The following is a 55113-nucleotide window of genomic DNA, read 5'->3' as shown; positions in this document are numbered from 1 at the left end:
CCAAAGACTAGACAATATAGATATGCCGAAATAAAAAATAAATCTAAGGTGAAGTGTGACATTTGTACAATATAGGTACATGCAAATAACATGGCACTGGATGAGAAGTTTTAAGTGTTCTGGAAGAGAAGGCCTAGGTGTTCTGGGTAGTGCCGCGGAGTGTATTGCCGTTGCCCTTTGTCTCGGGTTTCATTCCCGGCAGAACAAATTTTTTAAATGAACTTTCTGAACTTGGGTCTGGTCTGGGTTTCTGGTAATGCCTATGTTTGGATTCGGTTTCTCTGGCACTCATAAGGAGTACAGGGAGTTCCCTAGTTTGAGACCAGGTGGCTGGCAACAGAACAGACAAAAGTATATTTCCCAAATTGATTCTACCGGGAAATGAACCCGAGACCAAGAGCTACGGAATACACTACGCGGTATTACCCAGAACACCTAGTAGGAAAAACCCATTTTAGGAAAATTTCGTTTCCGAAACTGGTTCTACCGGGAATCAATGGACGGGGACCAAGATGTAAGGAATTCAGTCCGTGGCACTAGCCAGAACACTTAGGCCAACACCACTTTAGAAAAGTTAATTTCCCAAATTGGTTCTACCAGGAATCCAACCCGGGACCAAGATGTACGGAATTCACTCCGCGGCACTACCCAGAACACCTAGGCCAAAACCATTTTAGAAAAGTTCATTTCCCAAATTGTTTCTACCGGGAATCGACCCCGGGACCAAGAGTTACAGAATACACTCCGCGTCACTACCCAGAACACTTAGGCCAAAACCATTATAGAAAGGTTCATTTCCCTAATTGGTACTGCCGGAAATCGAACCCGGAACCTTCTCATGCGTGCTTTATGTAAAATCTACAAATCGCTTAAAACACGACCACACACACAGCATATTCCCGTGAGAAGAAATATTCACTTTATTTAACACATTTGAAGTTCTACATTGTATTGCTATTTCCAAAGTTCGCCCTAAGCAGTCCGATGTCCCTCATCCAATATTTGCCTTTCAAAGAAATATACCTTATTTTTGAGACGCCTAGTCACACTTTGTAGTGCCCGTGGTGGCTCAAGCTGGTGACGTCAGGCGTCTGCGCCGCGCTGCACCACGGGTCACAAAGACATACCCACTTTATTTAGTAGAAATGAAACTATACTGCACTGCATTTTCCGTCCACCGCCGCTTGCTGCAGTTTTGTTTTAAAGAAAGTAGAAAACAAAGAAAATAAAACCACCACTGATCCAGAAAATATCGCAAAATTTGCTCTCGTGACAACGAACCCATGCTTCAACCAGAAAATAGTACTCCAACTTCAATTAAACTACTTGTTCTCGCTATTTACATTTTGACGCTTTTTAATGTTAAAAATATAGTTAATAAAGTACCTATTTTAATGTATACTTATTTAACCTCGCGCAAAGTACGTATCGTTGGAATGTCCATCAGTTAAAAACAAATTAGTCGTATTGGCCGTAATCACTTTTATTTTTTTTTATTATTAATCTATGTGTTAATTTAAGCATTGTATAAAACAAATTGAATAAATAATACATAAAAGCATTGACTTACAATTATATGGACGTCGGGTCCGCGCTAAAAAGTGTCCCAACTTATAGGGCGTTAAAATCGTATACAGAGCGTCATTCGCGCTCTGGTCTTCGTTTGTTCGACTGACAGCGAAGCAAGCAAAATTAGACAGTACTGCGATGATATTACAATTTAAATTCAACGTTTTAGCTTTTCATATTCCTTGAAATGTCACTACGTTTAAATAGGTTGACTTGGGACATTTTTTTCGTGGTTTTTGTATTAGACCAGTCGTCCATTTATTTGTAAGTCAATGCATAAAAGTTATACTTTCAATTACGTATTACGTATTTCAATTACGTAATTAGTAAACATTGGCGTTTGTTAAATGCATTTAAAATATAGAGAATAAAAGTATTTGTTTTAATTTTACTACTCTTTTCTACTTCTCCTTTATAACTGAAAATAGACAGTATTAGTTGTTAATTTATAGCATGTAACGATCGAATCATTGCACGATTTACCTAATACTTTCACTATTTATGCTATTACGATTTTGACCATAAAATATCACGTAATATTTATTTTTACGATGGTTTATTCTCAAATGTCTCTGAGGGAACAACAACGAAGGTATAGATTGCAAAAAAACACATATGACTCTTCTGTATTCTAATTTACAACTTATCTTCATTTGACTTTGTGTAAGTACAAGCGAGTGGTCGATAGATGGCGTATGAAATTGCTTTACTACTGCTTAGAGGTCAAATCGTCAAAGTCATTCGTGACGGTTCAAGTCTTAATTACGATTACTTATATGAATTCTGTTTGTTTCCAAATTTTGCACTTGGGTATTTTCGAACCAATGACTATATAATTAAACTTAAACTTGTAATTTTTACTCGACTGCGATAGGGTATGTTTTTCAAGTGTATGTATGTATGTCCATTTCTTTTTACGCTGTACAGCCTAAATGGCTTGATGGATTATGACATATGACGAGTCGTTAGATTCGTCTTGATTGTGGGAGTTAATTAAAAAAATAACCACACTAGGAACGCAAGAGTATGATTTGGAGTTGAGGAAATTGAACGTAATGGATACATAGATATTGTCCTGGGAAACCCGTTACAGAAAATAGCCAAAAAGATTTATACTTACGTAACCTATTGCATCAAATCTAAACATGCCCCTAACTGACCACGCAATTTGAGATTCCCTATGAGGCTGGCATAAACACCATGTAGTACAGTGATAAAGGCCTTGTTAAAAATTTAGAAAAAAAATAGTGAGGAGGGATTTTTTTTTAACTTTGCAGCTAACTATTTTTGCAGTCGGGTTTTTGTTTTGTTTTTTTAAATAATTTTTTGACTTCTTCTCAATTTTGTAAATGACTAAGTATAAATATACACGCATAAAGAAACACTTTCGATTACACAACACTTTGAATTATGTCGCTTCGCATACACAATGAGTGGTTTCATGCTCTGAATGCAACTGTAATGTCATCTTAATAATCACGGCAGGTACTTTAAAGAAAATTGTGGCGTAACTTATCTAAATTACACGAAGGCATTTTTTTTAAATTCTATAACCGGAGAGAGAAAATAACTATGCCTATTAAATAAGGTTTGTGTTATTTGCCGTTTTGGAAAACACTCGATAGAATAATGATAGAATTTTGGAGAATATAGTACCACGAATAAAATACATTTACCATTCATGAGCTTCCGGATCTAAAGATGGTAGAGTTTCGATGCTCATCGTCGAGAAGAGATGATCAATAAAAAAAATACAATTTTTAATTATAAACCTGTGTTTTCTATCAAAATGACTTCCTGTGTGAAGTTTGGGACACCCTTAATATGAAGCCCTTTAACAGCAGTAGAGCTCCTTGTGAAAAAGTTCGTCCAGGGACATACTGCCACTACCACCTTACCTATTTTTACCGCCACACGGTAATGTCAGGATTTGTGGACTCTGTACGAACAGGTCGCAGACCAAACTCATGACCAACTAAACAGAGCACAAGATAAAGGTAGGGGACGGGGGGGATTGAGTATGTGCATCAGTACTTGTATCTAGGCCAATTAGTATCCTTTCAGCGCAGACAAGATGCTGAAATCACAAGACGCACTGAAAACGCCTGGAAGGGCTATTGGGCTATGAAACATCTGATGAAAGGCAACTTGCCAATCACGCCCAAAAGAAAACTCATGGACGTGTGTATTCTACCCATCCTCACCTACGACGCACAAACCTGGTCACTGACAGCACGGCAAAAGTTCAAACTTGGAGTCAAATTGTCAGACCGAATTAGGAACAGCGATCTGCGCTCCAAAACACGATACGTAGATGTAGTCCGGTAAACTGAAATGGGTCTGGGCGGGTCACGTCTGCTGCATGTCAGACGAGTTGTGGGCGAAGGCCACAGAATGGATCCCCAAAGATAGAAAACGACAATGCAGCAGGCCAAAGCAAGCGTCGATGGAGAGACGAGCTAGACGCGCACCCAAAGGACTGGATCTCAGTGGCGCAAAACCGACAGGTGTGGAGAGAGGGGAGGGAGGACTTTGCTCAGCAGTGGGACAGTGTAGGCTCATAAAAAAATAATTGTTGTAGATTCTCTTCTCAATGAAATCAAAGTGAAATAATCTTTATTTCATAGGTAGCAAATTAAACTTCAAATCGTTATATTGGTTAAACTCTACTGCTCACTCGTAATACAGATTTTCCTGAGAAGAATGAGCAAGAAACTCTAGGAGTTGCTCTTTGTAAACATGCATTTAAATGTTATTTATTTATTTATTGTATGCACTTGAAAACTGATTAAATTTGAAAAAAAAATACAAAAACGAATTTACAAATTACATTGAAAAACACTGCGCACAGTATGCTACCAACTGTACAGGACACCAGTGCTCGAAAGGTATTTCACGAACAAAAGTATTCCGCGCTGGATAACATACTGTTTGTCAAACACTATACCTACCTAAATTCTGATACTGGGTGAGCAAGTCGTTGAAGAGTGTAATTGCGCGCGAAGAAAATGACGTATAAGGTAAGTGTAAAAAATTATTGTTCATGTATTATATTGCATGTCAAGTAAACTTTTTTTATTGACCACTTTTCCTTGGCCTTTCAGAATTTCCACTTTTATTACATTAAAACACAATATGTACACAGTGCCGGCTGGAGGCTAGTTTTAAAATCGAGCGATTAAATTATAGCGCCCCTCGTGCTTGCCCGAACACATTAACTGGGATTTATATACTCTCAAGGAATATTTTCTTCAAATTATTTTTTTTTATATAATATCAAGTGACGAGACGAAGAAGTCCTGTGCCTGGTGGTAAGCTACACGACTGTCGATAATAGTTGAACTGCCACTCAGAGCTTTAAATCGCAAACATCTGAGGGAGAGGGAGAGACATAATTTGACAAGTCCCATGTGCCTGTAGTTTCACCAGCACCCTTACCCTTCAAAACCGGAACGCAGTAATGCTCACATTACTGCTTGGCGGTAGAAATAGGTACCTAAGGTGGAAGTAATTTTCTGGAGGAACTTTTTCACAAGGAGCTCGATTGCTAGGTACTAAAAAAAAAAAAAAAAGGTACTAAAAATGGGACCAATACAGAGGCACCCTCTTTCTAACAAAAAAGAAATATCAAAATCGGTTCACAAACTCCTCCTTTTTATAAGGTCGGTTAAAAACTAACTTTGACGTCGGCTAAACAAAAATGGCGATTTTCCAAGTTTTTCGTATTTATAACACGAATTTTGCCCAAGTTTAAGCTAGAAATAACGAAATAAACCAAAAGTTTAAGTAAAATTCGTTTTATAAATCACAGTCAAGGGTCATATTCTAGAACTCTACTCAATGCTCAAGTCAGGATTTGAGTATGGTTTAAAGCACTCGAAATCACACTCAAGTCCCTGCCATTAGGGTCGTATTTCCAGTGCTTGTGTTTCAATTGCAATACTGACTTGAGCATTGAGCAGAGTTCTAGAATACGACACTGAGTGTGAATGAAACCAGTCTTGCGTGCAATTGAACTTGGAAGATGTAGACAACATCTAATTTGTGAATTAAATACATCTATATTAATTGCCTCTGCACTGCCTTAGGCCCGGCGCCCACTGACGGAACAGCTCGGCAGAGGACTTTCAGATACTTGGGTCAACAAACAGTAGACACAGTTAAAACAAGTCACTTTTAAGAGTAAATGTAATGAATGAATGAATGAATGAAATATATTTTTTATAATGTCGAGTGACGGGACGAACAAGTCGTGTGTCTGATGGTAAGCTACACGCTATCTTTATTCCCATAGATATAGAAAAAAAGGGGAGATATGTAATGACGCTATGTAAGATCGGGTGCCGATGTCGCCATTTTTTAGTTGTGTGCAATCAAACTTTACGCTCAATTATCTACTACCATAACTTAAATATTTCGATTGGGTGGGGCTTAAAACGTGAAAACGACGTAAAACAATTTAAAAGTTTAACAAAATTAAACTTACTGCCACTTGAATAAGAGTTATATTACAATATTTCAGTATTTTTTTTATTCTGGTTCAGCCATTCACCAATAGGTGGCGTTTTAGTAAAAATACTACTAGTATACAATAGCTAACTCTTACACGTTAGATGGCGCTGAAACTCATCTTTCGTTACACTAAGAACTCACGGAGCGGTTTCCACCCGCGTCTGCCGCGGTACCGCGGCATCTGTAGAATGTAACAGTTAAGTATGTAAAATTAGTAACACATTTCACGACGTGTCTTACGCCTGTAGTGGTGACGGTTGTTCGCGGTTGCCGCGGCAGGGTACGAGTACTAGTAGAACCGCACAGGACGCGATGACCTGCGCGATTGGTGGCGGTCGTCCCCCGCACACTTTGGCGGTCGGTTCAGGCGCAATGTGGTGCAGGCGCACGCAGGGTGAGTTCTCTATTAAACCGCAACCGCGGCAGCTACGTGCCCGCACAAACTTGCAGGATCGTGAGTATTGAAATAAAACCGCTGTCTAGCAGCACCGGCGGACGCGGATGGAAACCGCTCCGTGAATTGTTAACCTTATTAACCTTAAACTGACGCTACTCCACGAGGGATGTGGTCCTACCTAATCGATAGTTGGAAATCATGGGCTGTTTTTAATATTAAAAAATATTAAATTTTTCATACTATATCTACACTGGTATTGGTGTATTATTAAATTAATATATTAATATAAATCATTATTATTTTCTTAAAGGCGGCCACTAGGCTTGGGCCAGTGTCAGTTTTCCATTATACGTTACCACGGATTGGTGAAGCTGTCACTGTCAAAAGTAAACTCGAACCATCAACGAATTTAAAAAATTAAATTATGTTGTTTTTTTTATGAAGGATTTATGTAATTTTCTATAATTGTTTCTAATTTATTTTGCATGCACAAGTAAAACAAAGCCGATTTTATTTTATTTATTTTTTAAATGCATTTGCTATGGAAATTGAAACAAAGTCAGAAATAGTAATAAGAAAACCAATCTTTCGATTTTCCTGTAGCTTCAATCCAACCATCTTTTATTTTGAACTAATTGGAAAAACTTAAAAATTAAAAATACTCTGCGTTTAATCTACGAGTATAATGGAATTTAAATATCTTAAATATCTAAAAGACATAAATTTTTCTTCAACAGCAACATCCAAATTGACATGAAATTGAAACGGTTGTCCGAAATATGAGTTGTGTTAAAGTTACTCGAAATAAAATATTTAGTAATAATAATAATTATAAAATAAAAGAAATCAATTTAACGTGAATGCTTTTCGCTTCGAACTATCGCCATGTCACTGTGGCGATGTTTGTAGACGTATCATCTCGAGATGGTCATTTTGACCATACCCTTTTTTTCTATATCTATATGTTTATTCCACATAAAATTACAGTTAAAATACAAGACAGTATAGTAAGTATAAAGATAGTAAGTTAATGTGCAACAGGCGGCATTATTGCTATGTAGCAATTTCTTCCAGGCAACCCTAGGATAGAAATTTGGGATATGCAAAAGGGGTGTATGCAAAATGATTGTTGGTGAAACACCGTTAACCATTAATTACTACAAAAAACTGAGTAGTGATGACATTATAATTAATAAACAGTCACGCATACAATTCAAATTGGCAGTCCTGTGCATTGACCTACGTCCCGTGCGTAACTGTACAACGGCCCAGTCGAAAATGTCAAATCGCGTTGTCATAATATTAATAATAATAAAAATGCACATAATTATAATATTATAATCATAGACCCGCACTAGTGAAACCCAGTATCGTGGGTGCCATGGACACACACACAGAGTCGTATTCTAGAACTCTATTCAATGCTCAAGTCAGGATTGCACTGGCAACACAAGCACTAGAAATACGACCCTAATGGCAGGGACTTGAGTATGATATCAAGTGCTTTAAACCATACTCAAATCCTAACTTGAGCATTGAGTAGAGTTCTAGAATACGACCCATAGACAATCACAAATTACACAAAGACTCACGAGATAAATAAATGCAGTCCATACAAATATTTCTCCCTCCTCGAACCCGAGACCTCTGTGTGACAGCCTAGCATGGTAAGTTTGGTTACGGAAGTAGTTAAAATTTAGTCTTAATTCTAGTACTGGTCGAAACACAAGTAGAGAGATCGACACTCGAGACGAGAGCCTGTGATGTGAGTTGATTACGGCAGACTGTTTGACTCAACGTCTAGTGCTTCATCTTCCGAGGGTTATGAAGTTACTCAAGGTGCTCAGGGGTCTTTCACCCGATTACCCGATTCCAAACTTCTTCCCCTTTCGATACAATCATCCACAACGCGTAACCACTGTCACTCTGTAATCTATTGTGCAATGTCACAACAATAGTCTTGCACAACTCCCAATATTTCTTGACACCTGATTCTCTAATAATACTTACGTGATATAAGTCAAGTTAGTCTGGTATCTTGGGACGTTTTTAGTAAGTATGTGCGATTGTTCGTGTGTTTCCCCATACGATTGTTCGGGATCAAGCGATGGAACGTCACGTATAAAGCATTAATGCTAGGGTATTTTACGACAGTTATGCTAAAGAATTGAGAGAGATGAGTTCGAAAGTGGTTTTACTGTTGTTTTTGGGTGTCTGGGGCGCGGTTAGTGCGGAGTATATGAATGATGGGTAAGAATACTTGTTTTACGACTCACAAGTATAGTAGTAGAGCTCCTTGTCAAAGAGTTCGTCCTGGGATGTACCTGGCACCTTATCTGTTTCTGCAAGGGTTCGACGTAATAATTATCACAAAAATATACATAGACGTTTATAAAATTAATTGTAACTACATACCTAATACTACCGCTAGCAATGTCGTACTTGAATTTGTATCAGGGGATCTACTCCTTTCTCCGTCCGACAGGTGTCCGATATAATTATTTTTAAATAAGTAATATTCGATCAAATTAATCGAAAAACAATGTACGAAAGTATGAAGCTTCATTCGCAACATGCGTCTTTTAATTTAATAATTATAAAGCTTAGCTTTATTTATCTACATTTGCATAATAATTTAGTCTTAAATAACATCATCTATAGTTACATATATTGTGTAGATAAAAAGGTCACTTTGCTTTCACACCACAAAATAATATAAAAAAACAAAATGATTTGCAGATCAATTATACAATATTTTCGCTTTCAAATATGTTAAAACAATTAGTTAAAATAAAAATTTAATGTAGCCTACCTCTTACCCCAAACGCTCGTAATATTATATTGATTATGTGAGAAAACTTACAGCACGCATCGTCTTCGAATGCATGCGGGCTTCTAATAATATGTGCCAGGCTATGATACTGGAGCACTATAAACACTAAATAGCGTGTAGTTATTGAGATATGTAGAGGCGCAAAATTATCAGCAACGTGTTGTTTTAATTATCTTACTCAAAACCTCGAAAAGCGTAGAAAAATGACTTATCTGTTACTTTGGATTGCAAAAATGATAGTAGCACTTGTATTAGCTATAGTGATGTTTCATATCATCGTTAACTCTCATTTTATTTAATTTTAATAAATTTTCATTTTTCTGTTTATCGTAATATATTGTGGCTTCTTTATTGGAGAACTAAGAAAACATCTAGAATTCGTCGTCGTTCAGTCATTGACAGCTAGATGGCAGCACATCGATTGAAATTTCAATACAAAACTTCGAAACTTGCAATAATAGGTATTGTATTTTCAACGATATGCCAACAGGGTGAAGTTTAAATTATATGAACAATCCAGAATTTGTTACTTCTTTTTATATTAAAAACTACGACTAATCGTTGTCAAAATTTCATAGTGTTTCGAGTAATGAATATGTGAGTTTTGGCGACAGCGGTTCTAATAGTAGGTAAACGAAGTTTGAGGCACTTTCATTGTTGTTTTCTTCCGTGGTTATGATGACTCTCTATTCAGACCTCAAATATCAAAACAGAACTCTTCCCATTACCCAACCCAGATTTGATTTCAGAGGTTTCATGCCGAGCACCAGTTACCGCACGGAGGACCAGCTTGCCGAGCCTTCAGCAAGGGTAGACAAGAGTCGCGAAGATAGGGATAATCAGCCAGAACGGACGCAGAGATTTGGTATATCTACTTACGGAAGTACTGGATCGCAGGTAAACTCATTCAAATATATTAATTTGAACCCTATGCAGCAGTAGAGCTCCTTGTGAAAGAGTTCGTCCAGGGAAGTACTGCCACCTAACCTATTTCTGCCGCTAAGCAGTAATGTTAGCATTATTGCGTTCCGGTTTAGAAGGGTAAGGGTTCTGGTGAAATTACAGGCACATGGGACTTGTCAACTGGTGGCGGGCACAGTGGCAGTGCCCCTCAGATCTTTGTGATTTATTTTTCCGAGTGGCACTGCATCTGTTATGGACAGGCGTTTACTTACCACCAAGCCCATGACGGTCACAAAAAGAACTAAAAATATTTCAACCGCTCTATGTGACTTAAATAGGTACCTACTCATAAATATAAACTGAGCGTAAATATCAACTTTAAAAAATTACCTTTTAGGGACCGTACGGCGCGTCTGCCCCAGGGCTCTACGGACCGGTTAAGATCGACCTCGGTGGTGTTCTCATCGGCACCATTCTAGGTTTCGGAGCTGTCATCGTGCTGCCTAAGATCATACAAGCTCTCTCTTATGGATACGGCGGATATGGTCGAAGTGGGTACTTTGTAATGTAATCATTCACAAACTTACATGATTCTGATTTGACACGTGTACCTAAAAGCCAGGCCATATTTTTTTTGAATCAACTTGTTATTGAATATCTTCAGAAAATCTCAATCTTGTTGAATTTATCCCCCTGTGCAGCGCGACATAACTGTTTACTCCCGTTCCGTGTGGGTTTACTCCCGTTCTCTGTTCCGACATCGACCCCAGACCCCAAAACAATTACTGTCAAATAAGTAATACTTACAGTACCGTACTTGTTTTAGACGGTTGCAGGACGGAGTGTACGTAAACTGTCACTCCTCCCGCATCGCGCAACTACCTCAGGAACCGTCTCAGTTAAGCGGTAGGCCTTGTATATTCGTGTATTATATTGTATGTATGTTAGTCCTTAAGGTATGTTTTATATGGGTCATGTCGTGTGAATTAAATTAATAAATAAAATAAAATACATAAATATAAATATCCGACGTATCGATTGCACAAATTTCCTGGGGCAACCGAAATATTGTTCAAATAATTTTATCAAGAAATAAAAAATCTTATTCAAAATTTACTTAGACATACAATAAAATAAAAAATAAAACACAAATTAATAGTAAAAAATAAACAATACGATTCAGCTATAGGACAATGGACCAAAATACGGTTCCTGGAACTACATCTATTTGGAAAGTTTTATTGAAATCAACAAAAAAAATAAAAAAGAAAACAAAAAGGAATCATCAAAATCGGTTCACAAATCGCGTTACATATAAAAAAAGAAAAAAATACAGTCGAATTGGAAACCTCCTCCTTTTTGGAAGTCAGTTAAAAATAAATTTGATAGAAATCACCCTACTAACAATCCGTGACCATGGGACCTGTAGGGCTAGCACAATATAGGGTGCGACATGCGCGAGAGCGACATAGAGCGCGTGATTTCTATGCGAGAATACAGTATCTCGCGCTTTATGTCGCTCTCGCTCAAGTCGCGCCTTATCGTGCTACTGTAAAGGGCCCGAAGACGTAAAGAGAAGTGACATATTACTGGACTAAAAGTTCCTCTAGTACCTAATAATATTCGCCTGTTTTGGAAATCTGAGACACCGAAAACTTGGGCTTTAGAAAATATAGAGTAAACTGTCTTTTATTGTTTCTTAAGGGTCGGTCTCATAATGACTATATCTTCAAAATTACGTGATCAGCATAAGGATGAGATTGCAAAACGACTGTCTCTGCTGAAAGACGATAACTTACAATGAGTTAGTAGCAAAACGACTAGATATCGAAATGACTATATGTATATGTATACATATGTCGTTCATATGAACGACATCAACTATGGTAGGTAACGAAAAGCAATTATTTGTATTACTTTCTCCAGGTGCAGAAACAGACCTACACCAACTAACCGATATGCTCAACAAGCTGGACAGTACCCTCAGTCATTACAACATAGACTCCTCGGCCTGCATGCAAAGACTTGCCTGCTCATACGTACAACTAGCTAATGAGAATATGGTCGCGGGCAATGCTACTGATTTTGACGCTGTTTTGACTAATCTTTCCGGGTAAGCTTGTCTGCTGACAAAGTTTTTATTTTATAATACCAAGTGATGTAACGAACAAGTCGTGCGCCTGGTGATAAGCGACACGCCTGTCCATGACAGTTGCAGTGTCAATCAGTGTTTTAAATCACAAAGATCTGAGGTGCATTGCCACTGCGCCCGTCGCCCTGAGACGTAAGTTGCCAAGTCCCACGTGCGTGTAATTTCGTCAGCACCCTTATCCTTCATAATGGGAACGCAGTAATACTTACATTAGTGCTTGGCGGCAGAAATACGTAAGGTGGCAGTACTGATAAGAGTGCTGGTGAAATTACAGGCACATGGACCTTGTGACCTTACTTCTCAGGGTGAAGGACGCAGTGGCGGTGCCCCTCAGATCAGATATTATAAAAAAAAGACGCACACACTCGCAGTCTCGCGCGGTACTCGCTTTGCGCAGCGAGGGTCGTCACACGCGCCACTGATTTATAGAATTGCGTTCGCTGTTTAAGAAATGACATCAAATAGTATACGTGTTTATTGTTGTATGTTATAAAAGAATAAGTGCGCTTTGACTTTCATCTCGCCTAATGGAAAGTGACGATGAGGTCGACGGTGTAGCATGCACACATAAATAATCGTTCACTTTTCTGTATTTACGCTAGAATATAGGTACATACGATAATTAGATATTTACCTTTTCCAGTAACTCTTTAATACGTCGCATGCTGGACGGTACATCGATCTACGAGGCAATAGCGGCGGGCAGGTCCCTCGACAACAACTGCCAGACGCTTTATCCCAAGTGCAAGCTCGATAAGAAAACTGTCGTCAAGATGCTCACGCAACTGGTTCCTTCATAATTTTGCGATTGCAGTTGGCATCTCATAATATAAAGTACCAATTTCTTGTTATACATAATGTCGAAATTCAATGCTAACGCCACCGTTCGGGTCCAAAAGTAACTTGCCACCCTTTGAAAGATTTAGGTTGAAAGCAGTAGCTACATTGCTTAGATTTAATTTTGCTATGCGGAGCGATGGAATTCGAGATATAAAATATGAACAAAGGTAAGGTCTTAAAAAATATTTAAAGAATCGTTAAAATGTTCGAACGAAAAAGTTCTAAAAAAGATGTTTTTTTATATTGTACTTAAATAGTGTGCACGTACAAATAAAATATCATAACAACCTTTTTCTTAAATAGGGTTATTTTGATAATAATATAAGGTTACAAAAGCTGATTGTTGTATTAACTTTTATATTCTGATGGCAACATTGCAGGAAACTACAATCAATGGCTTTTTTGTTTGTATAGTGTTTTGTGCCGGAAATGCCGTAAAAGAGCGTTTTGCTACAAGCTATAATTTTAATGAAATCTACATCAAAAATAAATATACGTAGGTACTTTTAATATCGAAAATAGGCCCTATAGTAACCGATTTATCAAAAGAAATCTTGATAAAATTCTTTGGAATGTCATTAACCGTTAACAGTTGTTTGTTTACGTTTTCGATCTCAAAATCTATCAAAGAGTACTTATAAAGAGTTTTTTATGTTCAAATACATTAGTTATTGCTGTATCATACCAATGCTTATGTAGAATAAAAATATGTTTAATACCAGCGTTATTATATTTATTTCTAATAAATACCTATAATGTATTATCTCAAACGTGCTGGGAAATGTTTGCATTACTTTCAAAAGACGAACATGGGAAGTTAGTCATTTAAGGACCGTGAGACTTCTTCCCAGCCAAGGCCAGCAAAGTAAGTATGAAAATCTATTACTGTCCACTGAGGGTCGTATTCCAGAACTCTACTCAAAGCTCAAGCCAGGACTTGAGTATGATTTCAAGCACTTGAAATACGACCCTAATGGCAAGGACTTGGGTATGATTTCTAGAGCTTGAAATCATACTCAAGTGCTGACATGAGCATTGAGTAGAGTTCTGGAATACGACCCTATGACTGTCCACTTTTCTAAACTTTTAAATCTAGATGAACTATGTAAACAGGCAAAGGAAAAACTCGTACAGCCAACTGTCCGGTGTTAGTAATTGCATGAATTAAAAATACCTACGCTTACTTAAAAAAAAGAAAAAGGCGGTAAAATAAACCAAAGGGCTTTGACATTCTTTTTTTGTTTTTTCGTCGTGAAAATGAGTGAGACTAGCGGTAACGGATATACAGAAATGGATTGCACTACTCCTAATTTAAAACGAGGCAATATTAACGATGGAAAACTTGTTGTCGGCTATGAGCAAAGTAAGATACATGAAAACATATGAGACTTTCATGCAATGGAGAAGCGAAAAAAATGCTAATTCGTTTTCAGAGATTGTTGTTGTTTGTAGCTTATTTTAGCGAACTTACTAAAACTCAAAAGCCATCAACATTATGAGCCATGTATTCCATACTCAAACATAGGTACAGTCCAATTTAAACACAGCGTCATCATTGGAATACAGTAACTTGAAGTCCCTACTGAAGCGCCAATCTGCTAGTTACAAAACTAAAACACCAAAAATATATACTGCAGAGAACATATTGAAATTTTTAAACGAGGCTCCAGGTGACAATTTCTTAGTAACTAAGGCTTAGATTATGTAATTTTTTTCCATCCTCTAAGAACTAAGGACTAAGTAAGGTTAGTTCGTCTATATGTCGTAATGTGTAACATTGAAGGACATTAGTTTCGATACAGTATAACCTAACCTGCGGTAAAAAAAAACCGACCTCAAAAGTCATTCATCCCCTAGTTTGCCCACCCATAGAGGTGGAATATTTTCTTGAAATAAATGGGACGTACCTTCTTTCCAACGAAAAAAGAATCATCAAAAAATTGGTTCACAAATGGCGGAGTTATCGCGTAACATACATACAAAGAAAAATCTTAAGACGAATTGAGAACCTCCTCCTTTTTTTGAAGCCGGTTAAAAATAAACCTTTGTTTCAGTTTGCTCTAATTTTGGGGATAAACGTTGCATGCAGGAGTACCTATAGAGATCACGAATATCACCACAAAGAATATAGAAAATCACTATATATTTTATATAATATTATACTTTTAATATTAATTAATTTTGTTTTTTCACTTTTTTTATTTTACATCTTCTCTTTAGTATTTTATTATTTCCTCGCATTGTTTGAAAAAAGAACTATAGACGCCTCGGCCGAAACGGGGATTGCTTATCAATACAAGGCGTTGCTAGCGCTCGGCCTTGTAACTCACTCGTCCAGCAATCCTTTACTTCCCGGCCTCTGCAGTAATAATAAATAAATAACGCACACACTCAATATAGCCCCGCACTGGGGAAACCCTGTGTCTCGGGTGCCATGGACACACACATAGACAACCACAAATTACACCCAAACTCACGAGAGAAATAATTGTAGGCCATAAAACTATTTCTCCCGGCCCGGGAATCGAACCTGGGACCTCTGCGTGGCAGTCCGGCATGGTAACCGTTCGGCCGCGGAGGCAATTTAAATGTAAATGTAAAAGTAATGTACTATTACCATTGACTTACAATTATATGGACGTCGGGTCCGCGCTAAAAAGTGTCCGAACTTATAGGGCAAAATTAGACAGTACTGCGATGACATTACAATTTAAATTCAACGTTTTAGCTTTTTCATATTCCTTTAAATGTCACTACGTTTAAATAGGTTGACTTGGGACATTTTTTTCGTGGTTTGTGTATTAGACCCGTCGTCCATTTATTTGTAAGTCAATGACTATTACTATGTTAATGACCATAATATTTTTGTGAAAATACTCCACTGGTTTGTATTTGTTATTGATACAAACACAAAGGAAAATTCTCTCGATCTGACTGGATTGTAACCAGTGTCTGTAGCTCTCAGAGCTGTTCTATAGGTTAAACCGTGTAAGACGAAGGACAGCACGGTGGCATTGTTGTCTTTCCGCTTCCGTATTGCAGTATAAGTGTTGTGTTTCGACAGAAATTTACGAGCTTGCACGACGCATCATAACAATTTGCGAATTGCTCCGTATCACGTATTTCTGCAATGTTAATTTTCTTTGTGTTTTTTTCCTATTATTTCTTATTAATAACAGCAGTGCAACACTCTTTTTACGAGTCATGTCGCTACCTAGTTTATATACGTTTAGTACGGTTGACGATCCTTGAAGAAAATGTTACCTGCTCCGTGGCAGTGAGATAGACGCCTTGCCGCACGAAATCCCATCGGAGCAATGAGAGTCGCAGTTTTCAGCGTTCCGAATGCGCATCGCGCCGATACGTAGTTTGTTAGACATTCATTTCGACCCACATAAAATTCTACGAATTCTCTGTCAAACTTTTGATAGATAACTGGTAGCAGTACGCAGTACTTTAAGCAGTACTTTAAAAAATTTGTTTTGTAACAGAATGTAAAGACAATCGGCAGCTACATTGTTGTTTGCTCGTCTAGCTAGACTAACCATGTAAGTGTTAGTGTGAAAAGGTTGTAAACCACTATGCGCCGTGACCAGGCAAAATATAAAAACTTCAGGTCCACAGAAATTTATTGTAGAGTTTAAGGTAAAGAAAAGGCCCAAAATGGTCGAGTTATACGGTATTACAGATTGATATTAAAATTGGCACATGATTAGTAGAAGTTATTACAGATTGGTATTAAAACTGGTAAAAGAATCATAATTAGACGCAAATCAAATTAGAGCAGCACTGTTCGCTGCCGTGATCGAGCAGGCTGGCGATGCATGGAACGAAACAAAATCAGAATGGCGAGGCAAAGGAATTAAAGAACGATTCATAATTTAAAAACAAGTGGCCAGGAGAACAGGCGACAAAAGGTGGGATGACGATGTTAGGAAGTCATTCATTACATCAAAATGTAACATCGAGTATACAACCAGAAATAGAGACGAAGTAAGGGCCATGCATTCCTGGTAACACATCAGTGATACATCACTTATAAATATCAACTCTCGTTTGCACTGAAATTACAAATTAGAAAGCTGAAATAGTACAGCGCCAACAACTGACCTGTGTGTACGTCTCCGTATATACCAAAAATTTTCTGTTTTTATTGTAATAAAGATAATATCTCTAACAATAGCGTGCTGTACCATTCGGCGGTGTGGGGAAAAACAGCAAAACATCTAACTACAAAACAAACGCATTCACATTTCATCGGTACAATTGACGACACCCGTCAATTGTTTCGAATTCGGGCCGGCCAATCGCGGGTGCCATGGACACACACATACCTAGGTAGACAACCACAAATTAAACCCGAAGTCACGAGACCAATAAATGTAGGCCATACAAATATTTCACACGGCACGGGAATCGAACCCGGGACCTCTGCGTGACAATCCAGCACGGTAACCGTTATCAGCCGAGACGCCTCCTTTTGCCTCCTGTTAATGTAATAATCATAATTTCTAAATCCGAAAATATTTACTTAGCATCTTCAGTGTAGTGATTTTTTTTAAGGTTTTTAGTAAATTTTGTTTATTTTAGAGGCAATAAAGAGAGATTTTATTTTTATTATTAAGTTGGGCTTTTAGTGCTTTATCCATTGTAGTTTGCTGGGTCCAAGGTGGTTAAACCAGTGTTTACTTTATTTTTCGATAACATTTTGACAATGATGCCGTTTAAACCATAGGTACACAAACTCCGTCCATTTAGACCAGATAAAAAAGTTTCAACCACCGAAAAAAATTATTGAAAACACGTATTTTTTATATGGATACAAAAAATCACAAGGAAAAAATATATATGTAGTGTATATATAGTTTATATAGAAAAATTCAGGTTTTGTTTTTTCAAATGCGGTAACACCCCCTAGACAGCATCAACGCTCCCCAATTGCTACCACCCCCTACGACTCTTCAGCGCCCACTGAGAGGCGGTAGCGCTCACTTTGGGAAACTATGGTTTCAATTCTTGACAGATACTTAATACGTGATTTCAATGGCAACACTCCACCGGAAAGACAGAATAAGACTGTCTTTCGCTTTTACCCTACGGTACTGCATCGATCAACTCACGTATATATCCCATTGCAGGGCAGTGCGGCCTTCTAAAAAGGGCGAAGGCCATAATCCACCACGCGGGCCAATATGGGATAGACACTTCACATTTTTTCAAATACCGTGAATCTTCTCTGCAATGCTGGCAATCATTATACTCAATTGCAAGACATTGTTCTGCCATGGCCCAGAAACTTTAATACTGCTTTTTCGTAACCCACTCAATACTTTTAAACCCAAGCTGGTTACATTAAGTAAAATAATACACATTTATTGTTAGTAAAAACGTTTTACTAATATTATTTCGGTATCGCCTATTTAGTGCGAAGTATGGAGTTGCTGCTTATTTTTTACTAAAGAATCCAAGTTCGCGGAAAATGACAAAAGTTTTATCCTGAGGTCTGGTTCCACTTCAACAAGGCGGGAATGTTGCGACCTGGTATTTTATTTCGATGGCCAGGTACCGGGTCGCGACCCACCAAATGGGAAACGCTGATCTAGACAATTTAATATTAAAAATAGTCAGTACTAACGGTGAATATAAAATAAAACAACTATATACAAATTTAACAATTTTTATTAATTAAAATCAACACCAAACCCTATCTACATCTGATATGCAGCAAACAATTCCATAAGGAACCGCTGCGTATATCCAAAATTGAGACAATAAATATTATAGACATTGAATTTCCGGTGTACTTTAAAATTAACATAATTCATTTAATTATTAACTAGTTTATTAATTATAAATATGTATAGGTATGCCGTTTTGAGCATTCGTTTCGGCTGTTTTTGCGTTCGCTATCTGTAAACTTTATTAACAGTATTAGATTGGAAATTAAACTAATTTTTCACTTCTCATGCTCTAGCTCTAGTACGTCAAGCCTTACGTAGAGGGAGTAAAGGGCATCCTTTAATCCCTAGGGAGTAAAAAGTACCTAATTTTTTAATTTACTTCGAGTGAAGAAACTCAAACAGCCAGTGGTACGCTCGGTTTTAGTTCCGTGCCTTTTCCACATGGACAGTGGTGCCAAATTATTATCCCGTGTGCGTTTGTTATATCTGTGTCTGGTTGGAAAAAAAAATACCGCGAAAACTGCAGAATTTTGGTTCGTAATTTTATGTAGAGCGAAAACGTTTGACATATTTTTTTTTCTCTCAATCGAAGTGAAAGGTAAAGTTTTCACCTCGAGGCTAACCGCCAATATAAATCTCTCTCTCGCTCGCTAGAGCTCGGGTGTCTAACCACCTCGGGTATTGGCTCGTTTTAGCCCCTCGATTAAAAATATACTATTTTGATCGCGCGCCTGCTAGAGGGCGCCAGGGAGTTGATTGCACCCGGGTGCTACATGCGGTGCGGGTTAGCGCCGGCGCTGATGATTAATCAATTTCTTTTTTGTATATGGGTTTTACGATATCATAACAAATCCATCAAGGCAAATCATTAATGAAATGACAATGTCAGGAAACAAAATAATCAGATGCCACAGATGGCTGAATTTAAAAAATAACTGAAAATTGTTCCGCCGCGTAGTCGATTTCGAAATATTTAATTTGGTAATTACGAAAGTAGTGGCCACAGAGTGAATTATATAATGACATTAGCGTAAATACAATATGGCGGTTTATAGGAGAGTTGGTAAATAAACTTTCCTAATTTCTGAGGAAAATACTCCTGTATATGGCAAAATTTCCTGGCACTTTTCTAGACTCGAGATTAGATTAATTTTATTTAAGATACATTTTTGATCCTATTTTGTTACATGGCCTGCAAATTTCGAGATTTCCTTGAAAAAACAATTGTGTTTTGATAAATTCTTCTTTTCGTGATAATGATAGCCAATGCAAAAACAGTCAAACACACTGGAGTATTCCACAAGCCGAAAAGGCAGGTGTTTTTCTTACGTATTAACTGCCTTAAACATTAAACTAAGTCTCACGAATTGGTCGTTATATTCGTTTGATGATTTAAGAAATTATAGATATTGACTATCTATATACTATTTAGTGATCTCTACCGAGGGAATATTTATTTGTAGAGTAGAGCTATCTCAAACATTTTTTATTTCCTTTTGTATTTTATGGGAGCGACCAGGCTTATCGATTTGGAATCTGTTGATTACACTGGTCAGAAAACTTTACGTTTATGTAGCAAGAGCGAAGAAAACTTTACGTTTATGTAGCAAGAGCGAAAAATATGTGTTTTCATGTGTGTCGAGTCGCGTCGTATGTCGTCGACAACGTCTTCTTCGCTCTTATTGCATGATCATAAAGCTTTTTCTGGCCAGCTCAAGCCGATTTCAAGTCGAGAAAGTGTGGCGACATCCTTAAAAGACTATACTACCTCAAATGGCTGTGGTCGGTTCCGCATAACAGTGAAAGCGTTGAATCAAAAAGGTTTGGAGAAAATATATAGTAAAACTGTGGATATACACTGATTACTATACGGTGTGAAAACAGGAACCCTAAAAATGTTCACCATGGAAAAAAAAACACAAACTTACTTCGAATTTGTTTAAGAAAACCGTTGTATTTAATAGGTACTATATATAGCATAGCACAGATTTTTTTATATCATCATTTACATCTTCCGCCGGAAGATGTCCACTGCTGAACATAGGCCTCCCCCAAAGATTTCCAGACTAGTCGAACGGACGCGGCGTGCATCCATCGGTTACCGCCGTCCCACTGTACGCCTTCCGGTTCGTGTGCTCCATTCGAGAACCTTTCTGCCCCTTTTTTTTCTGCTATTTTATATCAACTGAACTAAATAGAACACGAATACTACACGATATACATTTTTCAAATGACTTTAATTTCTTTTGTAAAAAAATAAACTCTGAAATAAAACCTGGGTCCCTGCCGCTCGACCCATGCAAATTGAACCGTGTTAGTACGGGAAAAATTTGAATTCGACCTGAGATATTATATACTCTTAAATGACTTTCATCGTACGCCTCATGGTAAGCTAAACGCCTGTCCGTAACAGTTGCAGTGCCACTCAGAGCTTCAAATCGCAAAGACCTGAGGGGCACTGCCGCTGCGCCCGTCACCATGAGACATACGTTGACAAGTTCCATGTGCCTGTAATTTTACCAGCACCCTTACCTTTCAAAACCGGAACACAGTAATGCTATTACTGCTTGGCGGCAGAAATAGGTAAGGTGGTACTTCCCTGGACGAACTCTTTCACAAGGAGCTTAACTTCTTACGAACGATATTGCCTTGCTCAGTAACAACTAGGATAAGTTATTGTTGTGTGGACTTGTGGGTGAATTTCACGACTGAAATATTCATGATTAGGATGTACAGTATACAAGGCCCCAATTCTGCTATTTTTCTTAAAATCACTGGTAATTGTAATTCTATTGAGACTCCGCTGATATTACATTGCAATTAGGTCAACATTATTCGTTATTCTGCTAAAATCAATCAAAACAAAAATTTAAAAATTACATATTTAATATTTAATTACCGCTGAAATGTGATTCAGTTTGTTAATTAGATGTTTTGCTGTTTTTCCCACACCACCGAATGGAACAGTTAGAGATATTATCTTTATTACAATAAATACAGAATATTTTTAGAATATACAGAGACGTACACACAGGTCAGTTGTTAGCGCTGTACTATTTCAACTTTTTCTAATTTGTGATTTCAGCGTACAAAATCCTGCCATTGACACTCTCGAAACACAACTGAGATGGTTTAAAATTAACAGCATGGGGGCCCTGGTTGTAACGAAAAGGTACAAAAATAAAGAGCAATGACATAATATGATAAGAAAGAAGTGTAACTCTACAAAAACGTAGTAGCGCGGCTAAAATCTCGCGCGGCACTCGCCATTCATTACACAATTGCGTTCGCTCGGTGTTTAAAAAATGATATATTATAGTCGACGTGTTTATTGTTGTGTTTATGGTGTAGATTGCTCTAGTGGAAATGCATGAATTTCCGGCAGCCCGAGTCACGTTCACAACGAGGCTGTGCAAGTGGAGTCCCGGCTTTACAATATAGGCCTACCAATTAACTGTGTTGTTACCTGTGGTAACTGCGTGGTGAGGGAGGAGTGATTATTCTAACGATATTCAATAACATATTGATTGAAAAAAGCGTTTATTCATTTCAATCATCAATGAATTTTTTTTATTATGGTATCACGTAACAACAATTGACTAATTGGTAGGCAATTTTTCAATCAACTTGCTATTAAATATCGTCAAAAAAATCTTGTGGAAATTATCCCGTGTGCAATGTCATATAACAGTTACGTAGCTACCTCAAGAACCGACTTTAGCTAAGCCATAGGACTGTAGTTATTTATGACAAATTCACCCTTTTTTTTTAGAAAAATGTGTTTAGAAATACCTGCACTTCTTTAGTAGATAGTCAATACCTATTTTTATTACTTTTAGTGATTTATTGAATTTAAAACATATTTATAAAGTGTTGCATTAAAATTGAGCAGTCAAATTAAAAATGCATTGAGACAAAATTGGTAACTTAAAAAAAAACAGATTATTCGAAATAAATGCAATTACATTATGTCTTCTTTATGAATTGTTCGGTTTATTTATTGAAATGTATCAAATATATACATATGTATTTATAAAATTAGCTAATAAAAAATAACTAAACACCATAACGTGATGTTCAAATACGCAGTGGGAAAAATATAAATTTGTTCTAGAAACAAAATGAAAACGAAAAAAAATGGCAACATAATTTTCTTTCAAGGGCCTTCTCGTACTTTGCTTAATAATGAGCAGGAGATTATATTTTTATTCTTTAGTTAAACGACATTTGTTGACATAGAGTGAGCAACAATATTCAGTAAACGTGAAATAAGTGTGTTTTGTACATTATACGCGCCATACTTTACACTTCTTGTATTGCAAGTGCAATAAATGTTAAAATGTTTATTGTACTTTTAAATAAACCCCCCTTGACTGACCATTGTAACATTACTTTAGGCATAGTAATGAAATGATGAAACGAAATCTGTAATTACGGCTATTTTCCCACTAAGGGCTCATTCAGGGTAAAGGCGCAGGCGCGGCGGCGGGTTTTGGCGTCCTCCCTTTCACAGTGCCGAAGCGACGAAAACCGTTAGATCCACAAGTCTAAGTTGCAAACAGACGCTAAAGCAAGCACTGTGAATGGTACGGGCGCCTGTAAATGAAGCAGTCGCGCTCGTGTTAAGTGTAAGAAACGCTCACTTACCAGCTTCGTCAGCCCTGCCGAGCCGCCGCGGCAGCCATCTAACGGTCGAAACACAAAACTGCGATGCGACGTTGAAATGTATTATATGTGTTTTGTTACATAATGTGTTTTATTTTCGAATAAAAAACTAATCTCCTGATGTTAACCTATTTCTTTTACTTAGTAAAAAAGGCTCTATAATAGTAGTGTTGTGAGCACTAAGTGACAATATTTTCTACATCTTAAAAATATAATTTACAGGAATTATGCAGTCCCAAATTCCATTGCTTTTATTACTGTTTACACGTAGGTACAGTGGTACACACGCGAAGGTATTTAACGTCAAATACTTTGTAAAATGGCGGTTTGATTTGTTTAACTTAAAGGCTCGTAACCAAGGCCCGTAAAAGTCAGCGGCCATCCGAATGTATCTAGGTATGCACTGTAGAAAGAGAGAAATACCACACTACCTGGTCAACACCACCACCAGGTTACGATCTGCGGTGGTCGGTGTGGAAGTTTCTGAATCGACTTCGCACTCAGGTAGGTCGCTGCACAGACACAATGTGTAAATGACGGTTTAGGGATATTGTTCTAACAAGATGTGACTGCAGTGACCAAATACAGTCCATATGCACGAGGCAAGATCTCTACGCCGCCACGGATAGGGCAGTCAAGGTGACAACATACTATTCAAAGTTAATAGTCTTAAAATAAATAAGCATCCATACCATAAGAAGACGAAGTTCAAGGCTCCGAGCTTGTACTATTTGGCACAAAAGTACAATGGGACATTTTAAGTGACAATTGGACGTAGTTAAACAAACAGGATCCAATGCACATGCAGCCACCTTCGAGATATGGCAGTTTGAAGTTTAAAAGTGTTTCTCATTCTTGTTTTATTTTCAAAACTTATAATATCAGTAACTCCAGAGATATTTATTTATGTTTATATGTTGGATTTTAGGAACCATTTGGTACACATAACTCTTTTTTTGATAATTTTGTGGATTGGAACCTTTAGCTTAACTACGTCCAATTAAGGTGGACACATATTTGTGTATGTATTTTCGTTAACTCTACTGAATCATAAACGTGAGAATTTACAATAAAAGAATTTATAAAAAAAACTGTGTAAAGGCGAACATTTCTCAGAAACGCGATTTCTTCTATGTTAATCATTGAAGAACTATATATTCGGCTTTTTATTTAGGGACAAGAAATTTTCCTTACGAATTCTTCTATGTGTTTGTAGCAGATCCTTATTTTTGGTTTTTAACGACTTATTTGCCGTAGCGCCAGCTATGAGAAATCTATTTTCTCATGTTAATTAATGTTGCTATCTATATTGTACGAGCTCAATGAAACTCAGACAAAAGAAAACTATATATGGACGTTTGATACCTTGCGTGCGACTGTACGTGAGGAAAAAGGCCATTCCTTTTAAAGAGATTAATGCGGTAAGATGGGTTTAAGTCCCCATTCTATGTAAATTCGTAAGATGTCTCAGTGGGACAAAAGATCATAGATCAACACGTTAGATAAGCACAGCCACGTGTCAGAGATATAACTGGTCCCTTCACAATAGAAATGTGGGCACGACAAAGACGAACCATTCTATACTCTAGCCAAACTCAAAATAGAATAAATGTCAACAAACAAAATCATATATTAAGTTTTTTTATATCAAGTGACGGAACAACAAGTTTTGGTGGTAACCAAGCGCACAACTATAACCATAGTTGCAGCGCCACTCAGAGCTTTAAATTGCAAAGATCTTAGGGGATTGCCACTGACATTGCCACATCATCCTGACACATAAGTTGACAAGTCCCATGTGGCTGTAATTTCACCAGCACCCTTACCCTTCCAAACCGGAACGCAGTATAAATGCTCACATTACTGCCTGGCGGCAGAAATAGGTAAAGTGGTAGTACTTCCTTGGACAAATTCATTCACAAGGAGCTCTACTGCTAATAACTTTACAGTTATCATAATTTTAAAATCATATTTGTGATCAATATTATGTCTTTCTGGTACCTCAGTAGGGGTCCCATTTAAATTTAGAGAAAATATTCCACCGCTAAGGGTGGTAAACTAGGGGATGAGTGACTTTTGAGGTTTGTTTTTTTAGCACTCTGTACTGAGATTATGTTAAATTGAAGCTTGAAATCACTGCGAAGTAAATTGACACCAACATAAAAAATAATAGTACTTAATTGATTTATAAACGTGTCATCCCTAATTATTATGTGAATTAAAGGGGGAGATTGCAAACATCCGAGTTCGAATAGTAATTCAGGTTCGGAATCGGGAATTGACGCTGGATGAGACATGTAGTAAATGAATATCAAATAAAATCTTACAATTTTGTTTCTTTTCATCTACCATTGAAGCCTCTAGCAGTAAATATTAGTACGTATAAAAAATGCAATTATTTTGTGCATAAATCATACGCAACAATAGGAACTTTGCAAACTGCATATGCAAATTTTGTTATTTAAATTACAATTACAGTATCAGTTTGTATTTTCCCGATGTGCAAAATCATCGGAAAAACTCGGAAACCACGAATATACCCGAACGCTGTTGCGTCATTGTGTTATACACTGATATATTTATTACAACGAAATAAGAAGCCTTATTAACGTTGTCAATGACTTTGATGTTACACGTTGACTAATAAAGTTTTATATTAATTTGTCTTCAATACATCAGTCGTTAATACAATAAGTTACAGACGCGGCAATAGCATTCGGAAATATTCATGGCTTCCGGATTTTTTTCGATTTGCAATATTTACAGCCTGAAACTGTACGCGAGCAGGCTGTCGATAAAGCCAGCCAAGTAATGAGCATCGACAAAAAATGTTTTTTTTGTCGATGCTCGTCAACGTTTTGTTGTTAATGATGAATGATTCTATGTAGAATTTGGTTAGAGTATAGTTAGAATGAAATCCCGAAAACACATGCAAAACAACGACTATAGTACCGACACGCTATCATGGCCGTTTTGACGTTTGTCCGCTCATAAAGTTTCGTATTAATTCATAACTACGTTGAAAGAGCTAATTGCTGTACATTGTTGACAATAGTGACATGCAGTCAAATTTATGGAATCTATGATTTTACGACACAACTCCGCATTTGTTTTTCGAAATTAGAAACTTTTAAAAATGTAATCTAATACGATTGTTACTCATGGAATCGCTGGCCAGCCCAACTTCTACCTCCGGCAAACTCGTGTGAATGCTCAATGCAAAACAAAGCAGTTTCGAATTGACGATACATTAAGAAAACATTTTTATTTTTGTTTTATTAAACCTTTTTAATCAGCTACTACTGGCAATACTTTTTTTTTACTAGTTATAAATCTAAAAACTTATAGATGCGACTCGAATTTCACTATATTTTTTTCGATAATGAATTGAGATTTGACCTCACTATTGTGATCTGTCAAACCGGCCATCATAGCGTACCGGTACGGTAGGTGTGATAGCGCCTCACAAATGTCTGCACTGCAGTCGCACTTTCACTGTGAATGGTTCATCAAACTACGCATTCGACAAAACGCGAATGACTACACAAATTTTACTACAGATATTTCTAACACACGTCACCAGTACAGCAAAAATTGTTTTCGATGACGAGCGCGAAGTACCGAGTATGCCTGTGTCACTTTCTCTTGTAACTACGTCCTTTTCCCAATCTCTAAAATCTTACGAATTTACTGCCCTTACAATCCGCTTTAATATTGTCTTGAAACATTGTCCATTGGTTCCTTTCTCGTATTAGAGAAATAATTCTCTTGTATTTCGGTAAAAACGAGCTCTTTAAAGATACTAAGTGTAAAATCTAGCAGATCTAGGCACAAATGTAGCAGAAAAACACATCTGAATTATGCGAGTGCAATTTCATCGCGATTTGTTCAAAATCAAATAGCTTGATATCTGAAACGTATTATGAAACATTCAATAAACTTTCTGATTTTAAATTTATAAAGTTCATGATTAAATACAACTATAAAACATAAGCTTTTGTGAGTACATTATTGTCTAATATATGTATTTGTCAATTAAATAGGAATGTTATAAAATACTGTAAAAATGTCAGGAAGTTTATAAAAGGCGAAATAATAATATATTCTTCCAGGCCCGTGTTGCCGTTTAAACCATTGTTTCTACTAATGACTTGACAAAATTTAAATATTACTAAATTAATAGAAACATTGTTTGAAACGGCAACACTGTCAAAAGTTTGACAAATGTAGTAGAAACAGCGGTTTAATGGCAACACTGTTACAAGTTTGACAGATAATTAGTAGGAAGTGCTGTTTAAATAGCAACAATGAACTGGAAAGACAACATCTATACAGTTTGGCTTGCTGGTGGAACTTTTAGTGAAAATCACCCTTTCAACTAGATTCATGCCTAGATTAGCGTATAGGGTTACTAGTAAAATGTTAACAACCTCGCAGGACCTACTTATTTAATCATTCATCAGATTTTACTTTTGTACAAATATAAAAATATTTCAATATCTCGCTCTAAATAACCTTGTACGGTAATAAAAGAAAGAGTACCTACAACCACTTTGATGCAAAACGCAAGAGCGGTGAAGGTCGCTAGCCGTTTGAATATCTTATTACCAAACACAGATCTAAAACGTTTTCAGATAGTACAACAAAAACTTAAGTTGTATTATGTTTTGTAAAAAGTCTTGAAACAAAAATTGCTGTTTACGATGTTTGGTAATATAGCCTCGTGAGGTTGTTAGTATTTATCAAATAACCCGGCATAATATCTATGTCATTACAATGCATGAAGACTAATTATTGCTTTCACTTTTAAACACTTCGAAATTCCCAGAAATATAGGCCCAGTTTAAGAACAATACGTATGCTTTTAAGTAACTTCATAGCGTAAAATTGCTAGTGGTTCTAATCACTTTGACTATGACATACTTTATGCATTTAATAAAAATATTGGCGATAACGTACTTTAATTATTGATTGCTGACTCTTGGCTCCGGTTACAATTGTACCATCTCATATCTTCTCTAGGGTTACGAGGTTGATAAAACCATAAATCTTGTTCAGCGTGGCTTGTACGGAAAGTCTTATCAAGTTCAAAGGTTTTCACGATTGTTACATATGAGACATGTCGACTTGTTTCTCAAAGTGTCGTGCGCAGTGGCAGTGTCCCTCAAATTTGCGATTTAAAATTAAGAGTGGCAATGCAACCGTTATAGGCCTATCCATTATCCATAGTAGCTTACAATAAGGCGCGCGACTTGTCTGTCTTGTCATTTGATACCGCATAAAAAAAATTAAACAACTTTTTTTTCGATCAAAAATCGTGTTTATTTATTTTTTTAAACCAACCAGTTTTGGGCCATTCACAGCTCCCGTGGTCGCAGGTGACCATGTTTTGATCAGTCAACCGTGACAGTGGGACCTGTAAAGGGCCCGAAACGTTGATTTGTTTGAAAAAAAAAACAAATATACACGGTTTTGTGTTTTGCGGAAGTCAATAATCCTTTAGAAGTGACCGTGCACAGCCGTGAAATGTTTGGTAAATAATTATGATCTTGATCACGCCTAATAGTATAGTTCAAGTATCTTCATGTTTGTTGTTCCCCACGTAACTCACTAGGCCGACCAATTCCGGGCTAAATTGATTTTTTTTTTACAATGATCGAGCACGAGCCTCATGGTTTAACTCTAAAGTCAGCCAGACGTTCAGTGTTCTGTACATTTCGAAACTCATTCGGTTTGTTTCAATGTCAGTAGACCATTATTGCTTTTCGAAAGTACAGGATTTGCCATTTCCCTCTGTTATGTTTATTACCTTCAACTCGAGTAACAAATAATAAACCAGTCTGTAATAGACCGTGTTTCAATAAACAATTCATTACGGAGACTTGTAGTGTCGCAGGCTGGTTTATTACTTAATTTTCTATAAATACCGTCCATTACAACTATCAAGTTACAAGTTTAGGGCGCTGACGTATTGTACACTCCATGTCTATGGCTATATTTTTATTAAATGCATAATAGTAGAAAAAAAATATTGCTCACTCAGCCATGTAGCTTTGTTTTGTATGCTTTGAAATAAGACCATCATTGGCAAAGCATACTGAGGAAGGAGTTTGCGTAAGCCATTGGTTTCACATCGGGATGTGGCTGGAAAGAAATAAAGACGAAATTAATAATAATCCACAAAGTAAGAGGGGTTACATACCGGGACTTTTAACAGCGATACAAACGCGCAATAGCAACGCGACAGTAGCGATTTGTACTTTTTTATTTATTCATTCATTTAATTCGGGCAACAGAAACTACATAATATATACCTTAAGGACAAACATACATATTTATAATAAAATGTAATAATAAAACGCTTTATTTATTTACACATAAGGATTGTGACATGTGACGCAATTTGGGTGTCCGGTAGCCGGCCTCGGAAACGTCGATACATGACACCCTTCGGTAAACTCCTCCTTCATGAAGGTCGACAGATGTTGAGTTGGTACTCTCAACCCTCAGGGTAGCATTAGCTTTCATCCGTATATACTCCACAATATCCGCAGACTTTGTGGAGTAATGAAGCCGAGACACTTATAACAACGTCGCCAGTATCGTTGGACGCAATAGATGATTAGGGCCAGTCGGTTGTAGGCGGGTACATCGATGTAAACGGGCGATTGCATCGTTAAAACGTCGAATTATCGCGTCGCGTTTTCATCGCGATTGTGCTGTAGCTAAATCGCGCCTGTGTAATAGATGATTAACAACTGCATCATTACTGCATTGCAACTGAATAGATGCAGACGCGCTGCTCAAAAGTCGCCGTATGTAAACTTTCTAAATGACTAAGGGGTTGTACCAAATTTATCAGCAGGCATCTACACCGCTTCTATACCATATGTTTTTTATATCGACGATAAAGCGACAAAACGTCACAGCTAAACATTTTATGTTAGACTCAATCTTTACTTCATAGGTAAACTTATTACATTTGAACTCTACAACACATTCGTAAGGCAGATTACCCTGAGAAGAATAAGTAAGAAACTTTAAGGTTTGTTCGTTGTAAGTAAACATATGCACACATTTATCATTTACAATTAATAGAAAATGATAAATGTGTACAAATGTAAGTAGAACCAAATGGGTCACTACCATCACGGACCAATAACTCAAGAAGACTGCTAATCGCGATACAAGACATTCAGTACCGAGAAGGTATTTAGTACTTATTGGTACACCAGATGTCGCGACAGGTACCATTTAGTTCATTGCCAAGCCGCAATTTATCGAAGCTACTCTAATTTCTAGTGATAACAAACAAATTAATTAGATGGCGCTAATTGCACAGATTTTTATGGATAGTGCCCGGTTATGCTTTTATTTTGTTTAAGATTAGCGCCATATACCTGGCATAGGTATATGGCGCTAATCTTAAACAAAATAAAAGTTGCCAGTTGTGCCAGCGTTAATTTAGTTTGTAACACACAATGCCATCTATTGACACGCGTGTTTGTCAATTGTGCATTCTATATTTATGATGTATTTGCCGAACATGTGCAAATTGAGTCAACTTTTCTATTCCCCCAAAATATGGAGTAAGAGGAACAGCACATCGTAGTATTGGGTCATGAAAAAATTTCCATTTTGAAAAAAATCATATTTTTCCAATATTTTTCCACATGTGACGTGTGAAAAGTTGAAGTTACTGAACGAAAACGATGGAGCCATGGTGGTGTGGATGTTGGATATTTTCTCGTTGTTGTGAAATCATTTTAAATCTCGTTTTACTTTAGGTGGCTTTTAGTTATATAAGTTTATTTTATAATTCACGCTAATTAAAACTTCAAACGATATTTCTAAACGTAGAACATAATATGAGAATTCCAAAGTATATTTTTCCAATTTTTCCAACTTTTTGGGAATTTTTCCGGGAAAATTTCCACTATATGAAATTTTTCAGAAAATTACCCAACAGTAGCATAATTCATTTCTTATAAAGGTATACCTCGTGTTCTCAAGATTACACAACTATCAAATTAGTTTTGTCCGCCAAAGATTTGGAGGATTGTAGCGACATCTCTTTAAAATCGTTTAAACTAATTTCTTCATGTTTTATCGACTGGAATATTTTAGTGTTAAACTTTAGTTAAGGCTTCAAGTTCGTCTTCTCCCGGTATTCCTCTTACCCTACCTGGCCTTAGTATGTAAGTGCCACCACCAGGAACCATGCTTGCCTCTATTTGTAAAGCAATCCTTATACTGTTTGGCCACGACGGCGTTACTAAAACTAGATGGAATTTGTGTTCTCTATTTAAGTAAGAACCATGCGTTAAAGATTAAATTCGCTTAAAAATTTTCTTTAAATGTCGTTCACTAATGAGACGACCACGGAGTCATACCAAAATAAATTTTACGGTTTTCAGGTTAAAGATTAAGTTTTGTTTAACAATTTTGTCCACATTTTTGTGCTCAGAACCAAAAGGTCGACAAAGTCGGCATGGGGAGTCAGGTATCTTATGTATATGACTGTACATATTGTGTAGAGATTAGCTAATGTTATTTCTATTACTTATGACGTAGGACCAATATTACTTACCACAGCTTCATAAGTAGTGAAGTTTGGTTTGAGGTCTTTGCCATTCATTGTGATGAACGCACCCAAATTGCCCATTGTATCACTGAAAAATTTAAGCTCGTATTAATAGAGTAGACTCATCGGCATATTCGATGATATTGCCGTAGCGGTTGAAAAGCTGCACAAAGCTGGTGAAGCGATATTCAGTTTGAAAACGCTATGGTTTTTGCAATATTTGAAAATTATTATTTTAAGTATCATGAGCAGTGATCGGAATTGAGGGAAAGTATGAACTACTTAAAGTACATCGAGTATATAACCAGAAATAAAGACGAAATGTCATATAATTTGTTTGAAAACTATTCTGCCAAATCATTACGGTGACAACTGCGCTCCGATTGGTCAGCCCGAATTCGAAACAGTTGACGGGTGTCGTCAATTGTTTCACTTCAAATCGACCAGTTTAACTTTAGCTTTGCTGTAATGGACGATAATTGAAAAATTGCTTGTTTAATACTTAATTACCGATGAAATGTGATTCCGTTTCTTTTGTAATTAGATGTTTTGCTGTTTTTCCCACAGCACAACAGCCCCCAAAATTGAGTTGATGTTTAGTGATAAAAGTGATATGAAGCACATTTGCCTGATGAGTTTCCCAGGGATGGATGGCCCTTATTTCGTCTCTATTTCTGGTTATATACTCGATGCTAAAGTATGAACGTTTTCTTAGTATGGACATACACTATTGAGTATATCGGCGCTAAAGTGGTGTAAACCCATATTAAATTATTTTTTTACGATAATACTTTAAATTGTACTAAAGTAGATAATTATTTCATATTTGGATGCTATTTTTATGTATAAAAAAATATTAATATTAATTTTGTTTTATACACGAAAATAGCATTCACATATAAAATAATTGTGTACTCTAGTATCATTGAAAGTAATATTTTCTAGACATTCCAAATAAAAGGTTGTCTAATGTTTGTTTATTAAATGGTTAAAGTATTTAAATACGTAGGTATCTATTGAAACACAATTACAATATTATTTTTGAAACAATAATTTGTAGCAAAAACATTTAATAGGAAACAGTAATTTGTCGCCAATGTACTAATATTTCTGTAAAAAATACGCATATTGAAATAACGCGCACACACACATGGCTCCGCACTAGGGAAACCCTGTATCGCGGGTGCTATGGACACACACATAGACAACCACAAATTACATCTAAAGTCACGAGATTAATAAATGTAGGCCATACAAATATTTCTCCCGCCACGGAAATCGAACCCGGGACCTCTGCGTGGCAGTCCGGCATGGTAACTGTTCGGCCACGGAGGCAGTATCAGCATATAATAAGTGACGAGGAGTGCCGCGTTTTGTAGAAGGGAATGTCCACGTTATTTTTTAATTTAGCTAAATTAATTTCAATTCCGATCACAGATCCTGAGGTAACTAGAACTGGACATATAGAAATATTTAAAAATACGTAGTTTTCAAACATTTTTATTACACATACACTACGTATTTTTATTTAATAAACCAGATGTTATATAAAAGACGTTATTCTACAATTAATAAGCAATTTTTTTCTTCATCATGTAAAGTTATCAATATTAGATAGTACCGGTTGCCAGTTCACAGTCGATATTCCTCGAATTCTGAAGAGCAATAATATAGAGTGTCTATATTATTACCAGTGCCCTCTGTGCAACACTTCAGCAAGTGACTATTACTGTTAAGGGTGCTGGCGAAATTACAGGCACATGGGTCTTGTAAACTTATATCTCAGGGTATGGGGTGCTGTGGTAGTGCCTCTTAGATTTTTGCGATTGAAAGTTTAGAGTGGAACTGCAACTGTCATGGATAGGCGTGTCGCTTACCACACACGACTTGTTCGTCCCGTCACTTAAAGGTGTGTGTATCATTTTTGTGGTTTTGTATAGGATTTTTTACTGAAATTTCTGTAGTATATATATAACAGTGTATAAATTACGGTGAGTGAGGTGATTTCTTAACTATATACTTAATCAGAAACTGTATATTGCGGTGTCTAAAGCGAGAAATATATTTGACTTGTACTTTACATTATATATAAGGTGAAGCTTAAAAACCAGCAAATTGCTGAGGCTGATACCTTTTCTTCAACTGGTTTAGAGTTTAAGCCACTATTTTAAGTTTTTATGTCTCGTAGTGTTGAAGAATAAAGTCTTCTTTATTTATTGTTATTTTATTTAATATTATAAAAAAACAGTTTCACACATAAGACAAGACCGACACAAATGAAATGTTTTACGAAAAGAACATACGTTTGAAAACAAATAGCTAGTAATCTTTATTGGTGAATTATATAACAGGAAAATCACTCTACTAACCAGTAATTAGGCGCAGAGAACACAGTGATGCACTTTCCGTCGTGTGCGACCTCGTAACCATCGTTCTTGACCTCGTGACTGCGTATGACGTAGTCCAGGCCGTTTCGTTGCAGGAAGTTGGTGGTCACGTCCGGGCCGAACTGGCAGCCCACGCCTCGTTTGGATGGCGCCCGGCCGAGCATCGGTTGAGGGTCGGACCAGAGCAACTCACACATTATACCTAAAATTAAAGAAAATTAAAGAGTTAGGTAAATAAATAACAAATAAATAATAACATACACTCATTGCCCCGCACTAGGGGAACAAGTAAGGCAAGTAAGTAATATGGGTGCGTACAGATCTGGAGAATGAGTTGCAAATGCGCCTGCAGAGAACAAAAAGGTAACCAGACTGGACACTCTCCACCCCTTAGTTTATTTTTTTAATTAATTAACGAGGCTAATGGAGAAAAAAAGGAGCAAAATAGTATCAAGCAGAATACTTCAAAGATGGGAAGATGAGCTGAAGCAGGACCCTAGAGGAGAAGAGTAGGTCTTGAAGTTCAGTGGAAAAATCTGCACGAGCTCTGTGCGAAAAGAGATCCGTAGGCGAGTAGAGGTAAAGAACTATAAGTGCTAAATTTGAACATTGACAGCGGGTCGGGCACTTGTCGAGTCGGGCACATGTCGGATCTGGAGCACGGTGGGTGGGTGTGTTGGGGTGTATTTCATGCTTTAAAGGGAATGTACCTAATTAGGCATTTAAAATCAATGTTAACGTCATATTAAATAAATGTTAAAAGAAACAAACGGCTATAGGACTTAATGTCTTTTACCATTGAGTGATCTTTAGTAATCTGTTTGTAAAACCATCTGAATTCTAAAATATGGAATTAAGGTCCTTCATCTTTTACTTTACTTGTTACTTATAAATTATAAAATAATAATTATATAAATAAATGAAAGAGGCACACACATGAATACGTTATTAATATCATTTTGTAACTAGTTCTATCACAAAACCATGAAAATAAAACTTTACTTTGTAGCAAAACTTTGGTTCTGCGCATTGACTTACAATTATATGGACGTCGGGTCCGCGCTAAAAAGTGTCCGGACTTATAGGGCGTTAAAATCGTATACAGAGCGTCATTTACGCTTCAGTCTTCGTTTGTTTCTTCTGACAGCGAAGCAAGCAAAATTAGACAGTACTACGATGACATTACAATTTAAATTCAACGTTTTAGCTTTTTCATATTCCTTTACATGTAACTACGTTTAAATAGGTTGACTTGGGACATTTTTTTCGTGGTTTTTGTATTAGACCCGTCGTCCATTTATTTGTAAGTCAATGGTTCTGCGTACAAACGTTTTAGGATTTCTCTTTATTCAAAGACAATAAGGGATTTTAAATCAATAGTACCTATATATCAATCAAAACTCTTCTTATGTAGATTTGCGTGATTATGTAAACATCACTAAGAGCTATGTAAACAGGCAATGTTTATTATATATTAGTTATGTAAAAATACCATTATGATAGCCACAAAAGTAAAATTTCAGAGGTATAGCGACTCTTTTCTGTTTCTGTACCAATCATGTTTGATTTCGCGACTCAAAGGTTTGTTTTTGAAACACAAAAAAGAAAGAATACATATAGCGTAAAATAATATTAAAATATTTAAATTTCTATTGAATTGATATACAATTATTTTTTATGTCAAAATTATTCCACTAGTTTGTTACAATTATTAATACAAAGATCGAACACTTAGAAAAAAATTCCTTCGATCAAGCCGGATTCGAACCGAAGACTTCTAGCAAACCATGCCAGACGCTATGCCAACTACGCCAGGGAACGAACCAGCGGAACCTCACGAATTTTCTATGTGCTTGTTGTCGTATCTTTGTATTTGGTTTTTTCAACGAGTTTTTAGCCGTAGCGCCATCTATGAAAGTATTGCGTCACCCAGTTAGATACCTTTACAGTTACCGGCCCCGGCTAGAGATGTCGTTATTCACTGTATTTAAATTTCTATTGAATTGACATTCAATTATTTTTATGTGAAATTACTACACTAGTTTGTTATAATTATTAATACAGATCGAGGGATTCTTTTTTTGAATAATTACAGTATTAAAATTTAATATTATTAACATTGATACATACCTTATAGACTTAATTATGCGGAGTAGCATTGAATTTACTACAAAGAAAATAACAGAGAATCAACTCACCATCCTCAGGAGGTTGTTTATTCCTATCGACCTTTCTAATATCTTCAAGTGTGACGTCATCCTTCGAGAACAATCCACCATGCATGACAAGCACCCTGTTGTTGATGCAGTGAGCTAGTGGCAGCCAATTGTACACCTCAGTGAAAAGGTCTGCCATTTGCGACGAGTATTTGGAGGTTACCTCGCCTCTAAATCCATACATACGGTTCATGTCCAGGGTTTCGTGGTTGCCTGAAATGAATTATATTATTTCATTTACTGACTACCTTATCTATACACGGCTTTTTGTCATTTATTTATAACTACTTATGCTGTTCATGTAATTGTCCTGCTGTGCAACTGTCAGTCAGCCCTCAAAATGGGACCTGTGAAGTTTGTTTGACAAAACAAATATAGGCGAATTAGATAAAAAAAAATAGTTTCATTCCTATGTGCATCGAGTATATAAACAGAAATAGAGACGAAATAACAGCCATCCATACCTGGCAACTTATCAGGCAAATGGGCCTTATATTAAAATGTTAATGAAAAATGGGTATCAAAACATTTGTGCCACTTTGGACGATGAATTTGGCCACCTGTTTTATGTTTATGACATTGCCTTCGTATAGTCAAGAGCACGTCAAGCTTGACACTTTGACCTTTGGACCGTTCTTATCGTAAGCGGCATAGAGTTGGATTTAAATCTTAGGTGTCAAGCTTGACGTGCTCTTGACCCTGTACACCGTGTCAATTTGAAACGAAATTTATAATTCAGCATCAGTGTTGCCAACTTAGCGACTTTGTTGCTAGATTAGGCGACATTTCTTTGTATTTAGCAACAAGAAAAATTTAGCTACTTTTTTGGCGCCTTTTTATTAACATTTAATATGATTTCATCTTATCTTATACATTTTCTATTCAATGGTAGGATTGTATTGGTCTTTATGTTTGTTCCTATCTACCGACTCGAGAGATAGGGTTTTCCGGAGAGACTACGGGCTCGACGGCAAGGCCAGGGTACGGCGGACGTCTGGGCCAAGCCTTCCGCCAGTGATACGTCTTCATGGGCGTCTCTGACGGACCCGGATTTGGGTATGGACTCGGATTTGGGTATGGGTTTGTGGTTAGCTGGAGGGACAAACACGTTCGTCTGCCCCGGTAGATCGTGACCAGGGCGTTCGCCCCGCGCGCTGCTAGCGCGTCTTAGTAGCGGTCTAGTTTGGGCCTAAGGCGAGGAGACGCGCGGGGCACGTGAGTTGCCCTTTAAGTCGGTGGCTATGTCCGGACATTGTCGCAGGACACTGCCACTTGGCATCTTCGGCACTAGCCCGGAGAGCTAGTAGAGGATGAGCTAGACATCTTCCGGTCCCTCCGGCCGCAAGGAATTTGGGAACCGGAGAGACGCCGTTCATTCGGCGTCGGGAAGTGAGCGTGGCTTACAGCTCCGCTACCAATGAGGAAATTTGGTAGTCGGCTTAGAGTCGGCGGCTCAGCGGTGGCAACCATTAGTCGTGCAGAGCGCGACGGGAAGTGAGCGTGCCTGCAACTCCGGTACCTATCTGGAAAATAGGGAGGGTACTATACGTGCACCAAGGGCGGCTCACCTAACGCACTAGCCTTACAGAGAACCGGATGAAGTGCGTGCAAACGTGCTGATCCGGGGTTAGGCCCTGACTTAGATAGTCCCTGTGCAAGTTCGCTTGCACAGGTCATAGTGCCCTTCCCGCACAACCAAGAGGTTGATAGGGAGGGGCATTGTAAACAAAACTTGTGTAGAAAGATATGGGACTGGTCTTTATGTTGTAAACTATGTCCGGACACTGTCGTAGGGCACTGCGACTGATATCTCCGGTGCTAGTCCGGATAACTACTAGAGGATAAGCTAGATAACCTCCGGTCTATCCAGTCGCGTAGGAATAATAGGAACTGGAGAGACGCTTCGATGTCGGAAGTGAGAGTGCCTACAGCTCCATCACTAGGGAGGAGAGTTGGTAGTTAGTAGAATTTAGATTCAACGGCTTAGCAGTAGCAACTGTTAATAAAATTGTGCAATGCATAACGGGAAGTAAGCGTGCCAACAGCTCCGGTACCTATCTGGAAAGTAGGGAGGATACAGTACGTGCACTCGAGGCAGTCACCCAAGGCACTGGCCGTTTTGAGCACTGAATGAAGTCCGTGACAAGTAGACACTTGTCACGGACTTCATTCAGTCGTCAGACGACAACCCTGTCCATGGGCTGATCTAGGCTCAGGACCTGAACTTTTAAGGTCCCTCCGCGGGCTTGCTTGCATAGGTTATTGCACTATATCTTCCCGTATAATCAAGAGGTTGATAGAAAAGGGGACTATAATCGAAACTTAAGTAGAAAGATATGGGCCTGGTCTTTTGTCTGTGACATGACGGAGCGCAGTTGTCATTGTAATGATTTGGCAGAATAGTTTTCAAACAGATTAAATGACATTTCGTATCTATTTGGTTATATAATCGATGATGTGTAACAATCGCAAAAACCTAAGAACTTGCGATGTTTCTATAAGTTTTGTGTTAGATTGTATTTAGTAATTTGTACACAAAAAATTATATTTATTATTTAATAATATTACTCTTAAATGAAAATATGAACATCGTGATGTTTTTATAACAATGATATGCATCTATTTTTTAACCGAAAAGGAGGTGGTTCTCAATTCCTCTTTTTTTTGTATGTATGTTACGCGATAACTGCGGCATTTGTGAACCGATATTGATTAATATTTTTTTGTAGGAAAGAGGGTACCTCATATTCCACCTCTAAAGGCGGCAAACTAGGGGATGAATGTGGTTTTGCGAACTTTCCGGTAACCGATGTCAATTTGGCAAATAGATGTAATACCACGAACTTGTGAGATTGGTGTTTTTTATAAAAAAGTTATTGCGAAAAGACTCCACTAGTGTTCTATTACATAGTTAGTGGCGGTAGCCACGTTAAGGCAACAGTCGCTGGTTCAGGTTCAGTCGGGTCGAAGGCACTTTTCTTTGTGATTGTTCAATGTTTGTATCAGTAATGATTTGAAGGATGTTTGAGTGAGTTGTGGGTATTTAATATTTTGTGGTATTACATAAGAAAACTCACCTCTTGACATGTAAAAGTGATCAGGATAGAGGAGTTTAAAACTGAACAATGTGAAGATACATTCCACACTAAACGATCCTCGATCTACGAAGTCGCCATTAAATAAATACGGGTTGGCTTGCGATGGTAGGCCGTTTAGTTTAAAAATGTTCATAAGATCATAGAATTGTCCGTGGATGTCTCCGCAGACAGTAAATTTCTGGTTGTCCGGTACTTTAATGTCAACAAGTGAGGGCAGTGTTTGGAGGTACGATTTTACGTCGATTAGAATCTGAAAAACAATATTGTAAGTTATTGTTATAAACATAAGGATCACTACAGTCCTTCGAATGCAGACTAGTGCTCTCAAAAGACGTTGTTGCTTAAGTAACACATGTTTAATAGCAAGCTAAACTGTAGAATCGTTGTACGAAGCAGATGAGACACATCTGTATCTCCAAAGCCACAGTTACCTCTAATAGGCATACGAGACCCACTCCTTTGCAGACTATTCCCCAGCCATAGGAGATTAGAGTGAAGAAAAGCCTAGGTGTCTAATTCTAAAGCTCCGAGTCGACATTAGTCAGGAAAAAATAATAACTGACACCTCGCTACTGCATCTACCTGGGCACATGTCTTTACTTTAATAGCAGTAGAGCTTCTTGTGAAAGAGTTCGTCCAGGGAAGTACTGCCAACTTGCCTATTTCTGCCGCCAAACAGTAATGCTCGCATTACTGCATTTGGGTTTTGAAGGGTAAAGAAGGTGCTAGTGAAATTACAGGTACATGGGACTTGTCAACTTATGTCTCAAGGTGACGGGCGCAGTGGCAGTGCCCCTCAGATCTTTGCGATTTAAAGTTCTGAGTGGAGTGCCACTGCTATGGACAGGCGTGGTGCTTACCACCAGGCGCGATTTGTTGGTACCGTCACGTGGTATCATAAAAAACCTTATTGTACTGGGTAAATTCTAGATCTGCCTCTGTGGCAGAACGGTTACCATGACTGCAATACAGAGGTCACAGATTCGATTCCCAGGTCAGGAGAAATATTTGTATGGCCTACATTTATTTCTCTCGTGGTTTGGGTGTAATTCGTGGTTGCCTATGTGTGTGTCCATGGCACCCACGACACAGGGTTTCCCTAGTTCGGGGCTATGTTGAGTATGTGCGTTATTATTATATTATACTTGATCATTGATGCAATTTTCCAGCACATTTTAATTTAATTTTAACTACGCATACCTTATAAGCGTATTTCTTGTGTAATTTCTTTTGCTGTTTATAGTACTCCATAAGTTCAGTGACGAATTTGAGGGTGACCTTGCCATCTTCCAAAGCTGGTCCTTCATATTCATCTTCAATAGCTAAAGAATGTTTTATTACACTTAGTACATGTGGGACATGTCATACTGCAAATAAGTCACCTTATGGATGTTTCAAGTTGAATATATTTTAAAGTAATATAATTTATGTGTAAATAATAGTTATTTGGATAACTTCATAACAGAAGACGCAAATATTGATATTAACATTATAAAGTAATAATTCTTAAAAACATTAAATGTATGTTCAAAAAAGTAAAATAAGTGCTAAGAGGCCATGTAATAACGCATACCCCATAAGAGCAAGGGTGCTTTCAGCGTCTATTCTTGACGTATAGTCAAATAACCTCATTATCAACTCCACTCGACTTGCTCCGTTTTTTAGCACGAAAATTTTACCACAACGATTTTCTTGTTTGTATAAATCTCCAATGAAAACGTAATTAAATTAATTCCAACAACATTGAGCAATGAATGATTTTAAGTAAAAAAAAATGCCTATGGTGCATAAACGAGACTCCGTTACGACACAATCGTAAGTTTCTTTTGGATTCACAGTTTAGTAGCAGTAGATCTCCTTGTCAAAGAGTTAGGCCAGGGAAGCACTGCCACCTTACCTATTTCTGCCGCCAAGTGGTAATTGGTCACATTACCGCTTACTGTAATCCGGTTTTCAAGGAAGGATGCTGGTGAAATTACAAGCACATGGGACTTGTCAATCAAAATATATCACTGAATGACTGCACTACAACTGTTATGTACAGGCATGTAGCTTACCACCAGCCACACGACTTGTTTGTCCCGTCACTTGATATTATAAAAAAAAAGTTTACGGGTGGTTTAGCAGTAGCGTTGATGCAGAACGGCAGTAATACCCACTAAGGAAATGTTGCATTAGAATAGATGCACGAAGGTACCATTCCCTCCGTTACGTCTGGTGCACACACAGTAAATCCTTTCACCACAACGGCAAGCACTATAGCGTATGCCATCGATATGATAAGGCGAAGAAAACAAGAATAGTTAAAGAAAATAACTTACTCATAACATCTAAATTGATAGAGTCAGCAATGTTAACCTCTTTCTTATCCACAGAGATAGCTTTCTCGAATGCTATCTTCTTCACTATTTTATTGCATTCCGAGTATTTAAGTTTAGCATCTTGATCATTTGGCCTAACTTTGGTTACCTGAAAATTAATTTATTAATTAAATTAGTATACGAATACCATCAAAGTTATGAGACTATAAATAAATAAAGCACAGAAGCTGCCCACTTGTACTGCTCAAAATTAAGTAGTGAGTAAGTAAATTACACTTGAAATTTTCATATTGATTGAACTCTACGCCTCATTTGTACGGCAGATTCCGAGAAAAATGAGAATGCAACAATAGGCTGATCTTAAATACACATTTATCATTTACTATATTTATTTCAAACTTCATTGATCGAGACTACCTGCAAGCTAAACAGGTCACTACCACATTTATGTTATCTAAGTATGCAAAAATACATGTATGTACATAGCAATTTTACAACCCGTACAAGTAGGTTTTTCTGCCTACATGTGACCAGTTGACTGATTGAGTTATAACTTGAGTGGTATGTTATGTGTTCTTTGCTAATTTTTCTTCTTACTTTGTATTTATCAGAGCAAGGTCTCAAAGTAACTTCCAGGTCTAACATCAGGGAGTCTACTCTCGTTCTACTTATTACTTATTAGCAAATATGCTGATAATCGGTTATGTCAACGCAGGCGAACTCTCCAACAGGAGTTTCTTCCCCTTTATGTGCACACTACATTACCCCAACGGAACTATGTTTTTTCTTTTGAGCCTTTTGTTGTAACTGCAGATTGTTAACTGTTTTGCCAATTCATTCCGATGGTTCTCAAAGTATCTTAAGATGGTACTTTTGATTGCCTCCTTTACTGTGTCAATTGTCAGGCGTTTGTGGATCTCCGACTTTGTGACATCATCACAAACTCGGAGCTGAACATAGGCCTCTCTCAAAGATTTCCAGACCAGCCGATCGGATGCAACGTGCATCCATCGGTTACCCGCCGCCCTTACCAGGTCATCCATCCATCTAGTAGGGGGCCCATTGAACGCCTTCTGGTTTGTGGTTTCCATTCAAGAACCCTTCTGCCCCAACGGCCGTCAGTTCTACGAGCTATGTGCCCTGCCCACTGCCACTTCAACTTGCTAATCCTTCGAGCTATGTCGGTGACCTTCGTTCTTCTACGGATTTCCTCATTTCTGATTCGATCATGTAGAGAAATGCCGAGCATTGCTCGCTCCATAGCTCGTTGAGTGACTTTGGGCTTTTTTATGAGGCCCATAGTAAGTGACCACGTCTCAGAGCCGTAGGTCATCACTGGCAACACGCACTGCTCGAAGACTTTTGTCTTTGAGGACTTTTGTCCTTGGAAAGGAAGTTTGTGACATACCAGGGTACATTAGCCATACTACGCAAGATAATGTTTTGCATTCAAATTAGTAATGAGTGTTAATATTTGACAGCAAGTAATTGTTTCGGATGAAAGTCAAAGATTTTTAAATAACTTTGATAAATTTATTTGAAGGATAACAGAATTGTTGAAGTATTAAAGGGTGTAAGTGAAAGTAAAGCAAACAATATGTTTTATTTAAAATAGACATAATTGAAAATGTTGCTTCTAGAATAAAGTTCTTATTATAGAAAATTATGCTTTTATCAATGCCGCGTTTAACATGATGGCAATGCTGTATCTTTAGAAAAAGTAGGCAATGGAGATATCTAAGGGTTGTATTCTAGAACTCTACTCAGGGTCGTATTCTAGAACTCTACTCAATGCTCAAGTCAGGATTTGAGTATGGTTTAAAGCACTCGAAATCATACTCAAGTCCCTGCCATTAGGGTCGTATTTCCAGTGCTTGAAATCATACTGACGTCTGCTCAAATCCTGACTTGAGCATTGAGTACAGTTCTGGAATACGACCCTATATGCTCAAGTCAGGATTGCAATTGAAACACAAGCACTGTAAATACGACCCTAATGGCAGGGACTTAAATTGTTGCAAGCAAAATTAGGCAGTACTGCAATGACATTACTATTTAAATTAAATGTTTGTTTTATTTATATTTCATTACATGTCACTATGTTTGTATAGGTTAACTTCGAACATTTTTTTTGTGGTTTTTATATTAAACCCAATGTCCATTTGTCGGTAGGTCACCATATTTTTGAAGAAATTTAATTATTGCACTTATGGAATAGAAAAAGGTAGAATGTTTCACAAACAGCCTGAACTGTAAAGGCTTTGTCATAGAATCAGGAGGTATGCCAGATCATCTTAAGTTGTAGAGTTAAAAATAAATGCAGAAGTCGGGGGTTGGATTGATGGTATACTTACATATTCAAAATCCTTAAGCGCTAGTTTGTACTTTCCTAAAGACATATGCGCCGCGGCTCGTCTGTAGTAAGCTTTAGTGTACGTCTTATCCAATTCAATAGCTTTCGACGCATCACTCAAAGCGTACCCAAAGTTTTCCAGCCGCAAATTCGATATACTGCGATTGGCGAAGTACACAGCATTTTTCCAATTCTTCTTTATAGCTTGTGTATACAATTCAATAGCACCGTTGTAATTTTGTTCTGAAATTTTGAGGTTATAAAAATCCATTTGCCACTTTTGTCACAATCGATACATTGATAATAATGGAACAAGATTGTATTACTTTCTAACAGGTCAATAAAAAGATAAATTGATTTGTAATGTTGATATAATTAATAAATACTTACTTTTAAAAAGCTCGTTCGCTTCGTTTTTCAATTTCTCCGCTGCTTCTATATCCTCTTGGGGGATCGTACCAGCAATTTCCTCGTTTTCAGACATCTCTTCAAGATTCAATAATCAACAAAATTAAAGTTCTTCGAATTAAAAATAGGGAATGATCATTAGAATTAGAAATGTAATTTTCTAAAATACATAGTGTTCTGCAAGTGAAAAATGAATGAACATCTTTATTTGTGAATGAAATGAGTGATTGATAAAACGACGTCACATTGTAGCCACCATGACGATGACGAACCGAATCCTACTATTACGAAACGCTCAGTCTGAGCAAAACAAATCAGTGTATATAGAGGTGTAGCTCATTAGAAATTTTAAATAGTGGGAATTTTTCCGGAAAAAATCCAGAAAAATTTCAAAAATATAATTTCGAAGCCTCATTTTACATTTAGAAATATTTTTTAAAGTTTTATTTAGTGTGAATTATAAAACAAACTTAAATATTACATTAAAATTAATTAAAGATTTAATTATTAATTAATGCCATATGAGAGAAAAACGAGATTCAAAATGTAGGAAATGAAACTATTTTTTCGGATTGAAATCGTGTGTATTTGTTTTTTCAAACAAACCAACGTTTCAGACCCTTTACAGGTCCCATGGTCACGGTTGATTGAGATGGTATGGTGAGGTAAATCCGGAAAAATAGTTTCATTTCCTATGTGTAACAATTGCAAAAACCTAAGAACTCGAGATTCATAATGATTTAATAACGTAACGGGGAAAAAACCTAATGGCTCAACAACTTTTGAAAGGTGTCAAAGTCAAATGTGAAAAATTAAAGGAAAAATATTGGAAAAATATCCGGAAAAAGATCTATTTTCTTGAAAAATATGATTTTTTACAAATGGACATTTTTCATGACCCAGCACTAGGTGTTACAAAATGGTGCAATGGAAATCCAAGGTTATAGAGAAAACATAGTGTTCAATTCATTTTATTTAAAGTGGTAGAGGATTTCCGAATTACGCTCATATTTAAACAAAGCGTTTTGATACTTACATTTTTATTTCTGATTAATAGAAAAAAATGGAAATGAGAGTGTACTGATACTGTCGTTCATTATGTTATTGATATTCCATCTTTTCCATTCACATCTTGTGTCATGACAACAATTTCAAAATAAAATAGTAACGGCATTTCCAAATAATTCAAAATATGACGAAATTATTGTACTGTTACATTGGAGCAGCAGACGGAAGCCTTAGACCAAGCTCGTGGGCTCTTCCGTAAAAGATTGATCTATGGTAGACCAGAAGTTGCTTGTCTTGCCTTTCCTTCCAGAAATTGCTTTTGCAATATGATGTAGAGGCTTCAAACTATTGGCTCATTGCAGGGTGAAAGGTCAAAAGATTACCTAAGTATTCGAGATCCTGAAATTGAAGAGGAGGTTCATTTCGAGAATAATCCGTGGATCATCACTCGCCGAGCTGCTGCATCTCTTGGGATTACAAGTGTGGCTATTGTAGGTACATGACAATGAACTTTTATCATTGCCAGTGGACACAAGAGCTGGTGCTAGCATATTTTGCGTCACGATTACCATTATCTCTATTACAGATAGCGTTATGTACTTATATTCATAATAAACTTATATGGTTTCATCAAAATCCACATCATCAAATTTCCAACACCAGTGGAGAGTTTACTCGCTTAATTCTGAGCTGGAATCGGGTGACGCTTGCTATGGTCAAAGTTACTACCATCCCATTTAACTGGAAAAAAATTTTTCGACCATTTATTACAGTTAAAAGTTATCATGCCTGTTCTGTAAGGTTTTGAGTTGTTGTTGTGTCCCTATTTGTCCTGGCATATGAAACAAATTATAGCTGATCAACAGCATGGATTCGTGAGGAAACGATCCACGACGTCTAACCTTATAACATTTGTCGTATAACGTTATCACTTATGAGCTCCAGAAGCGAAGTAGATGACTATACACAGTGGTTTCAGTAAGGCATTTGACAGAGTAAATCACTCAACCTTGATACATAAACTGCGCAATGATTTCGGTATACATGGCTATTGGCTTTTTGTTGGACTGGTTTACACCTTATTTCGCTGATCGAACACAAAGGGTTGTCGTTAACGGTCATGTCTCTAAGGAAATTGTATCAAGTCGGGTATTCCTTTTGCACCTTTTGCAATTGAACTGAGAAAAACCATTGTATCTACAGTTTGCTCCATGAGAAGATACAATGAAATCATTTCCTTTACTTTTTAAAGGAAAGTTTCTGACGAGACGGATAAGTCATGCGCCTGGTGGTAAGCGACACGCCTGTCCATAATAGTTTCTATGCCACTCAGAGGTTTAAATCGCAAAGATTTGAGAGACACTGCCAGTGCGCCCGTCATAAGTTGAGACATAACTTCACAAGTCGCATGTGCCTGTAATTTCACCAGCACCCTTGCCCTTCAAAACCGGAACACAGCAATGCTCACATTACTGTTTGGCGGCAGAAATAGGTAAGGTGGCAGTACTTCCCAGGACAAACTCTTTCACAAGGACTTCTACTGCACTAATATGTACAAATATACTGGTCAATCTCTATTGCTTCCAAAATAATACCTATATGTACTATATGCTATGAATACCTTTAATTTAAACGCATGCATAGGTAGTACTAGTATTAAATGAATTGTTTTTATATTTAACGTATCTGTACGTATTTAAACGGTAAGCCCTGTTAAATGAATAAATAAAAGAGAAGACCATCCACTGCATGATTTGTTAATTATGGCGCGCGTGCACATTTTGCGAGTTTATTCATTTATTGCATTGTCACACTTATATTATGTTATATGTACAGTGGCTTGAAAATGTACATGTTGTTGTTGTTGGCATAGCAAAGTGATGAGGGGACTCATTATAAAAGTAATAAAATTGTTATCATATTAAATAAATCATTACAATTATAGATGCATAAGATAAATTGAGAACAAACAAATTAATTACATTAAATTTATATTTTATCATTGAAACATTCTCTAATATTATAATAACTTCTATTTACGAGGAATTCTTTTAGATGTTTGGAGAAAATTTTAAATTCTTGAATTTCTTTTATATAAATTGATATGTGATTGTAAATTTTCGTTACCATAATTTGCGGTCCAGAACAAACTAATTTCAAGTTAGAAAATTGTGCATGTAGTTGATGTAGGTTTCTGTTGTTACGTTTAATTTAAATTTTCGGGGTAAATAAAGAGGGATGGTTTCTAATAAATTTGCACGACTCAAGTATATAAATACCTGTTAAAGTTAATATGCCTAATCTTTGAAAGAGAGGTATACAAGATTCTTTCTGTTCTATATTTGTCAATATCCTGACCAGTGAACATATCCTAACACACTTTTTCTGTAGTGCAAACACATCATTTACGTTAGTAGAATTTCCACACATAATGACGCTATAAGACAAGACAACCTCGAATGACAATACGCATAGTATGCCGTAAGAGCAGATTTAAAATCAGTTACACGCTTTAGATGGCGTAGGGCGTATATGAAAGATGACAACTTGTTGGTCACGATTACGGATAAACGGTTTCCAGTTCATGTTTGAGTCGAGTTCGAGTCCCAGGCAGTCTGATTATTATAACTATAGTTCAAAGGTAGGGGAGCTTTTGAGAGGGCTTAAATTGTATAAATTTAGTTTTATTTAAGTTTAATTTTAAGTTATGAATTTCTAGCTAATTTAGAATTTTGTCTAAGGTAAAATCCAATTTATTGTTTAATTTATTAGTATTGGAACATGGTGCTATAATTGAATTGTCGTCCGCAAAATAGTGCATTGGTTATCAAATTGGTGGGGGAGGTCATTAACGTTAATTAAGAAATAAGATACACCCTAATATGCTACCCTGTGGGTTAGAGCCTTTCATGATTACTTCTTCAGATCTGACACCTTCTATCTTTCCCGTATTAAAGTTAGTAGTTTCTATCTCAACATATAGTCTTCGAATTTCGAGGTAGGATTAAATCATTTGTGCGTTGTACCTCTAATACCTACCAGTTATATATAATTTATCCTATAACAAACTCTATCGTACGCCTTACTCATATCCAATAAAAGACCTATTGCGTACTTGCTGTCGTTTATCGCGTCAAGAATTTTTCGAACATATTCGTAGATGGCTAACGTCATCTAATGTTTTTGTTTAAAACCGTGTAGGTTTTTATGAAATACGTAGAACTTTTCATAAAACGAGTAAAAAGAGTAAAAAGTAAAAAGAGGTTTGCCATCGCAGTTTCAAATATTTTTGCCGAAGTAGGTAGTAATGCAATCGGGCGATATATGTTTGGATCTGTGGGATCACCTTTTTTGAGTATGGGTCTGATCAATGATATTTTTAGAAAATCTGGGAACTGACCTTCAGTGAACGATTGACCAATGAGTTTGGTATATGGGTCGTTTTCAGATAACCTCCAAAAAAGTGTCCCTTTCAATAACTTTTATGTTATTACATGAATGCTAAGCATTATTTAATTAATATGATTGCTTGTTTACATAGTCTGTGTTACAAAAGACTATTTTACTACGTCACGTAAATAAAAATTTGAAAAGTGGGCAATTTCTCATTCATGGGGGCCAGTTCCACGTCGCCCTAATTTTAAGAAAAGTAGAAAAAAGAATTCAACTTTCGTGGAAATCTCAATATTTCCCATCGAGGATAAACTGTAATAACTTACACGTTGAATACGTATCGTAACTTTCCATTTTATTATAAACAAACATGTTTTCTCGGGAATACAAAATGTGTTTCAGTTTTTATTATCATTAGTGTCAATTCAACTAAAAGCATCCTAATAACAAAAGTTCATACAGCATCACCTTCACCTTCGCACATGTAAGAAGGGGCTCCTGTCGGATTGGAGTGTACACAGTGAAGTAACCTGTGCATCTCCGTTTTAGCAAAAAATCTGCTTAAATATCAATTTCAGCTCTTGACTAAATCGTTCTCATTCATACAAAGCAATCTATCTAAATAAATATTAAGTAATAGTTTTATAAACTTCATTGTACATCAATTACACAAAGGAAATTTTTAAATCCATGCACTTTTGTAACGGTCCAGCATATTTTACATACTTGACAATTAAAAATGTATCCAAATATCATTATTGTCGATCTCATTGTCTACTTTTAAGTCAAATAGTTACTTTAAGCCAAACATTTACTTGAAGTAGAACAATTAGATGGTGGTAGTGCTAGTGATGTCGGTGGTGGCGATGATGATGGTGGTGGTGATGACGATGATGATTGTAGTGATGATGATGATGATTGTGATGATGATGTGAATGGTAATGATGCTGATGATAATGGTGATTATGATGATGATGTTGATGGTGGTGATGATGATATATTGATGTACAACAAAGTTTATGTGACATCAACAAAATACTTATTTAGATTTATTTATTAATTACATATACATAGATAGATAGATAGTCTGACACGGATGAGAAGGATTTTGATACAAGAAGTTATATTAAAATATTTGTTACATGTTAAATGTTATTAAATGTTCTTTTGTGAACGATAAAATGTGCGTTGTAATAATAATTTCTCATTACTGTGCCGTCTCTTCAAATTTATGTTTATGAGAAAATCATTCGTATTACTGCAATCTCATTCGTGTGACCTAAAGTAGCGTTTTTTGTTGTTTGAGGGGTTTCTTTTTTAGGCTGGTAGTATTTGTTTATAACTGAAGCAAAAAATTTACGATGAACGACATAAGGGACACTTCCAATAGCTCTTGTGTTCTTTTGTCATTGTATTAAAAAATAGCGTTTCTGGAACGTTTGCACATTCCAAATCATAATTTTCGTTGCATTCTGAACATTTAGGAAACTTCTTTCTTTTATTTCTTGCCCGCAGCCTGTACACGAGATCGCCATCTTACGGGGGATAGCTGAAGCTCAAGTTCAATAATTCAGCAGGTCTGGATCTTATCGGCTAGTGGTAAGAGTATCACTACTCACCGCTAGATGGCGCTATAAATTTTTATTGTATTGATGGCTGATAACGACTTTTTGATCAGCTGATTTTTAGATTACTATACAGATAAACAATGTATTTTATGTATCTGCTCACCTTATAATCTTGGTAGCCGCAGGCCCTTCCTGTATTTTTTTGCATTCAATAACCACTGAAGCTTAATCGTAGCATTTCACAACTTCGTGAGTCGGTTTATTGGTGTTCTAACAAATCATCCCTAATTAGGATTTCAAGGATAACACTTCCACTAACACTTCTTGCTATAAAAGCTAGGTCAGGTACCAGGTAGGGTTATGTACGGAAGTACATTAATTCTCAATTTTCACAATATGTTGGTAGAGAATGTGCAATATATCGGCTGTCCCTACGTATACTATCGAAAATCTAAATCACTACAGTATGGCGGGTTAAAATATTTTCTGGTGTTTTTTTGCGATATTTCATTAAGTTTCATAAGATTGTAATTTTTTGTATGATATGTTAAATTTTGGGTCGGCTTTGATTGCTTAAATCAAACTTAGATTAAAATTCGGAGTTTTTGAGATATTTAAGATTCGATTCCTTACGTTCGAATACACTTAAGAAATTGGATCGAATCTTGCAGTTTTGATAGCTTTCATCGGAATTTAAATTGTGATTTATATCGAATGTGATGCATTTAATAGTTTACACTGAATATCACTGTATATTTTTATCTAAATTGTGACTATCGAACATTGACTTACAATTATATGGACGTCGGGTCCGCGCTAAAAAGTGTCCGAACTTATAGGGCGTTAAAATCGTATACAGAGCGTCATTCACGCTTTAGTCTTAGTTTGTTCGACTGACAGCGAAGTAAGCAAAATTAGACAGTACTGCGATGACATTACAATTTAAATTCAACGTTTTAGCTTTTTCATATTCCTTTACATGTCACTACGTTTAAATAGGTTGACTTGGGACATTTTTTCATGGTTTTTGTATTAGACCCGTCGTCCATTTATTTGTAAGTCAATGCTATCGAAACTGTTATTAATGACTTGTCATTTCAATTAATATTAAAGGAATTAATGTATTCAAGAATTAAGTGGAAGATAAGAAAACATATATCAAATAAAATAAATAAATATATGTCGGATCAGGACTAAGAATGTGGGCGATATCATCTTCATTTCCTGCGGTCTCCATTGGGTACTCGGGCAATCGAAATCAAACAATCGCCGTGCCAACTTACAATTATATTCTTTTCATAAACGAACAAACGAACCGGCAAGTTTGAGGTAGTGGTCCAAGGGCACGGCGTCTCTTAACTTTTGTTAAAAATCTCATAAAAACAATCCAGTTTGAACAGCGCCAACCAAACATTCGTATGTCACCGCCATTTCGTTTTTCAACCCCTGCCTCACTCGCGCCCCATCTCAACTCTGCCCGAGAAACGTCATCGCGTTCTCAAGTTCGTCACTAGATGGCGTAAATAACAAAAATCTTAATTATTTAAAAAAAGAATGTTTACACTTTGACACGGCCAGAACTGACTATAGCACGTCCTCGTGTGCCTTATTACCTGTGAACAAGGAGTACAAAATTCTTTGAGGTACACAAACTCCCAACATTCGGATAACTTGACAAAACAAAACTTTACTTTCAGATAAGGAATAACAAAGTATCAAATGTACAAAATAAGGTAACGAATGTGCAGTGCCCATAGTTTGACAAACAACATCATTACAAGTCAAAGCACCAACAATGTACACCATTTATAAGTAAGAGCTTTTAACATATTGTGGCCCAGCTGCACATGCCTTAGAAATAGTGACAGAATATTTGGTTCCCAGGTTGACACACAACCAGACCTAGCTAGAGTCATCGACTCCCGGGCCACACACAGTGGTCAAACAGTATCCCTGCAGGATTCGGGCCTGCGTGTCAGCCAAATTGTATTCGGGCTGTGTGTCAGCCAAATTGTAGTCTACTACGAGACCCGGGCCACACACAGTAGCCAAAATATATTCTAGCCAATATTAAAAGCTCAATTTTCACCGGCACTTTCCTCGCTAAACTCATCTAGTTCAACGGGAACTTTACATTCGGGCATCTTCCTAATTCGATCGTGCGCGTACTTATAAGTTCGGTAACCAGTCAACGACTTGAGGAGATATCTGTCACCTTCAAGTACTTCTATGACCTTAAAGGGACCTTTAAATTTTGGATAGAGCTTAACTTGGTTACGTTCCTCATTTTTCAGCAAAACATAATCACCAATACCGAATTTTACAATTATAGCCTTCGTAGCGTCAAGTCTAGATTTCTCGTATTGGGCACTTTTATTAATGTTCTGGACCGCTTACTCTCTCACCTCCTCGATATTAACCTCTTCTTCATTATCAAATGGGCACAACAATGATAGTGGTCTCGCTACCTTTCCTATGAAAAGTTCTAATGGACTTGATTTGGTGACGCGATTGACGGTACTATTAATAGCCAACTGCACTTCTCCTTAGGCGTCTTGTCATGAACGTTCACCAGTTTCAACGGACGTCAGCAAACCCTTCAACGTACTCATCACGCGTTCTACCTGGCCATTGGCACGACATGAACCAGTGGCTATAAGATGTAACTTTACATTAGTAGATTCGCAAAATTCCCTAAATTCCTTGCTTGCAAAACAGCGCCCTTGATCGGCAATGATACGAACAGGTACTCCGAATAACGAAACGCTAACTTTGATTGCTTCAATTGCACCCTGAATCTCGATGCACCGCGAGTGGTGCAAAAGAACGAATTTGGTTAACGCATCTATAAGAACTATGACATACTCTTTGCAGTCACTTTTGCTACTAAGTTTGCCTGTAATATCTTCGTGAACTGTATGCCACGGAATGCTCACTTTAGGTATCGGGTGAAGATCTGCCTGCACTTTACCCGAACACCCCTTTGCAACACTACATGTCATACAATTTGTAACAAATTTGCGAACAAATTTTGACTTTTTTCAAACCAATAGTGTTCATAGATTTTTTCGAGCGTTTTCTCCCAACCTAAGTGAACAACCGATTCGTGAACTTGGTTAACAACAGACCATCGATATGCTCGCGGCACTATAGGTAAACAGCGTGTACGTCCATTTCGTTGTACTTTGCGACATAAAACCCCTGAAGGGAAATTGTAAATTTTTAACACTTCTGAGGGCAATTCCCTACCTTTAACTTTGGATACTGGGGCTTTTATCACATCATCACGCTTTTGTTCGGCACGAAGCCAGTTTTCAGAGAGAGTAGCAATAACTGTCCGTTTTTCTAGACCTTTATAAGCGAAACCGGAGTTGAGCATTCAGGAAGATGATTTCGAGAAAGAAAATCTACATGGTTCATGTTTTGCCTTTACGGTAAACAATGTCAAAATCGTATGTCAAAGACCTATAAATTGCCGTAATTGTTGGACATTTAATGGTGGGGGTAATTCTGTTAGGGCTCTAATTTTGGATGGGTTAGGCTTGATTTGGCCAGAAGCTATCTCATAACCAAGATATTGAACCTTACGTTTCAAGAATGAACATTTGGAGAGCTTTAATGAAAACCCGCATTTGGTCAAGGTATCAAGAACAACGCGCAAATGTTCCAGTCCTTCAAGTACATCATTTGATGGTATCATGACGTCATCGATATAAATTATGACACAGGAGTGTACCAGTTTTTCTAGAGCCTGTGTCACTGCTCGCTGGAAAACACTAGGTGCGTTTCGTAAACCGAAGGGCATTGTCACATATTCAAACTGCCCGTCCGGTGTTACGAACGCAGTAAGCTCTTTACTATCAGGATGTACCTTCAATTGATTAAAGCCACTAGCACAGTCTAAACAGGTAAAGTAATTTGCCCCAGATAAGCGTGCTATTTGGTCAGCTATAATCGGTAACGGGAACCGATCAGGCACCGCGTTACTATTCAATTCACGATATATAGCCTATCAGTCCCGTCTTTTTTTTAACTAACAGTTTGGGGCTGGAGAATGGCGAACAACTAGGACGGATGATACCCGCGTCTAACATTTCATTTATTTTTTTGCAAACCCCCTGCCTTTCATCGGGCGAAAGACGATACGGAGCACGCTGAACCGTTTTACTAGGGTCTATTAAACGAATCCAAAGCTCACCGGTGGTAATCCTAGAACGGGGTAAGC

At 37.1% G+C, this 55113-nt stretch overlaps 2 protein-coding genes across 2 annotated transcripts; one reads left to right on the top strand and one right to left on the bottom strand.

The window, feature by feature from the left end:
- The first annotated feature begins 10049 nt into the window (after positions 1 to 10049).
- On the top strand, positions 10050 to 13576 carry LOC113240300. Its single transcript, XM_026477568.1, has 4 exons — positions 10050 to 10208; positions 10612 to 10765; positions 12141 to 12327; positions 13010 to 13576. Exons 1-4 carry the CDS (start codon positions 10068 to 10070, stop codon positions 13164 to 13166), a joined length of 639 nt encoding a protein of 212 aa, XP_026333353.1. The 5' UTR covers positions 10050 to 10067; the 3' UTR covers positions 13167 to 13576.
- Positions 13577 to 29025: 15449 nt separating this feature from the next.
- On the bottom strand, positions 29026 to 45044 carry LOC113240281 (serine/threonine-protein phosphatase 5). The gene is made up of 9 exons (XM_026477541.1): positions 44902 to 45044; positions 44513 to 44754; positions 42159 to 42306; positions 41038 to 41159; positions 39817 to 40087; positions 36722 to 36952; positions 34506 to 34725; positions 32143 to 32224; positions 29026 to 29696 (listed from the first exon to the last, which is right to left on the bottom strand). Exons 1-9 carry the CDS (start codon positions 44993 to 44995, stop codon positions 29634 to 29636), a joined length of 1473 nt encoding a protein of 490 aa, XP_026333326.1. The 5' UTR covers positions 44996 to 45044; the 3' UTR covers positions 29026 to 29633.
- Between the last annotated feature and the right edge of the window lie 10069 nt (positions 45045 to 55113).

Source organism: Hyposmocoma kahamanoa, unplaced genomic scaffold (assembly GCF_003589595.1).
Source record: "Hyposmocoma kahamanoa isolate Upper Pololo Valley unplaced genomic scaffold, ASM358959v1 129, whole genome shotgun sequence".
Classification (NCBI taxonomy): Eukaryota; Metazoa; Arthropoda; class Insecta; order Lepidoptera; family Cosmopterigidae; genus Hyposmocoma; species Hyposmocoma kahamanoa.
This window is presented reverse-complemented; position numbering and strand designations above follow the sequence as displayed.

Excerpts from the sequence above, each read along its gene's own strand:
- LOC113240300 (XM_026477568.1), top strand. The coding sequence starts at position 10,068 with ATGCCGAGCACCAGTTACCGCACGGAGGACCAGCTTGCCGAGCCTTCA. Across the intron at positions 10,766-12,140 it reads ATACGGCGGATATGGTCGAA|GTGCAGAAACAGACCTACAC; the intron begins GTGGGTACTTTG and ends TACTTTCTCCAG. Across the intron at positions 12,328-13,009 it reads GTTTTGACTAATCTTTCCGG|TAACTCTTTAATACGTCGCA; the intron begins GTAAGCTTGTCT and ends TACCTTTTCCAG.
- LOC113240281 (XM_026477541.1), bottom strand. The coding sequence starts at position 44,995 with ATGTCTGAAAACGAGGAAATTGCTGGTACGATCCCCCAAGAGGATATA. Across the intron at positions 40,088-41,037 it reads ACAAGAAATACGCTTATAAG|ATTCTAATCGACGTAAAATC; the intron begins GTATGCGTAGTT and ends ATTGTTTTTCAG. Across the intron at positions 32,225-34,505 it reads TTCTCTGCGCCTAATTACTG|TGATACAATGGGCAATTTGG; the intron begins GTTAGTAGAGTG and ends TAAATTTTTCAG.